At 31.8% G+C, this 55,235-nt stretch overlaps 1 protein-coding gene across 1 annotated transcript; it reads left to right on the plus strand.

Moving 5' to 3' along the window:
- Positions 1-18,214: 18,214 nt before the first annotated feature.
- On the plus strand, positions 18,215-35,241 carry LOC139846959 (uncharacterized). The gene is made up of 10 exons (XM_071836548.1): positions 18,215-19,360; positions 31,201-31,533; positions 31,648-32,863; positions 32,978-33,074; positions 33,193-33,345; positions 33,397-33,472; positions 33,625-33,680; positions 33,784-33,916; positions 34,012-34,206; positions 35,116-35,241. The coding sequence occupies exons 1-10, from the start codon at positions 18,215-18,217 to the stop codon at positions 35,239-35,241; spliced, it is 3,531 nt and encodes a 1,176-aa protein (XP_071692649.1).
- Positions 35,242-55,235: the final 19,994 nt, after the last annotated feature.

Below are 55,235 nucleotides of genomic sequence, written 5' to 3' on the forward strand. Positions count from 1 at the left end.
ATAGTTTACAATAGTACTTCCGTTGACAATGCAGTCAAAATAAGGTACATGATGATGAATTGGTGAATGCAACGTTTTCTTGAAAAATATGCCATATAAGACTCCATGCACATAGCTTGTCTATCATATAAGCAAACAGCGGAAGACTTCTAGGGAACCTGAGAATAAATATGCTAACAAGTGTCAACACAAAGGTTGGTGAGTTCATAGTTTGTATGTTTCGCATAATCTGTATATAAAGATGGATCACAAGATTTCAGTTGTTTCATCCAGAAACGTTTATCAAAATATTCTACAAGATTGAGCACCCTGGTAACTAAACTTTAACGTTATAATAAGTACCCCTGTTTTAACATACATGCAACTAACATGTACAATACACGCAAACCAACGTGTACTAAACTCAAATAGCATACGTCTGTTTTATAGTTCAGGCTAGGGTTTCTATACCTGGAACAGACGGGGATGTCAAGCCCTATGGATCCATATACTACTACTCGCGCCCACCAGTTCTTATAACTGGCAGTTACTAGTTACCAAAGCTAAGGGATTTTCGGTTCAAACTCAGTGTAGAATTAAGTATGTACTTGTGTCCATTGTTTAAAATAAAGTGCATGTATTCTCAGCCCAAAAATATAGATTGCAAAAGCAATTAAAAAGGGAGCATATGAAACTCACCTTAGCAGCACATACAGTTGTTCATCGTAATGTAACCGAAACTCGGTATATCAAAGAATCGTAGATCTCAACCTAGAGAACATATGTTGGTCAATAAATGTCTATCAATCTAGGTCAAGTCATAGTGTATCACAATCCTAATGCTCGAGATCGACATATAAAAGTGATCCAAAGTCGTTTCAAAAAGTCAATTTTGACAATAGTTTAACAAAACGAGACGTACCTTATATAAGGATTCATTTACTCGGTTGGTAATATTCAAAAATCCAATTTATCAATCTCGTAAACAAGTTGTTTAAATCTTAATTGTAGATTCAAAAGCAATTTCAATTAACTTCAATCATAATTCAGTTGCTCATATCTTTTAATCCGTTCATCGAAATTATTCGATATCTAAATGAAAAGTTATTGATTTTTCGCCAGCTTTCCAAAAACATGTATATCATATACCTTTTACCAGTAATATATGTATTTAATCCGTGATCTATTATAAACTGTTTAACGACGAAATTTAGCATACACGTATGTATAAATATATATACTCGAGCACTAGACATGGATACACAATTAATATATAAAAGATAAAATATGAGTGCTTACGTATCAATATTGAGATTCAATATTGTAGGATAGTACGTAGAAGTAACGGAGATGATAAACATTAGGTTTGACTTACGAGCAAAACCCTCGAACAATACCCATAACCTCCTTAGTAATAACCCATAGTTTCCTTAGCTCTATCCCACTTGAAAACCCATTTTGAAAGTGACACGCTCATGACCTCGTCGTAGTATTTTAAGTGATATAATTAATAATAATAATAATAATAATAATACTATTAATAATAATAAAATAAATAATAATAATCTTAATAATAATAATAATAATAATAATAATAATAATAATAATAATAATAATAATTTAAATAAATAAATTTACACATAGTAATATATGTGTAAAACAACTCGCGCAGAAACCTGGTATTTATAGGCATAATTCCTGATTCTGATGCCCATGCGATCGCATGGGTTTTATGCCTATTTCTCATGCGATCGCATGGCCGTCAGATCCAGCTCACATATTTTTGTTTTTTTTGTTTGTCGACATAATAATTAATAATATATATAATATATTTAATTTATATAATTAATAATATATTATATTAAATTCACATGCATAGTTAACTTGTAATTTTTGTTCCGATAAGTCGTACGTTGTTACGCGACTTATGTCCCGGTTCCGGTTTTTCGAGTGTCCCTTCGTACGCTGAGAAAACTTGTAATTTTCATTCTGGGACACGTACCTTTGTCAAAATATAGCCTTAAATTATCCCTAAATTATACCACCCAGAGTATATCTTAAACTTTAGAGTATTTTGGTCATTTACTTCTATAAATCATTGTCTCGTTATTTATTAATATAATAGTATTTATCAAACGTTTCATAACCAAGTTAATATCTATTCTCAATATTTATAAACACGTTTTAAAATACGTATCGCAAATTATTCATATAATTAATTCTTAACAGTTAATATTCCTTATTATTGTATGTGTCCAAATTACGATATTTAAACAAATAATTCACCATTTATTCCGAATACCGTTAAAATGAATGATTTCTCAAATCAAGTGGACCTCTCAACAGAGACTCGTAATAATATCATAATTCTTAAGAGACTCTGTAAATATCTTTTACTTGAATCGTTTGGCATAATCTTTTAACTCTGTAGTTAAATATATCAATCAGATAATTAAACCAATAAGTTTAATGCACAGTATCATATCCTCAACACTTTGTTACGTTTTCAAGTTATAGTATATGTATCTATATATAATTGTTCGCGTTTCGTTGAGAACAATCGAAGATTAATTGAACAGTTCAAAATTTTGAAATTTAACTTCATAGACTTTGTTTATCGTGTCAGAAACGTTAATCATACAAGATTAAGTTTAAATTTGGTCAGAATTTTCCGGGTCATCACAGTACCTACCCGTTAAAGAAATTTCGTCCCGAAATTTGAGTGAGGTTGTCATGGCTAACAATGAAAAAAAAGTTTTTATGACGAATATGAGTCGATAAATAGAGTTTTATCACCGTTGAATAATATGGATAAAACAATCCAATTACTTGAAGCGTATGAGAGAAGCCGTCGTAATAAAGTGAAATGGAGAATAGAGATGCGTCTTATCTCTTGACGTAGTAACGATTGATTTCCGGAATTTAAGGAATAGAAAATCTTCATAATCTAAATAAGATTTGATTCTTCGAGAATTAAGAAAATTAAGATTTCCTTTGATTAATTGCGTAATCTGCCTCGATTGTTATGTCTGATATTTTGCTATAAATTGCCCACTTCCGTTTCATTATTTTCACCACTCCCACATCTTCTTCCTCATTTCATACTTCCAAAAGATTGTGAAATGCTTCATCCAGTTCTGATTCTTGATATACTCCTAACCTTCATATCTGTCATTCTTCTCTTTCATTTACCACCGGAGGATTTTATTTACTTTTACTTTTATCTTGGGGTTATAGTGTTATTAATTTTCTCGTGTCTTTACGTTGCAATACGTATTGATATACACGGTTTGTAAATTTCGGGGTTGTTTTCGGGCTTTATATTTTCCATTATATTTCAGAGCTTCATGCTTTCGTTTTCTCTTTCCGACTTTAAGTCAAGCGAATAATGGTCCTAAATTCGTAGCTATACATTTCGGAATGAACATAATTAATGTTCTAAGAAAGAAACGGTAATAGCACAATCTGACTTGTCAAATTACCAGAATACCTTGAAAAAGACCGAATCATTAAGAAAATATTTTCTTGATATTTTTAGAGATTATATAGAATGAAAGAGTTATGTAACATGGTTCATGATGAGGGTATGATCTTTGAACCTTTATCACGTTCCATTAGAAACTCAGCATGACTTACTGTAATATAATCACGTTGATCAAGTGTCATTATATTATACTAACTCATGCTTCAATTCCCAACACTACTTCAAAAACATCCATTTTTCGAAATTTTCAGAAATTAGAAACTAAAATAGTTTCTTTTATGATGTAACACAGATAGCGTGAAGAGATAAATGATTTCAGATAAGAATAGTTATGAAAATATCTTCATAAATATGAAGGATATTTATAATGGAAGATACGATGATATCTTAGAATTTTTAATATCGGAGGATGATGCGGAAAATCTGTCTGTGAAGGTTTAGAATAAGAAGTAAGATTCTTACTAATGGTTTCAGCAGACACTGAATCATTTGGATTCTTTGAAGGTAGATTTCGTCCTTGTGATTTGTCTACAGCTTCCTTCATACTTTGCTCAACCCGTTTTCCAGTTTCAAACCTTCTCTTTTTCTGTGCTTTTCCAACACACTACTCTTTATCATCAAACTTTCGACTGTTAAAGTTGTTTATAGTTTTTGCTGATTCATCAGCATTTTTCCAAAATTCGTAGAACTAGTTTCGTAGTTTGGGGTGTTTTTCAGAAACTTCACATTCGAAGTATGTAAGTCTAGAAGATAGACATTATATGTATATATATAACTGTTGGCGTAGAATTGCTGCGAAATTCAAAATACTGGTTGCTAATTCCCGGTAGTTGGTATGGCAATTATTGTTACAAGATGTGGATGAGTACATGATAGGGTTTTAATGAGTATAATGATTTTTCAGAAGGTCAAGGATTAATGAAGTTGTTAGTAAATTTACTGCTAATGTGGTGGAACATAAAAGGTTCCCCGGTAACAAAAACGTATATGCCAAGGTTACAATAAGGTTAATCTGAAAAGTCGAAGTTGACTGGTTGAAAGTGTGATAAAACTGGATACTTTGAAAAGGATGGCAAGATTATTTTCAGTAATAACAATGCTAAAGGATCTTTCACATTTTTGAAGTCAAAGTATAGCTTTAAAAGATGTAGAGATCTAAGAATGATGTCACCCGTTAAATCTAGACTTGGATTCTGATCCGTCAATATCAGAATATGTAATTGAATTTGTATGGAAACGATTGTATATCGCTGTGAGCATAGTTAATAATTTTTGAATCAAAGTTGAAGAATATACAGTGTAACATATTAATTGTGAACTTATATATTCCCGAGTATTACCTACCCGTTAAAGATTTCACAATTAATATTTTGTACAAAAGAATTTTCATTACAGTCTTTATGAAAATATATGTATGTATATTTCTTCAGATGTAATACAGATTTAATGAGTTAATATCATATTAAGCTCATTTAATTTTTAACTTGAATTAGAAATGAATAATCTCTAAAACATTAGAGATTACATAATCTTCGCGGAGTATTTCACTAATGAAATCAATACTTCATTATTTATTCTTATTGATATTCCTTGGTGAAGGGTGTTGATATTCGTGGAATTCTTGCAAACTTCGCAAGGTGCAAATGATGTTTTCCAGAAAGTTTCGAGTGCATCGAAGATGAAAGTGTAAAATCAACCATGTTATTGAATAATACACTTGGTTTATTATGAAATGAAATTCATTGAATTGAAACAGAGATTGTAGTTATCGATGATTAAGCCGTTAATGAAGGATGTACATCATTGCATATTAGTAATATGAACTAACCGAGTAGTACCTACCAGTTAAGATTCACACGTAATAGCTTAGTACGAAAATATTTATTTTGATTTCAAAATTCATATATATTAAATATACATAAAATTTCTTCAGGGGAAATGAGTTAATACTTCATCGGTTATTGTTGCTGGTATTTCTTGGTAACTACGGTGCGTATGACGTTGATGCTCGTGGAACAGATTGTGAAGTTGAGGTTTGCGATGCGGATGTTGTTGGTGGTGGTAATGGTACTGTTGGTGTTGTTGTCGGTGGTACTGTTGATGCCGGTGATGCTGCTGGTGTTTGTAACCTTTGCACCATATTCTTCAAAGCTACTACCCGAGCACGAAGCTCGTTGACTTCTTCTACTACACCGGGATGATTGGAGGTTCGGACGAGCGGATGAATAAGATCCAGAATTTGAGATAGTATATTATCGTGACGAGATACTCTGGAAATGAGAGAGAAAATGCTGTCTCGAACAGGTTCGCCGGTAAGTGCTTCAGGTTCTTCGCCAAGAGGGCAATGTGGTGGGTGAAAGGGATCGCCTTCTTCTTGTCTCCAATAATTAAGTAGGCTACGAACCCATTCCCAATTCATCCAGAATAGATGATGGTTAATTGGTTGATCCATTCCGGTTACACTGTCTTCGGAATTCAGGTGAATATCCATATCGGAATAGCTGTCAGAGTTTGAACTAGATACGGGATCCATCTTGTATAAATAGGGAGATGATTTTTGATTTGAATTAGATTATAGAATTTAGTTTGGTATTCTTTAATACATAATTTACATATGTATATATAATACCAAATTCCATAAATCACGGAGAAATTTTCAGAAGATATCAGGAAAAGTTTACAGTAACAGATACGCTAAGATATGAATTTTTGTCTATACACTATTTATGCAATAAATGCAGGAAAACGTGTCTAGACTTAAGAATGATAAGCATGTAATTTTCGACAAGAAATGATAAGCAAAACTTTTAACTTGCAGACACGGTCGAAGTCCAGACTTACTAATGCATCTTAACAACTATCAGTTAGACACATTCATGCAAGACCTGATTCGCTAGGACCAACGCTCTGATACCAACTGTGACGATCGCTCCAAATCCATATGGACGAACACGTCATTCATTGATTTCATTGCGAGGTATTTGACCTCTATATGATACGTTTTGTAAACATTGCATTCTTTTGAAAAGGCATACCATAAATGAATATTTAAATCAAAGGTTTTCGACATCTGATAATTTCTACATATAGACAATCACCGTATATAATAGTTTACAATAGTACTTCCGTTGACAATGCAGTCAAAATAAGGTACATGATGATGAATTGGTGAATGCAACGTTTTCTTGAAAAATATGCCATATAAGACTCCATGCACATAGCTTGTCTATCATATAAGCAAACAGTGGAAGACTTCTAGGGAACCTGAGAATAAATATGCTAACAAGTGTCAACAAAAAGGTTGGTGAGTTCATAGTTTGTATGTTTCGCATAATCTGTATATAAAGATGGATCACAAGATTTCAGTTGTTTCATCCAGAAACGTTTATCAAAATATTCTACAAGATTGAGCACCCTGGTAACTAAACTTTAACGTTATAATAAGTACCCCTGTTTTAACATACATGCAACCAACATGTACAATACACGCAAACCAACGTGTACTAAACTCAAATAGCATACGTCTGTTTTATAGTTCAGGCTAGGGTTTCTATACCTGGAACAGACGGGGATGTCAAGCCCTATGGATCCATATACTACTACTCGCGCCCACCAGTTCTTATAACTGGCAGTTACTAGTTACCAAAGCTAAGGGATTTTCGGTTCAAACTCAGTGTAGAATTAAGTATGTACTTGTGTCCATTGTTTAAAATAAAGTGCATGTATTCTCAGCCCAAAAATATAGATTGCAAAAGCAATTAAAAAGGGAGCATATGAAACTCACCTTAGCAGCACATACAGTTGTTCATCGTAATGTAACCGAAACTCGGTATATCAAAGAATCGTAGATCTCAACCTAGAGAACATATGTTGGTCAATAAATGTCTATCAATCTAGGTCAAGTCATAGTGTATCACAATCCTAATGCTCGAGATCGACATATAAAAGTGATCCAAAGTCGTTTCAAAAAGTCAATTTTGACAATAGTTTAACAAAACGAGACGTACCTTATATAAGGATTCATTTACTCGGTTGGTAATATTCAAAAATCCAATTTATCAATCTCGTAAACAAGTTGTTTAAATCTTAATTGTAGATTCAAAAGCAATTTCAATTAACTTCAATCATAATTCAGTTGCTCATATCTTTTAATCCGTTCATCGAAATTATTCGATATCTAAATGAAAAGTTATTGATTTTTCGCCAGCTTTCCAAAAACATGTATATCATATACCTTTTACCAGTAATATATGTATTTAATTCGTGATCTATTATAAACTGTTTAACGACGAAATTTAGCATACACGTATGTATAAATATATATACTCGAGCACTAGACATGGATACACAATTAATATATAAAAGATAAAATATGAGTGCTTACGTATCAATATTGAGATTCAATATTGTAGGATAGTACGTAGAAGTAACGGAGATGATAAACATTAGGTTTGACTTACGAGCAAAACCCTCGAACAATACCCATAACCTCCTTAGTAATAACCCATAGTTTCCTTAGCTCTATCCCACTTGAAAACCCATTTTGAAAGTGACACGCTCATGACCTCGTCGTAGTATTTTAAGTGATATAATTAATAATAATAATAATAATAATAATACTATTAATAATAATAAAATAAATAATAATAATCTTAATAATAATAATAATAATAATAATAATAATAATAATTTAAATAAATAAATTTACACATAGTAATATATGTGTAAAACAACTCGCGCAGAAACCTGGTATTTATAGGCATAATTCCTGATTCTGATGCCCATGCGATCGCATGGGTTTTATGCCTATTTCTCATGCGATCGCATGGCCGTCAGATCCAGCTCACATATTTTTGTTTTTTTTGTTTGTCGACATAATAATTAATAATATATATAATATATTTAATTTATATAATTAATAATATATTATATTAAATTCACATGCATAGTTAACTTGTAATTTTTGTTCCGATAAGTCGTACGTTGTTACGCGACTTATGTCCCGGTTCCGGTTTTTCGAGTGTCCCTTCGTACGCTGAGAAAACTTGTAATTTTCATTCTGGGACACGTACCTTTGTCAAAATATAGCCTTAAATTATCCCTAAATTATACCACCCAGAGTATATCTTAAACTTTAGAGTATTTTGGTCATTTACTTCTATAAATCATTGTCTCGTTATTTATTAATATAATAGTATTTATCAAACGTTTCATAACCAAGTTAATATCTATTCTCAATATTTATAAACACGTTTTAAAATACGTATCGCAAATTATTCATATAATTAATTCTTAACAGTTAATATTCCTTATTATTGTATGTGTCCAAATTACGATATTTAAACAAATAATTCACCATTTATTCCGAATACCGTTAAAATGAATGATTTCTCAAATCAAGTGGACCTCTCAACAGAGACTCGTAATAATATCATAATTCTTAAGAGACTCGGTAAATATCTTTTACTTGAATCGTTTGGCATAATCTTTTAACTCTGTAGTTAAATATATCAATCAGATAATTAAACCAATAAGTTTAATGCACAGTATCATATCCTCAACACTTTGTTACGTTTTCAAGTTATAGTATATGTATCTATATATAATTGTTCGCGTTTCGTTGAGAACAATCGAAGATTAATTGAACAGTTCAAAATTTTGAAATTTAACTTCATAGACTTTGTTTATCATGTCAGAAACGTTAATCATACAAGATTAAGTTTAAATTTGGTCAGAATTTTCCGGGTCATCACAGTAATGGGTAATATAGAGTTTATTGAAAAGTTTCCAACTGCTACTAGTGTATTCCTCCCCTTCTTGATGTCTGACCACTCTCCAATGTGTAACGACCCAATCCTCGATATACCAAAAACACGACACAAAAAAAAAAAAAATTGAACCAACACATCTGGGCGGCGTCCAGATTCCTGGACCGCGTCCAGTACTAAAGCCTTGGACGGCATCCAACAAATTAGGACGGCGTCCAGTTTAACTAACAGGGACTGACCAGTTTTCTTTTTCACGTGAACGAAAAAACCCCGCTTCCCGACACTTTTCAAAGAAGTATATTATCACAACATATCAACATAAGTAAAACTAAGGGATTTCCACAATAAAAACTAGTTTTACATCGCGGGGTCCACATATGCCCAAAATACCCTTAAGTACGAAATACGAGTTTCGACCACAAAAAGTTTAATTGCCAAAAGTCACTAGAGCATGGTGTTTGGGGTTAAACTACCCAAATCTTGGTTGAACTTCCAAAAAGCTATAACCCCCGAGAGCCACTAATCCAAGCGAATACCTTTGCCCTTATCCAAGCCGGATCCTAAAAAGGTAAACAACGAGAGGGTAAGCTAACGCTTAGTGAATGCAATAATTATACATATACATATATAATACACCTACTTGCAAGCACTTACACAAATACCTCATACATGCTAGCAATTCACAAAGCATACCATCGCAAAATATAACTCTAAATTCTCTAAGACCACAAGCTAGCACAACGATAACATATATATAAATCGAATACTATAATATGTTACACTACAACACGTCAACATGGTCAAACAATAACACGAGGGAATGGTACTTCGAATTTCCCACCGGTGTTCATAACAACCGTTAGTGTACAACGAAATATATCACTAACCCCTAGGCTATTCGGACAATGAAATATCCGCTCGAAGCAATCATTAGTGTACAACGAAATATATCACTAACTCTTGGTCGGTTTAGACAACGAAATGTCCATCGTTAGTGTACAACGAAATATATCACTAACTCTTGGGCAAATTGGACAATGAAATATCCATCGTTAGTGTACAACGAAATATATCACTAACTCTTGGTGGTATAGACAACGCATACCCGGCCCCTCTCCCGCCCTACAAATAGATACATTATATACACACATATATAATCATTCCACTCACCTTGTCGACTTGGCGAGATTTCCAATAACACTTGTATCTTCAAAGCGAGTCACCTAACACAATTAATTCACATAATGAGTTGGACTTTCCACCAACTAGCCTCACTAGTGCATTTATGACCCATTTGCACTAGAATCACTCATTAAAGGTCAAGACTCCCAACTAATCACTAAAAGCTAGTGACTAAGGTTCTAAGACTTCCATCAACACATAACTAGGGTGTTTTCATACACAATTTAACCCGCTAGGTCAAACTCACCCATTTGACCCATTTCAAGTCAACCATAAACACTAGAACCAATTTTACTAACAACACAAGCGAGCTAGTGATTAACCAACCCATTTAGACCCATTTAACACTTGAAACACTAGGTTAGTAAATCTTGAGTCTTTCATGACTCATCCTTACCCAAAATCCCCAAAATCACCAATTATGGGTTTTAGGTTCAACACTAACCCAAACCCTAACCCTTAACACTAATTAAGTAAGAAAATGAAGATTAGGACTTACCACTACTATCACCACGTAGCTAGCGACTAGATGAACAACCTTATCACTCGAGGTAAGACCCGAAACTAGCTTCTTCTTCCTTTGCTTGAGTTTTCTCACACTAGAAATCTCTCTCTCTCTCTCTCTCTAAACTTGAAGTGGTAGGGTTGAGGTTGTTGAATGAGGAGTAATGGCACCCTCCAAAACTGATGTAATGGCTTTAAACTCGTTCCAAAAGTGAAAATACCAAAATGCCCTTCTAAAATATCTAAAAACCCACCAGCTGGCCCGTCAGTTATTCTGTACGGCGTCTCACAATCTGGACGGCGTCCAACCCTTCAAAGTTGGACGGCGTCCCAAGTTTTTGGACGACGTCCCAACTTGCTGGAAAAACAGGATGTTACAACTCTCCCCCACTTGAACCGGATTGCGTCCTCGCAATTCACGCCGCATGACAAGCAGGAAGATAAACCAAAACAAATTCTTCGGGTTCCCATGTATACTCGAAACCTTTACTATGATGCCATTGGACCTTAAAAGTCCTCACCTCTTTGTTACGCAACATTTTCACCTTTTCATCAAGTATAGCAATCGGCTCTTCGACATACTCCAACTTGTTGTTTAACTCGATCTCATCTAGTGGCACCCATGACGAATCATCCGCAAGACACTTACGAAGATGGGAAACATGAAATGTATTATGGATCCCCGCAAGCTCTTCGGGTAATTCCAAACGATAAGCAACTTCACCAACACGAGCTAAAATCTTAAATGGCCCAATAAACCGAGGAGCTAACTTTCCCCGTTTTCGAAACCGAATAATACCCTTCCACGGCGAAACCATAAGCATCACCATGTCACCTTCTTGAAACTCGATCGGTCGCCTACGTTTATCGACATAGGACTTTTGTCTATCTTACGCCGCTTTTAAACAAGCCCGAATCATTTTGATTTTACTATTCATCTTAAATACCAAGTCGATGCTCCCGACTTCCCTTTGACCCACTTCACCCCAACAAATCGGGGTTCGACATCTTCTACCGTATACAATCTCATATGATGGCATTCCAATACTAGAGTGAAAACTATTATTGTACGAGAATTCCACCAAAGGAAAGTGTTCATCCCAACTACCACCGAAATCAATAATACACGCTCGCAACATATCCTCCAATGTTTGATTCGTACGTTCGGTTTGACCGTCCGTTTGAGGATGATACGCCGTACTCATATTCACTCTCGTTCCCATATCTTCATGAAACTTTTTCCAAAATCGAGAAGTAAAACGCGTGTCCCGGTCCGAAACAATAGTCACGGGAACGCCATGTCTCGATATCACTTCCTTAATGAACATTTTCGCGAGTGCCTCTGATGTAATTGCTTCTTTAATAGGAAGAAACAATGCACTTTTCGTCAATCTATCAACAATCACCCAAATAGTATCAAATTGGGTTCTTACCGTTTTTGGCAACTTGGTAATAAAATCCATGGTAATATGCTCCCACTTCCACGTCGGAATTTCTAGCGATTGCAACTTACCATACAGCTTTTGGTGTTCGGTTTTAACTTGCAAACATGTGATACATTGCTCAACATACTTAACAACGTCGCGTTTCATGCCCGGACACCAATAATCTTTCTTCAAATCAAGATACATTTTCGTCGCGCCCGGATGAATGGAATACTTTGACTTATGTGCTTCATCAAGTAGCACCCGACGGTAATCACCCATCTTATGCACCCACACTCTTCCTTGAAAAGACAACAAACCACGCGAACCCATAGTAATGAATTCCGATTGCCCCATAATTCGTTCCGCATGCTTGTTGTGAACGTAAGCCTCTATTTGAATCACACCAAGTTTTTCAAGAAAATCGTTAGTAATAATCATACGTAACAATCCCAATCATAACGCCGGGTGGTGACTTTTTCGGTTTAACGCATCCGCGACCACATTCGCCTTGCCCAGATGATAAACTATCTCACAATCATAATCCTTCACCACATCCATCCATCTACGTTGACGATAATTCAAATCCCGTTGATCAAAAAGATGTTTCAAACTCTTGTGATCCGAATAAATCGTACACTTGACACCATACAAGTAATGGCGCCAAATCTTCAAAGCATGGACCACCGCCGCTAATTCGAGATCATGAGTCGGGTATCTATTTTCATGTTCCTTTAATTGGCGAGAGGCGTGAGCGATGACTTTACCTCGTTGCATTAGAACACACCCAAGCCCATTCAAAGAAGCATCACAATAAACCGTCATATCATCTACACCTTTCGGCAACACTAAGACTGGAGCTTGACACAACTTCTCTTTTAATAATTGAAAAGCGATTTCTTGCTCGTTCTCCCAGTTGAATCTCGTATTCTTCCTTGTCAACTTAGTTAATGGAGAAGCAATCTTTGAAAAGTCTTGGATAAATCGACGATAATAACCGGCCAATCCGAGAAAACTTCGGATTTCTGTAGGCGTAGTCGGTTGTCCCCAACTCTTCACCGTCTCTATCTTCCCCGGATCTACTTGAATACCATTCTCGTTCACAATATGGCCAAGGAATTGAACCTCCCTTAGCCAAAATTCACATTTTGAGAACTTAGCATACAACTTCTCCTTTTGCAACGTCTTCAACATACTACGCAAATGATTTTCATGTTCCTTCATACTCCTCGAATAGACAAGTATGTCGTCGATGAACACAATTACCGACTTGTCCAACATAGGTTGGAACACTCGGTTCATAAGATCCATGAATGCCGCCGGTGCATTTGTAAGACCAAAAGGCATAACTACAAACTCAAAATGCCCATAACGCGTTCGAAAGGCCGTTTTCTCAATCTCTTCGACCCGCATTTGATGATAGCCGGAACGTAGGTCAATTTTTTAGAAATACGTCGCACCTTGGAGTTGGTCAAATAAATTGTCAATCCTAGGCAAGGGATAACGATTCTTGATCGTCACTTTATTCAATTCCCTATAGTCAATGCACATACGCATACTTCCATCTTTCTTCTTCACGAATAAGACCGGAGCACCCCATGGCGAAGCACTCGGTTGAATAAAACCCTTCTCAAGTAGCTCTTGGGTTTGATTTAACAATTCTTGCATTTCCGTCGGCGATAAACGATAAGGAGTTTTAGCAATGGGAGTAGCTCCCGGAACCAACTCAATGCGAAATTCAACTTGTCTTTCCGCCGGAACACCCGGTAACTCATCCGGAAAAACGTCTTCAAACTCATTTACCACCGGAATTTCACGAATGGATGGTGGCTCATCACGAGTATCAACAACATGGGCAAGAAAAGCTATGCCACCACTAACAAGGAAATGACGTGCCCGTGCAAAAGTGCATATTGGCACAAGTCTTCTACGCTTATCGCCATGAATAATTAACTCTCCCCCACTTAGGGTCTTTACACGAATAGATTTTTCATGACATGCAATATCGGCTCTATTATGATCGAGCCAATCCATACCAACCACGATATCAAAATCACCCAAAGTCATCGGAATGAGATCAATTTTAAAGTTTTCGGCACCAAACACAGCATTACAATTTTTACACACATCAACCACTAGCACCGTCTTGCCATCCGCTATTTCGACTTCTACCGGACGACTTAACTTAGCTAACGGTTTATTAAGTTTAGGCACAAATTTTGGAGACACAAACGACAAATTTGCACCGCTATCAAATAGAATCCTCGCCGGATTAGAGTTAACCATGAAAGTACCTGAGACGACTTCATTGGATTGCTTAGCTTCATCATTTGTCATCAAAAAATTACGCCCCCTTGCTGACCCCGCCGCCTTCTCTATCCTCTTAACTTGATCATTTCGGAGATCGGGGCACTCCGACTTTCGGTGCCCTTCTTGTTGACAATTAAAACACGTGATCATATTTGTACGCGGTTTTGGGCAATCACGAGAGTAGTGACCTTTTTGCCCACAATTGTAGCATGTGGTCACGTGAACACTAGAAGCACCTTTCTTCACACTACCAACACTTTCGGATGCTCCCCTACTCTTCTTGTTCAAAAAGCTAGAAGCTTCAAATTTCCTTTTACTTGGCGCATAACTAACCGGACTCGGAGTTTGCGCTTCAAACCCCTTTGCCACCGCCAAAAGCTTAGCAAAAGTCTCAACATGACCAATACTAATTTTACCCTTCAAATCATCTCTAAGGGTCGCATGAAAGTCTTCCATTAACAATTGATCATTCCCCACATACTCGGGGCAAAAACGCGCCTTGGCAAGAAAGTTGGTTTTGAGAGTGTTTAGGTCCAAAGACCCTTGACGCATGTTCCTTAGCTTGTTGTGCACTTTGGAAAGATCCGCTTGCGTACGATATTCGAGGAAAAACTCCTTCTTGAACTCCGCCCAAGATAACCCCACAAAAGCCGCATCACCCACCATATCAGTTTTACCATCGAGCTAATCTTTAGCATGGCCCCTCAACAAACTAGTAGAAAGCCTTATCTTCTTCTCGGGTGGGCACTCGGTAGCGCGAAAACAACCCTCAACATCAGAGATCCAAGCCGCACTTTTCATGGGGTCGGGATCCCCGTGAAAGTGAGGAGGCTTAGTCGCCAAAAAGTTCTTATAGCTAAACTCCAACTCGCCCCCATTTTGAGGTCTAGGAAACCTCCTTTCAACTTCTTCTTTGACGGCATTGGTCATACGTTCTTGAATCATATCGACAATTTGTTCCGAAACCGACTCTTCGAATATTTGTTTAACCCTTCGTGAGAAAACCGAAATAGAGTTTTCTAAAGCGGTCTCAATCTTGGTAGTCATCTCATCTTCCTCCACATGAGAGGGACCACCATTGCCATTTGTATCTGTTCCGTTTCTCATCTTCATTCTAAAGATTAAAAATGGATTAGACATCACCAACAATTTAATACACATATATACCTATGCATATGACCGCACACACACCACATCTTGCTCGATACTTGTCGTACATCCTTGCTTGACTTGACTTGCAACCGTAATAGTGGTTGCGACTCACTATTACGCTCACATGCCGTGCCAAGCTCAAACGTATCACAACCAACTTGCTCGATGTTCAAAACAATAACACATGATTAGTACGTCATAACATAAGCATAGTTAGTCCGCCTATGCACCAAAGAACTAATCAAAACCCGTACCGGCCCGTAGTCCTACAACTCCCGCACATAATTCAACAACACAAAAGTCTAAGTCAAGGCGTCTATCTCAAGTCACCTAAATCCCTTAGACCATGCTCTGATACCACTTGTAACGACCCAACCCTCGATATACCAAAAACACGACACAAAATAAAAATTTTGAACCAGCACATCTGGACGGCGTCCAGATTCCTGGACGGCGTCCAGTACTAAAGCCTTGGACGGCGTCCAACAAATTAGGACGGCGTCCAGTTTAACTAACAGGGACTGACCAGTTTTCTTTTTCACGTGAACGAAAAAAACCCGCTTCCCGACACTTTCCAAAGAAGTATATTATCACAACATATCAACATAAGTAAAACTAAGGGATTTTCACAATAAAAACTAGTTTTACATCACGGGGTCCACATATGCCCAAAACACCATTAAGTACGAAATACGAGTTTCGACCACAAAAAGTTTAATTGCCAAACGTCACTAGAGCATGGTGTTTGGGGTTAAACTACCCAAATCTTGGTCGAACTTCCAAAAAGCTATAACCCCCAAGAGACACTAAGCCAAGCGAATACCTTTGCCCTTATCCAAGCTGAATCCTAAAAAGGTAAACAACGAGAGGGTAAGCTAATGCTTAGTGAATGCAATAATTATACATATACATATATAATACACCTACTTGCAAGCACTTACACAAATACCTCATACATGCTAGCAATTCACAAAGCATACCATCGCAAAGTATAACTCTAAATTCTCCAAGACCACAAGCTAGCACAACGATAACATATATATAACTCGAATACTATAATATGTTACACTACAACACGTCAACATGGTCAAACAATAACACGAGGGAATGGTACTTCGAATTTCCCACCGGTGTTCATAACACCCGTTAGTGTACAACGAAATATATCACTAACCCCTAGGCTATCCGGACAACGAAATATCCGCTCAAAGCAATCATTAGTGTACAACGAAATATATCACTAACTCTTGGTCAGTTTGGACAACGAAATGTCCATCGTTAGTGTACAACGAAATATATCACTAACTCTTGGGCAAATTGGACAACGAAATATCCATCGTTAGTGTACAACGAAATATATCACTAACTCTTGGTGGTATAGACAACGCATACCCGGCCCCTCTCCCGCCTTACAAATAGATACATTATATACACACATATATAATCATTCCACTCACCTTGTCGACTTGGCGAGATTTCCAATAACACTTGTAACTTCAAAGCGAGTCACCTAACACAATTAATTCACATAATGAGTTGGACTTTCCACCAACTAGCCTCACTAGTGCATTTATGACCCATTTGCACTAGAATCACTCATTAAAGGTCAAGACTCCCAACTAATCACTAAAAGCTAGTGACTAAGGTTCTAAGACTTCCATCAACACATAATTAGGGTGTTTTCATACACAATTTAACCCGCTAGGTCAAACCCACCCATTTGACCCATTTCATATATATATATATATATATATATATATATATATATATATATATATATATATATATATATATATATATATATATATATACATATTACTAACAACACAAGCGAGCTAGTGATTAACCAACCCATTTAGACCCATTTACCCATTTAACACTTGAAACCCTAGGTTATTAAATCTTGAGTCTTTCATGACTCATCCTTACCCAAAATCCCCAAAATCACCAATTATGGGTTTTAGGTTCAAAACTAATCCAAACCCTAACCCTTAACACTAATTAAGTAAGAAAATGAAGATTAGGACTTACCACTACTATCACCACGTAGCTAGCGACTAGATGAACAACCTTATCACTCGAGCTAAGACTCGAAACTAGCTTCTTCTTCCTTTGCTTGAGTTTTCTCACACTAGAAATCTCTCTCTCTCTCTAAACTTGAAGTGGTAGGGTTGAGGTTGTTGAATGAGGAGTAATGGCACCCTCCAATACTGATCTAATGGCTTTAAACTCGTTCCAAAATTGAAAATACCAAAATGCCCTTCTAAAATATCTAAAAACCCACCAGCTGGCTCGTCAGTTATTCTGGACGACGTCCCACAATCTGGACGGCGTCCAGCCCTTCAAAGTTGGACGGCGTCCCAAGTTTTTGGACTGCGTCCCAACTTGCTGGAAAAACAGGATGTTACACAATGGTGTTGACATTTCCAGATTTAGTCAAAGCTAAGCCTAAACCTTTCAAATTTCATAATTTTTTAGCTTCCAAGCCTGGTTTCTTGTCTATTGTGGATGATGTGTGGAAGAAAGAAATTAATGGCCATACTATGTTCAATGTAGTGTCCAAATTGAAGTTATTAAAGAAACCTATAAGGAGGTTAAGTTTTGAGCAAGGAAATTTATTTGAAAAAGTTAAAAAATTAAAGATTGAGTTAGAAAAAGTTCAAGAAGCTGTAGTTAAGGATTCTGGTAAATATGAGCTTAGAGATGAGGAGGCTGTTTATGTGAAAGCTTATAAAGAAGCATTGATTGATGAAGAGCTATTTTTGAAGCAAAAGTCAAAAGTGGAATGGTTAAAAGAAGGTGATCAAAATTCTAAGTTTTTCCATAAACCTGTCAAAGGGAGAAATAATAGAAATAGAATCACCTCAGTTACAGATATGAAGGGTAATATGTATATGGACAATAATGTAGCTGACCAATTTGTACTTCATTTTAAAAATGTTTTGGGATGCAGTTCTATTACTGAGCCTATTATTAGTCCTGAGACATTGTTTACCAAAAAGATCTCATTTGAAGATGCACATCATATGGTGAGATTTATAACTGATGAAGAAATTAAGGCTGCTTTATTTGATATAGATGATGATAAGGCTCTTGGACCTGATGGATACTCTTCAAAGTTTTTTAAGACTGCTTGGGTTACTGTAGGTCCTGAGGTATGTAAAGCAATAAGAGGGGTTTTTCAAAATGGCAAAATGTTAAAAGAGTTAAACTCTGCTGTCATTTCCCTTGTGCCTAAAGTATCTGTTCCACAGAAGGTTAGTGATTATAGGCCAATTGCTTGCTGTAATGTCTTGTATAAATGTATTAGCAAGGTTATCATTAACAGAATTAAGGGTGTTCTTGATGATATTGTTGATGAGAATCAAAGTGCCTTCATTCATGGCAGGCAAATTAGTGATAATATTTTACTTACCCAAGAGCTAATGATAAATTATCATAAGAAGACTGGACCACCTAAATGTGCCTTTAAAATTGACATTCAGAAAGCATATGACTCTGTTGAGTGGCCTTTCCTTAAAAACTGCTTGCTTAGCTTTGGGTTTCATCCTATGATGGTATGGTGGATTATGAATTGCATCTCTTCTGCTGTGACGACCCGGAAATTTCCAACCAAATTTAAACCTTATCTTTATTTGATTTCGATACGATAAGCAAAGTATGTAATGTTGAGTCTAAAAAAAAATTTGAAACGATATTCATATATTCAATGGACCTTCGACTGCTCTCGACGATTCACGAACAAATAATTGTAAATAGATATGTGTGTATGTATATATAAATAATAATTCGAAATATAATTTGAAGTATTATATGTTGTTGTTATTAAAAATTAATAAAATAAAAATAGGATATTATAATAATTATTATTTAAAATATATCTCTATATATAAATAATGTATATTAAAAATAAATATTAAATGATATGTGTGTATGTATATATAAATAATAATCGATTCTTGTAGGCTACTGGTGGATCAATTTAAATGGACTTTATCTTGAGCTGCCCTTTTAAAACTAGTTGGGCTTTTATATTTTAGTCTAATGGTATTTGGACTTCATTTAAATGGGTTAAAGTATTTAAGGGACAAACTGAAACAGAAATGAACGAGTAGCTCGGTGGTTAAGGGCGTTAGAGGGTGGGCGAGAGGTCGCATGTTCAATTCCTGCTGGTGACATCTTATTTTTAAAGCTTGTTTTGAGGTAGTTTTCATTACCAAAAATTATTATTATTATTATTATTATTATTATTATTATTATTATTATTATTATTATTATTATTATTATTATTATTATTACTAATATAAGTATTAGTTACCATTTATTATTATTATTATCATAACCCTAGTTACAATTACGGTTATTATTATTATTATTGTTAAGCTAAGTATTATTATTACTATCATACTGTAAATTAATATTATTCTCATAAATATTAGCATTGTATCATTTTTAGTACTATCACTGTTATTAGTAACAAAAGTATTATTAATATGATTATCATTATTAGTAATGTTAATATTAGAAATTATTATCATTTTTACCAAAAATTGTTATTTTGATATCATCACAACTACATAATTATACTATATATCCAAAAGGTATAGTCCAAGTGAACAGTGAACTTACAAAGTTTCACAAAGTTACACAAAACTTTTTATTTTTTATAATTTAACATCACTCTTTATAATAGTTACCTTCATAGTTTTTATAAACTTACCACAAACTTTTTATATTTTATAATTTAACCATCAAACTTCTCATTCATTAATTATCGCCACACAATTTTCACTATCTAATAACTACTCACTATTATTATTATTATTATTATTATTATTATTATTATTATTATTATTATTATTATTATTAATATTATTATTATTATACATATATTCTAAAAGAGATAGTGGAAATGAATAGTAAAGCATTTTGACCTTTTTAATTTTTTTTCGCACAACAAAGCCCCCCACACTTTTCCAAGAAAATCAAATCGACCCCCATACAGGGGATAAAGTGTCAAATTATCATTTTCATAAAAATTTTAAATAAGCTCCACCCAGATATTCAACGTGTCATATCTTCTCGCTCGCATCGAGTCAAATTTTTTCGACACCATCGTTAAGCTCGAAATAATTTTAGGAACACAATGTCACTAGCTATATGCAAAACGGAAGCTTTTTAAAAACACTAAATATTTGGGGTACTTTTCATACACGTTTATTTTGCGTTATATTTTTAAAAATCGACAATTCCATAGCGAAACGCGGAGATGCACATATATTGTTAATTTAAAATAACATTTAAATTTTTCACTGGTTATACCTTTTAGTTCGACTCGAGTTGCGCTTCAACGACATCATCGTTCGCCATGAAATAATTTACAAACTAAACGCAATAAATTACATTGAAAATCGAACCCCCAGCGCGAAGCGAGGGTTCGAACACTAGTTACTATTATTATTATTATCATAACCTTAGTTACAATTATTATTATTATTATTATTATTATTATTATTATTATTATTGTTATTACTAATATTATTATCAATATAAGTATTATTATTAAGTAATATGATTATTAATATTATCATTATTAATATCAAAAACTATCTTTTTAAGCAGATAAATATTTTGTACATAAAATATACTTATTACATATACTATAATTATATTAAAATTTCACATAACTATATATATCAAACCTACTAAAATTAATTATATAAATACTTACAGATAACAAACTATCGATTTTTAAATATAACATTAAACAAGTATGTATATAAATATGGATATATTAATATAACTATATAAATATTAACCATTTTGAATATATACACAAGTTAAATATACATAATATATAATTTAAAGGTATAATATATATATATTTGTTCAATTACGATTATACGTTTTAATATATATAAATGATATAGGTTCGTGAATCCAAGGCCAATCTTGCATTGTTCAGTTCCGTCGTATGCATATTTTTACTATAAAATATCGTATTATGAGTTTCATTACTCTCTTTTTAAATGCTTTTGCAATATATATTTTTGGGACTGAGAATACATGCGCTTTTATAAATGTTTTACGAAATAGACACAAGTAATCGAAACTACATTATATGGTTGAATGATCGACGCCGAATATGCCCCTTTTGCTTGGTAGCCTAAGAATTATTAAACCGATCTACTAATTGACGCGAATCCTAAAGATAGATCTATTGGGCCTAACAAACCCCATTCATGGTTGCGGATGCTTTAGTACTTCGATGTTGTTTTATCATGTTCGATGGATGTCCCGGAATGATAGGGGATATTCTTATATGCATCTTGTTAATGTCGGTTACCAGGTGTTCAATCCATATGAATGATTTTTTGTCTCTATGCATGGGACGTATATTTATTAGCAATGAAAAATGAAAATCTTGTGGTCTATTAAAATGATGAAAATGATCGATTATGATATACAAATGAACTCACCAACCTTTTGGTTGACACTTTAAAGCATGTTTATTCTCAGGTATGAAAGAAATCTTCCGATGTGCATTTGCTCATTTTAGAGATATTACTTGGAGTCATTCATGACATATTTCAAAAGACGTTGCATTCGAGTCATTGAGTTCATCAAGAATATTATTAAGTCGTTTATAGTTGGATATATTATGAAATGGTATGCATGCCTGTCAACTTTCGATGAAATGAAAGTTTGTCTTTTAAAAACGAATGCAATGTTTGTAAAATGTATCATATAGAGGTCAAATACCTCGCGATGTAACTGAATGTAATATATTCGTCCAGATGGATTAGGATGGGTCTTTACATGTGGTATCAGAGCGGTGGTCTTAGCGAACCGGGTCTTGCATTAGTGTGTCTAACTGATAGTTGTTTAGATGCATTAGTGGGTCTGGACTTCGACCGTGTCTGCATGTCAAAAGTTTTGCTTATCATTTCTAGTCGGAAATCATCTACTTACCATCCTTAGGAAATTACCTGCTTATCATTCTTAAGTCTAGATGCGTTTTCCTGCATTTATTGCATAAATAGTATATAGACAAATTCCTATCTTAGCATATCTATTACTGTGAACTTTGACTGACATCTTTCAAATATTCCTCCGTAATTTATGGGATTTTGGTATTATATATACATATGTAAATTATGTAATTGAAGAATACCAAATCTAAATTCTACAATCTATTTCTTATCGAAAATCCTTCATCTGATCGTACGAGATGAATCCCTCAACCAGTTCGAGTCCCTCAGATTTCAATAGCTATTCCGATAGTTATTCCGACAGCTATTCTGACATGGATATTCACCTAAGATCCGAAAGCGGTGTCACCAGAATGAATTAATCAATCAGCCATCCCCAATTCATCTGATGGGTTCGTAGTCGACTTAATCAATGGAGACGCGAAGAAGGCAATCCTTTCCACCAACCAAATTACCCTCTTGGCGAAGGACCTGAAGCACTTACTGGCGAACCAGTTCGAAACACTATTTTCACCCGTATTTCCTGAATATCTCGCCATGAATATATTCTATCCACAATTCTAAACCTTATTCATCCGCTCATTCCGACCAACAATCAGTACGGAGTAATGAAAGAAGTCAACGAGCTTCGCGCTCGAGTAATCAATTTGGAAAACGTGGTGCAAAACCTACCAACTTCAGCAACAGCACCGGCAACACCAGTACCACCAACAACAACATCCGTAGCACAAGCTTCAACACTACACGCCTCAAACTCACAGTCTGTACCTCCAGCATAATCATCATATTACATGATGACCTACATCGATTATCTTCGTTCTACATGACGTTCTACATCATTTATCTTCGTTCGATATGACGATTATGTAATCTCTAATATTTTAGAGATTATATATTCTTGTTCTAACGGTAAATCAAATGAGTTTAATATCATATTGACTCATTAAATCCATGATTGCATCTGAAGAAAATATATATGTATATATATTTTCATAAAGATCGTAATTGAAAATTCTTTTGTACAAACTGTTAATGATGAAAATATTTTAACGGGTAGGTAATACCCGAGGAATATTTAGATTTCACATTAATAAGTTACACTCTACATTCTTCGAATCTGATTCAACAGTCATTTACTATCCTACTTACAACCACCGATGCACGTATCCGTTCACCACAGAATAATCATTTTCATTCAATTTCATATTTGGATTTTGATCTATCAGAATCCAACAAGTGGAATAATGAAGAAAACAATTAACAAAATAAAATTTTGTTAGAAACAAACAAATTAACTATTAGAAAAATTTTGTTAAGAATCCACGCTAACAAAATCCTAGCTAACTGTTCCTAACTAACTGTTAATTCCTTATTACATTTTATTATCGCAATTTATTTATCGCAGTTTATTTATCGCAATTTATATTCTCGCAATTTTATTTATCGTCATTTAATTTCTGTTATTTATTTTACGCATTTTATTTATCGTCATTTAAATACTGTTATTTATGCATTTAAATATAGGGACACGTATACAAGGTTTTGACATATCATATCGACGCATCAATATATATTATTTGGAATTACCATAGACACTCTATATGCAGTAATGCTGGAGTTAGCTATACAAGGTTTAGGTTGATTATACAATAATATATATACTTTGAGTTGTGATCGAGTCTGAGACATGTACACGGGTCACGACACGTATTAATTAATTCGAATATTATATATTGCTAATTATGGACTATCAACTGAGAACTACCAACATTGAATAATTAAAATGAATTAAAATATTGATTATAACATATGAAACTTAACAATTCTTCAAGTTTACCACTTGATTTCATCCTAAACTTCATTTGTATCTTGACGATTACGATCTGCGTTCAAACCTTTCATGATTCTTGAAAACACCTCAATCAAGAGGATGAACCAACCGCACTTCATCTACGGAAGGAAAGATTTATGCATATAGTATTGCACCTGAAAAAACTCTCGGAAACTGAGTAAACGTTTAACGCGTAGCTGTGCTAATTCCTTTAGCGTTACTATTACCGAAAATAACTTTGCAATCTCTTTTCAAATTAGCAAATTTTGTCACAGCTCCAGCAAATTAACTTCGACTTTCATTCGGATTAGCCTTATTATAACCTTGATATATAAATTTACCTTTCGTCATCGTTACCGGAGAACCTTTTATGTCTCACCATATTAGCAGTAAACGTACCAGCGACATCAGTATTCTCTGGTGTGAGTCTCTCCGACAAATCACTATACATATTCATTGAAACCCTAGCAAATACTCATCCGTATCTGGTAGCGAGAATTGTCATACCAATTACCGGGAATTAGCAATCAGTATTTTGAATCTCGCAGCGTTTCTATATCAACAATTATATGTATACATATAATATTTATCTCTTAGAATTATGATCTTCCATTCTGAAATTCTGAAAAGCACTCTAGCCTACGAATCAGTTCTTTGAGTTTTGAAAAAGCTGAATGAAGCAGCAGAAACTGTAGACAACCGTAAACGACCTTAACCGTCAGAATTTTTATGATAAAGAATAGTATGTTGGCAAAGCTCAGAAAAGTTGAAATTGGAAAACGGATTGAGCAAACCATGAAGGAGGCTGTGAACAAATCACAAAGACTAAATCTGCCTTCAAAGAATCCAAATGATTCAATATCTGCTGAAGTAATTAACGAATATCTTACTCCTGACTCTACACTGTTATGGACAAATCTTCATCATCATTAAACGATATTAGAAATTCTAAGATATCATCATATCTTTCATTATAAATATCCTCAATATTTCTGAAGATATCTTCATAAATATTCTCGTCCGATATTAATTTTCTCTCCGCGCTATTTGTGTTATATCATAAAAGGAAACTGTTTAGTTTTTATATTCTGTAAACCTTCTAATTTAAACTATGAATGATTTTGAAGTAGTGTTGGAAATTGATGCATGAGTTAGTATAATATAATGACACTTGATCAACGTGATTATATTACAGTAAGTCATGCTGATTTCTAATGAAACATGATGATTCACAGATTATAACGTCATCATGGCCATGTTACACGACTTTTACATTCTATCTAATCTCCAAACATATCAAGAACATATTTTCTTGATAGTTCTATCTTTTTCTCTTGAATTCTGGTAATTTAACCAAACAAGATCGTGCTACTTCAATTTCTTTCTTAGAACATTAGCCATGTTCACTCAAAACATCATACTTACGAATTCTGGACCATTACTCGCTTTACTAGAGGTCGAGAAGAGAATAAAAAAGCAAAGAGCTCCAAAATATAAGGGAAAATATAAAGCCCAATAACAACACGGAGGTTACAAACCGTGGATATTAATACGAATAGCAATATAAAGATACGGTAGAATTAAGAATAGTATCACCCCAAGGTAATAGTAGAAGTAAACAGATTTTTCTGGTGGGAGATTGAAAAGAAAGATGACAGAAATGATAATTAGGAAAATATCAAGGATTAGAATGAGATTAAGTATTTTCACAATCTTTTAGATGTATGAACTAAGAAAGAAAGTATAGGAATGGTGAGAATAATAGAACGGAAGAGTTTAATTTATAATGGAAATATCAGACAGAGTAATCGAGGCAGATCACCGTATTTAATTATAGAGATCTTAATTTCCTTACTCGTCGAAGAATCAAATCCTATAGATTTCAAAGATTTTCTTTAATCCATTGAACTCCAGAAATCAACCCTATCTACGTCAAAAGTTATGACAAAACCTTATTTTCTCATTTCACTCTTTTGTGATAGATTCACTTATACTATTCGCGTACTCGAATTGTTCTATACATATTACTCAATAAGGATAAAACTATAATTTCCAACTCATTTAAGTCATGAAAACATTCTTATTGTTATTCATGACGACCTTGATCAAATTTCGGGGATGAAATTTCTTTAACGGGTAGGTACTGTGACGACCCAGAAATTTCCAACCAAATTTAAACCTTATCTTTATATGATTTCGATACGATAAGCAAAGTATGTAATGTTGAGTCTAAAAAAAAAATTTGAAACGATATTCATATATTCAATGGACCTTCGACTGCTCTCGACGATTCACGAACAAATAATTGTAAATAGATATGTGTGTATGTATATATAAATAATAATTTGAAATATAATTTGAAGTATTATATGTTGTTGTTATTAAAAATTAATAAAATAAAAATAGGATATTGTAATAATTATTATTTAAAATATATCTCTATATATAAATAATGTATATTAAAAATAAATATTAAATGATTGTAATACTTGTTTGATGTTTCGATTGATATTAAGTAAGTTAAATTTAAACTTATGTAATTTTAAAATAAACGGTGATACGAAAATGAGCTCTATAAATTTTATGCTTATTAAAAATGTATTTAGGAACTATTTGTTAAGTTTTAACATTTTTTATATTTTACCCAGAATTGAGAGGGACAGTTGATGTAATTTTTATTTAACAAATTAATGACCAAATTTTATACCATAATGACTAAAATAAATGAAGATAATTAATGTAAAAATTTGGGATTTTTCTGGAGACTTTTATCCGCCACTGATTAACAACGAAACCCGATATTTCAGTCCGTGAAAAACTGTCGGTAGAATTTGACAAAAAGAAGGCTGCTTATTGATTCATTATTGATTCATTGCACGATTTATTATTATTTTTTTTTCTCTTTTGTCACTTGTCCAGCTTAATTCCACTACCATACATAAATTAATTATATATGCATGCCAAATCTCCTCCACGAAGAATCACCAATCTTATTCTTTGTTTCTTCTACCAATTTAAAAACTCACTTGCAACTTCTATTATTACTTGAGATTATTGTTTTACTTGTTGTTTAACACGGACTTATGTCTAAGATTCATGATCACCATCTTCATACATATTACATATGCATATACATATACATGAGCATATACATATATATACATGATATATGTTGTACACATCAAACAATCACGCAAACCATCTGATACTCTCGTTTTCCGTCGTAAGTCACCTCTACCATTGAGCTTCCACCATCGAAGACCTTCACAAACCACCTTTGATCATCATTCCCATTTAAACACCACTATACCGTTATCATTCGAACACCATAACCATAACCATCACTAGCCTACTCATCTTCTTACTGCTACTGTTCGACCCAAACCTCCTCACCAACATGACACCTACTGCTAGCTTTTTGATGCCATTCGAACCATACAAAAATAAAACGAATCATTGTTTTGTTACCAACAATCACAGATATGTTTGAACATCATATTGTTAGTTTCTGTTTATAATCGAACAATCATCACAACCTGCAAGAACTCCTATTTCTACTTTAGTTATGTCATGTAAACCAAAACCCATTGAAACCCAAACTGTTTTCCTTTGCTTCCTGTTGAATGGGTTCGATCACCACTTCATCAAACCATCACCCCCGGCTACTACTACTAAGAGTACATCATCAACCCAAAGAAACCTACCTTCTACTCTTTATTGTATCTATTACCAAACCGCCATTATTGCTACTGCACAATCTAGGTTTATTTTTGTTTTCGACAAACAACATGAACAAGACTCATTTAACTACCCGTCACCACACACCACCTGCGTATTCTGTGTTTCTGTGTTTCTGTTTGAAACAACAAAACCAAACCGCCACCATCATGGCTCGAACTACTACTCGTTTATCTATGTTTACAGCCAACAACTCGATGCATCTGCAACACCCATTTAATATTACTATTAACACTTGATTTTTCTGTTTTTCTTCGTGAATCCATAAACCAAACCCATCTGAATGTTGTTACTGCTACGCTGCCATATTTCTGGTTCTATTACTGTTTTAACAACAAGAAAGATACATGAGGTTAGTGATGATGAATAATTAGAATGATAAATGGAAACGTTATTAAAATGATGATGAAACAGTAAGAAGATATCGTTGTTTTTCCTGCTCTGACTCCTGCTCGACTATTACAATGCGTTTAATGATGATAAAGGAAGAAATAAGTTGCTGTGTCGAGCCTGATCGAGCAAAACAGACACCAACCCAAACACGTGTTACACCTTGGGTTTTTTAATCGATTCTTGTAGGCTACTGGTGGATCAATTTAAATGGACTTTATCTTGAGCTGCCCTTTTAAAACTAGTTGGGCTTTTATATTTTAGTCTAATGGTATTTGGACTTCATTTAAATGGGTTAAAGTATTTAAGGAACAAACTGAAACAGAAATGAATGAGTAGCTCAGTGGTTAAGGGCGTTAGAGGGTGGGCGAGAGGTCGCGTATTCGATCCCTGCTGGTGACATCTTATTTTTAAAGCTTGTTTTGAGGTAGTTTTCATTACCAAAAATTATTATTATTATTATTATTATTATTATTATTATTATTATTATTATTATTATTATTATTATTATTATTATTATTATTATTATTATTATTATTAATTATTGATATTATTACTTGTATTATAATTATTATTATTATTATTATAATTACTAATATAAGTATTAGTTACCATTTATTATTATTATTATCATAACCCTAGTTACAATTACGGTTATTATTATTATTGTTAAGCTAAGTATTATTATTACTATCATACTACAAATTAATATTATTCTCATAAATATTAGCATTGTATCATTTTTAGTACTATCACTGTTATTAGTAACAAAAGTATTATTAATATGATTATCATTATTAGTAATGTTAATATTAGAAATTATTATCATTTTTACCAAAAATTGTTATTTTGATATCATCACAACTACATAATTACTATTATTATTATTATTATCATAACCATAGTTACAATTATAATTATAATTATTATTATTGTTATTACTAATATTATTATCAATATAAGTATTTATTAAGTAATATGATTATTAATATTATCATTATTAATATCAAAAACTATCTTTTTAAGCAGATAAATATTTTGTATATAAAATATACTTATTACATATACTATAATTATATTAAAATTTCACATAACTATATATATCAAACCTACTAAAATTAATTATATAAATACTTACAGATAACAAACTATCGATTTTTAAATATAACATTAAACAAGTATGTATATAAATATGGATATATTAATATAACTATATAAATATTAACCATTTTGAATATATACACAAGTTAAATATACATAATATATAATTTAAAGGTATAATATATATATATATATATATATATATATATATATATATATATATATATATATATATATATATATATATATATATATATATATATATATATATATATATATTTGTTCGATTACGATTATACATTTTAATATATATATACATGATATAGGTTCGTGAATCCAAGGCCAATCTTGCATTGTTCAGTTCCGTCGCATGCATATTTTTACTATAAAATATCGTATTGTGAGTTTCATTACTCCCTTTTTAAATGCTTTTGCAATATATATTTTTGGGACTGAGAATACATGCGCTTTTATAAATGTTTTACAAAATAGACATAAGTAATCGAAACTTCATTATATGGTTGAATGATCGAAGCCGAATATGCCCCTTTTGCTTGGTAGCCTAAGAATTAGTAAACCGATCTACTAATTGACGCGAATCCTAAAAATAGATCTATTGGGCCTAACAAACCCCATCCATGGTTGCGGATGCTTTAGTACTTCGATGTTGTTTTATCATGTCCGATGGATGTCCTAGAATGATAGGGGATATTCTTATATGCATCTTGTTAATGTCGGTTACCAGGTGTTCAATCCATATGAATGATTTTTTGTCTCTATGCATGGGACGTATATTTATGAGAAATGAAAAATGAAAATCTTGTGGTCTATTAAAATGATGAAAATGATCGATTATGATAAACTAATGAACTCACCAACCTTTTGGTTGACACTTTAAAGCATGTTTATTCTCAGGTATGAAAGAAATCTTCCGCTGTGCATTTGCTCATTTTAGAGATATTACTTGGAGTCATTCATGACATATTTCTAAAGCCGTTGCATTCGAGTCATTGAGTTCATCAAGAATATTATTAAGTCATTTATAGTTGGATATATTTTGAAATGGTATGCATGCCTGTCAACTTTCGATGAAATGAAAGTTTGTCTTTTAAAAACGAATGCAATGTTTGTAAAATGTATCATATAGAGGTCAAATACCTCGCGATGTAACCGAATGTAATGTATTCATTCAGATGGATTAGGACGGGTCTTTACATCTGCAGCTTTTACTATCAATGTAAATGGTGACCATGTGGGTTTTTTTAATGGTCAAAGAGGTCTTAGGTAGGGTGATCCTATGTCACCTTATCTATTTACTCTAGTTATGGAGGTTTTAACATTAAAGATTAGAAGGAAGATTGTGGAGGAGGATGGTTTTAAGTATCATTGGAGATGTGAAGATGTTGAACTTAGTCACTTGTGTTTTGCTGATGACCTTTTCATGTTTTGCCGTGGTGATAAACAATCTGCTCTCATTTTAAAAAGTGCTTTGTTGGAGTTTAGTGGGGTATCAGGGTTAGTTGCTAGCATGGAGAAGAGTTCTAGTTTCTTTAGTAATGTTAAACCTAGTGTTAAGTTTGAAATATCTGAGGTTTTACCTTTTGTTGAAGGGTCTTTACCTATTAGATACCTAGGTATCCCATTATTAGCTACTAGGCTCTATAGGAGGGATTGTATGGTGCTAATTGATTAGGTGAAAAAGAGGTTATTTGATTGGAAGAATAAGTCATTGTCATTTGCTGGTAGATTACAATTGATTAATTCTGTTTTGAGTTCTCTTTAGGTTTACTAGTCTTCTATGTTTATACTCCCTATAAGTGTTAATGTTGATATTGAAAGGTTGCTTAGGGATTTTTTATGGTGTCAAGGAGAGTTTAAAAGAGGGAAAGCAAAAGTCAACTGGAAAGATGTATGTAAAACGAAAGCCAAAGGGGGGTTGGGAATAAAGATCTTGCATACTTGGAATATTGCCTTGATGTCTAAACATGCTTGGAATATTGTGTCTGGTAAAAACTCAATCTGGGCAAATTGGGTTGCTAAAGTTAAGTTGAAGAAGAGGAATTTTTGGGATTTCAAAGCTCCCGATGATTCATGTTGGAGTTGGAAAAAGATTATGCAAAACAGAAAGTTGATATGTGACTTCATTGTGAAAAAGATTAGTGATGGTAAGCAAACTTCAGCTTGGTATGATAATTGGCATCCAAAGGGTCCACTATGTAATTTCATTAGCTATAGGGATCTCTATGAAGCAGATTATAACAAAAATGAAGTAGTTGCTGATATAGTGGTTAATTATGAGTGGAATGTGCCTGAATTATGGAAGTTAAAGTTTAAAGATCTTTTTGACCTTCCTACTCCTTTACTTATTGCTGACAGGAAAGATAGATGCTTATGGAAGTCTAAATCAGGTAAAACCTCTAATTTTTCTGTTAAGCAAGATTGGAAAGATATTAGTGATGATTGGGATGATGCTAAATGGTCTAAGCTTGTTTGGTTTAGTCAGTGTATACCTAGACATTCTTTTATAATGTGGGTGGCATTGCATGGCAAATTAAGAACTCGGGATAAGTTTATGAGGGTTGAAAGCAATGAGAACCTTAAATGCCCTTTTTGTAATGTGTGTAAAGATAATCACAATCACCTCTTCTTTGAACGTGATTATCCTAAGGTTGTATGGCATGAATTGAAAAGTTTAGCTAGGCTTGACCATGCTCCTAATTTATTGACTGATATTGTTCCTTATATGTTGAGTAGACCTATTAATAAGTCAGTTTGGAGTATTATTCAAAGGCTTGTCTTTGGGGCCTGTGTGTATTGTATATGGCAGGAGAGGAACCTTAGGCTATATCAGGATAAATCTACACCTGTGGTTGCTTTGGTGGATTATATTAAAAACTTAGTTAGATTAAAGCTGCTAGGTTTGACTATTAAGAATAGTAACCAAGTTAAGTTAGCTGCTGAAATGTGGAATGTGAACTTGGGTAGAAATGTTAATGATGGTGTCAAAAGTCAGTGCTAATTGGAGATGGTGGAGGCAGGCGACTACAGTTGTCATTGATTGCAACATGAGTATGGAATGTATGTTTTTCCATGTTGATAAATATTGCATATTTATATGCAAGCTTTACTTTTGGAATTGTTGGATTATGTACATATTGTCATTGGGTCAACATTTGGGTTATGGAGATATAAGGTGTGTTTGGGTAGAGTCTGCAACATGTTTTTATAAAAAAAAATTAATGACTGTGATGAGCATCAAGTCAAAAAACCACTGGTTTGTACTCCTTCACAAGCTAGTGTGTGTTTTATGTGTCAAATTTGTTTGTGGTTGCATTAGGATGGAGACATTGGTGGGTGTGCAGGGTTATGGTGGCACAACCCTCTTTTTTAAAGGTGATATAAGAATGGAAAATTACTTGACTTTATTCCTAAGCACTTTTATTGAGCTTTCCCTTTCTTTTCAAGGTGAGATGGATGTTTATGATCTGAGGTATAATTATAAAGCTGGAGTTAGTTGCTGCTTTTCATATTTGGTGTGTAGAATTATACCTATGAAGGTTATAGATAGTCCAGGCTGCCATGATGATCCTCAATTGTCATCATTTTGTGTAATTAAGGTACAACCTCTATTCTGGTACCTTTGGTGTCTAGGATTAGAGTTTCATGTCTATATTGGTCTGGTCTGTTTTTGGTGCTTTGGCTCATATGATGAATGTTGCTGTTGGTGTTCTTTTGTATGGTTCTTGCATTTACTTTGGTGGTGGAACAGAAACTTGAGTCTTCTTTGGCCTTTTTAGATGATTTAGGTCTATATTGCTTCTACTGGTATTTATTGGATTTTCTTTATTGCTTGCCTCATGTAATTGTGGAGCTAATGTACTATGATGTTAAAAAAAATAGGGCATTACTACCACTGTTACTGTTGCAGTATTGTTATGGGTCAGGCTTGCATTTGGTATTGTGTAATGGGTTATATTGGCTTCTGGTACTATTTTTGGGTCATATTCACAGCTTGTGCCTTTGCTGTTCTATTATGGGTCTTCTCTGCTGGTTTGTATTGGGTCAGTATAGCTTCTGCTATATTTATGATATGGGTATGAATTTGTGTGGACATATTAAATGAAACTTTTGCTACTAGTCATGTTCTTTGGGTCAGGTTTGGTATAGTTTTGGTTTGGACAGTTATTATTTTGTTTATTGTAGTCTTTGGAGGCATTTGTATGGAGTAAATGATGGCAAATGTGAATGGGCTGATTTGCAGTATGGTTATAGGCTACATTGTATGATGATTGATGCTGAATTCAAGACCAAATATGATGAAGATTGCATTGTTTTCAGTTATAGTCTTATTGTAAATAAAAAGATTAAGTGTTATGTATTTTTATTTTTAGTAGGCTTAGTAATAGTTGTCTTTGTTTGGGATGTGCACTAAAATCCCTATGTAAAGCCGACTAAAATCTTGGAACGGTTGCTTGTAATAACTCTTTTATTTTATTAATGAATTTTGTCGGGGATTTGGCCCCTTTATCAAAAAAAAAACCCCTGATGCATAAACCCTAACCCCTAAACCCTAAACCCTAAGCCCTAAACTATAAACCCTAAACACTAAACTTTAAACCCTAGACCCTAAACCTTATACCCAAAACACTAAACCCTAAACTCTAAACCTGTCACGACCCTACTTTTTCCGTTACATTTTTCTGTTTGTATTTAACGTCCGTTATTTGATATTCGTTCCACGTCATTTCTATGACTTATTATATTATTTTAATAGTAATATATTCTTTATTATGTGTTATATGAATATATGTATTCGTATTTAGAATTGTACGTTTCTACGTATCGTGGATTTCTATCCGGCGAATCATTTCGGTTTTCAAACCAACGATTATACTTTTGAGATTTTTGAATCCAAATTATTTTAATTATGATATTTTTATATCATATGAGTATATAAAGTATTTTTATATTTTATTTTCGCGTGTGCGCATTTCCTCCGAAGATTTAATCGCGTAACGGTGTTTTCGCGAATCGGACTTCGTTCGGGCTTTAGGACAACAAGCTATTAAAAGATATTTAAAGTTGGGCTTTTAGGGAGCCCAACCCTTGGATAATTCAGCCGAAGCCTACCAACACCATCCCATTTTTCATTTTGCAAGTACTAGCTCATTTTGTTAATTCCTCATTTTAAATCAAAACCTAATTTCTCTCAACTTTCTTTCTTCCTCTCTTTTTTTCTCTTTTTGACCGACCACTTCAGCCATCATCATCATCATCATCATCATCAACAACAATTGATCTTCATCGAAAGCTTGGATCATGGGGCTTTTTGTATAATCGGATTCTCCTTATCGCGCTCTATACATCTCTTGTTCTCGTTTCTTGATTTGGGTATGAACACAAACCCTAGATTTTTCATTTTTATATATTTTTACTGTTTTTAATTATATTATGATAGTATAGTACTTGTGTATGTTTGTATTGGTGATTTGATGCGTAGAAATACTCGTTTATGTATGATTTCGGTTTGATTAATTTTGGACAGCGGACTTTTTGATAAAATCAGTATACTTAACAGATGTTTTTGATCAAATAAAGTGATTATATGAGTTCCTCTCATCAAGAGAATAATTTTAGGCTTTGAATTCATGTTGTTTTGAGTTTCAGATCAAAAGTTATGCCCGATTTAGGGTTTTGATGGAATTAAAATACAAAAACGATTTGATCAGTTGGGGTCCGACTTTGTGACCATCTTGGGAGTCTTTAGGGTGCACCATTGTATAACGACCCGTACTGATCCATCAGGACGAATACATTACATTTGGTTACATCGCGAGGTACTTGACCTCTACATGATACATTTTACAAATTTTGCATTCGTTTTTAAAAGACAAATTTTCATTACATCGAAAGTTGACAGGCATGCATACCCTTTCATAACATATCCAAACTATAAATGACTTAATAGTAATCTTGTTGAACTCAACGACTCGAATGCAACGTCTTTTGAAATATGTCATGAATGACTCCAAGTAATATCTCTAAAATGAGCAAATGCACAGCGGAAGATTTCTTTCATACCTGAGAATAAACATGCTTAAAAGTGTCAACCAAAAGGTTGGTGAGTTCATAGGTTTATCATAACAATCAATTCAGTATATTAATAGACCATAAGATTTTTGTTTATAAATATATGTACACTCGCAAGTGTATAAAAGTATTCTATAAGTTGTTGAGCGCTTCGGTAACCATACTTAACAATTAATGTGGCATATTCCCTTTATTATGAAATCTACCTACACTGTACCAAGTGTAGTAAAAACGAAGTACTATGCAACCGTTTACGATACTAGAGCGACTAGCCAGGTTGGGGTGGTCAAACCCGATAGATCTATCAATAGGATTCGCGCTTACATGTTCTTCTAACATGTAAATATTAGTTACCAAGCTATTAGGGAAGATATGCAGGGTGGTACAACTCAACGTAGAATATATTTTAAGTACTTGTGTCTATTCTGTAAAGCATTTATAAAAGCAGCGCATGTATTCTCAGCCCAAAAATATATATAGCAAAAGCAATTAAAAAGGGAGCAAATGAAACTCACTTATTGTATTTCGTAGTAAAAATACATATAACATCATAGAATGAATGTGGGGTTGGCCTCGGATTCACGAACCTATATCATTCATATACGTATTAAAACACATTCTTGCACTCGAATAAATATATATATTATTTTATTTTTAGTGATGTAGTTTATATCTTTAATAATTTATAAGTTTCATTATTTATTTATGTATCTTCATTTGTATATATATATATATATATATATATATATATATATATATATATATATATATATGTATACTTTTTATACATGTTCTATATAAGTATTTATTTGATAAAATGATATTAATATTAATAATAATAATAATAATAAATCATGTTTATGATAAAAATAATAATGATAACAATACTGATAATGATAAGTAAAAATAATAGTTTTAAAAATGATAATTAATAATAATAAAAATGATAGTTTTAAAAATGATAATTTTAATTGTTACTATAGTAATAATACTTATATCCATAATGATAATAATGTTAATGGTAATAATAATTCTTCTCTTAATAATAATAATGTTACTACTTAATAATAAAATAATAATACTAAAATGATAACTTTAATAATAATAATAATAATAATAATAATAATAATAATAATAATAATGATAATAATAGTAATAATAATAATAATCATAATTGTTAACTAAGGTTCATTATTATAATACTTTGATTAATAACAATAAATAATAATAATAATAATAATAATAATAATAATAATAATAATAATAATAATAATAATAATAATAATAATAATAATAATATTAATAATAATAATAATAATAATAATAATAATAATAATAATAATAATAATAACAACAATAGTAATGATAATAATAAGTTTTAAAAATTAAAAACTACCTTTAAAAGAGTTTCTAAAAAGAAAAGCCCCAAACCGGGCTCGAACACGCGACCTCCCTTTCATCCACAAACACACTTAACCCTCCCACCAATTGCTGTTATATATGCAAAGAACCACACTTCTGCCGTCGCTGTTATAATGAAAAGAAGAAAAAAAAATTGATTCCATCTTTGACACGAATTTGACAAAGTTTATAACACGAAATAAGTTTCAAATTCATCCTAGAAATCTTTGGGATCGTCAATTGATCTTAAAACATTCATACGACTTCGAATTTGATCAATGTTCATAACTTTGACTTTTTGACATAAAACTTTGACTCGAAAAATTCGCCCTTGATTCTGAAAATTAACACTTGAATCTTTGCAGATAGATTAGATGGAAGATTTCTAACAACACCGCAATTCTAGTTTTTGAAATTCATTAAGAAATCGTGATGTTTGAAAAATTGGATCAAAACAGAGTGATACCTGTGATATTTATTTATTTTTTATTTAATTTGATCAAATTGCATTAGGTAAATGGAATGTATAAGTTATGATTGTTGTTAAAAGATCGTAGGGATTTGTTAACACTGGAATTGATCATTTATATAAAGGATTCCATGTCGACAAGAAATCTTGGCAGTAAGCAAATAAAATAAATAAATAAAAAAATATATAATAGCTTGATCCTGATTGCTAACTGAAATTGTTGTGTAGCTAATCTGCAATTGTTATCAAACAATCAAAGTACAAATCAATAACAGTTTGAGTGTGATTTAAATCTGAATTTAGGATCCTATGAGGTAATTACGATTTTATCTATAATTAGATACATATATATTAGTTATATATTTATCCTTATATATGTATTTATATATTTATGTATTTATATATATTTGTTTATATATTTAATTATATCTATATATGTAAATTCGAAATCTTTAATATTAATAATGTTATAACAAAAAAAAAATACTAATAAAATAATAAAATTATTAATAATAATATCGAATTATTATATTCGTAATAATAATGATAATATCAAAATATTAAATAAGAATAATAATACATATATAATAATGTTAGTAATGATAGTGATTCTTAATGATAATAGTATTAATAATAAATAATAAAACCAATATTATTCATAATGAAAATTATAACCTTATTACTAGCTATAATGATAATGATACAAATAAAAAGATAGTTTTTAGTATTCATAATAATAATAATCATGATAATAACTAATATTATAATTTTTACTTTTAGTTAGGATATCAATATTGATAACAATAATATTCGTAATCATAATATATATCAAATTTCATATAGAGTAACATTAATAACACTGATATTAGTATTAATATTAATACCTATTTTAATAATAGTAATGAAGGTATTAATACTAATATTAGTGTAACAATAATATATATCTTGCAATTACTTTGTATTTATATTAATAGTACAATTTAGTAATTATGTAATATTATATAGTATTTATACTTAATATTTATACATTTATATTTTATATTAATAATTATTAATAAGAATCATATATATATTTATTCTTTTTAATAATACTTAATTATTCTATTTATTAGTTTACATTTTTAATTCAAATGAATAAAGTGTATTAATTCAAATTACTATATATACTTATGTTTATCTTTATATATATCTACATATATTTATTTATACTCAAATGTTCGTGAATCGTCGAGAATAGTCAAAGATCAAATGAATTCATTTAAACAGTTCACAAATTTCAAGGCTCAATCTAATAGACTTTGCTTAACGTGTCGGAATCATATAAGAATTTAAGTTTAAATTTTATCGGAAATTTCCGGGTCGTCACAGTACCTACCCGTTAAAGAAATTTCGTCCCAAAATTTGATCGACGTCGTCATGACTAACACTAAAAAATGTTTTCATGACGAATATGATTTGATAAAATGAAGTTTTATTACCATTGAGTAATATGGATAAAACGATTCGATTATGTGAAGTGTACGAGTTAAGCGATCACAAAATAGTGAGATGAGGAAAATAAGATTCGTCTCAGCTTTTGACGTAGTCACGTTTAAATTTAGAAAATAAGGTGCGTCTTATCTTTTGACGTTATCTTGGTTGAATTCCGGAATTCTAGGGATTTAAAGATAATCTTCGAAATCTATATAAGATTTAATTCTTCGGTAATTAAGGAAAAATAGGATTTTATTTGGTTAAATGCAATAATCTGTCTCGATTACTTTGTCTAACATTTCACTATAAATCCACTCTCTTTGTTTCCTTTATATTTTGGTGTTCCATCCTTTTATTTTCTCTTCCTGACTTAAAGTCAAGCGAATAATGGTCCAGCATTCGTAGGTATGAAGTTTCGATTGAACATGATTAATGTTCTAAGAGAGAGATTGTAATAGCAAAATCTTGATTTGTTAAATTACCAAAATTCAAGAGAAAAGATAGAATTATCAGGAAGAATTTGTTCGCGATATATTTGGAGATTAGGTAGAATGTGAGAGTCGTGTAACATGGCACATGATGACGTTATAATCTGTGAATCATCACGTTCCATTAGAAACTCAGCATGACTTACTGTAATATAATCACGTTGGCCGGACGTCATTATATTATACTAACTCATGCTTCAATTCCCAACACTTCTCCACAATTTATTCATAATTTATACTTAGATTTTACATAAGTTTCCAATATAATGAAATACAGAAAACACGAAGAGGTAGATAATTTCGGACAAGAATATTCATGAAAATATCCTCAGAAATATCGAAGATATTTATGATGATATTTTGGAATTTCTAAGTTCGAAGGTTGATGAAGAAAAATTTTCCGCAAGATTTTAACATGACTTCGGAGCAAGATATTCTCTAAAGATTTCATCGGATCCAGAATTACCTGGATTCTTTGAATATAGGGTTTGGTCCTTGTATTTGTCCTTGGTCTCCTTCATGGTTAGCTCAATCCGTTTTTCAGTACCAAAGTTTCTATCGAGTTTTCCAATACTCCATTTTTTATCATCAAATTTCTGACGATTAAGGTCATTTACGGTTTTTGCTACTTCATTCAGCTTTTTCAACATTACGAATATTGATTCGCAGACTGGGTATTTTTCAGAGTTTCAGAATGGAAGATCATAATTCTAAGAGATAAATGTTATATATATACATATAACTGTTGATGTAGTAACGTTACGAGATTTCAAAATACTGATTGCTAGTCCTCGGTAATTGGTATGGCAATTCTCGTTATAAGATGCGGATAGGGTTTCGATAAATATAATGATTTTTCGGAAAGTCAAAGATCAATGTAGTTGCTGGTAAGTTTACTGCTAACGTGATGGAATATAAACGGTTCCCCGGTAACGATGACGAAAGGCAAACTTATATATCAAAGTTATAATAGAATTTATTCGAATGAAAAGTCGAAATTGATTTGCTGAAGCTGTGACAAAATTGGCTACTTTGGAATGGGATTGCAAAGTGATTTTCGGTAATAACAACGCCAAAGGAGCTAGCACAGATACGTGTTAAACGTTTACTCGGGTTCTGAGTGTTTTCAGGTGTATAACTATATGCATAAATCTTTTCTCCCGTAGATGAAGTGCGGTTGGTTCATCCTCTCGATTGAGATGTTTTCAAGAATCATGAAAGGTTTGAACGTAGATTGTAATCGTCAAGATACAAATGAGGTTTAAGATGAAATCAAGTGGCAAACTTGAAGAATTATTTAGTTTCATATGTTATAATCAGTATTTTAATTCATTTTAATTGTCCAATATTATTCATCCACAGTCGATAGTCCACAGTTAACAGTCCAATCATTCATATATAGTTTAATATATAATATTCGAATTAATTAATACGTATCGTGACCCGTGTATATATCTTAGACTCGATCACAACTCAAAGTATATATATTATTGTAGAATCAACCTCAACCCTGTATAGCTAACTCAAACATTACTGCATATAGAGTGTCTATGGTTATTCCAAATAATATATATAGATGCGTCGATATGATATGTCAAAACCTTGTATATGTGTCCCGATATTTAAAGTGTGTAAAATAAATAACAGAAATTAAATGACGATAAATAAAATTGCGAGAATTAAAATTGCGATAATTAAATTGCGATAAATAAATGTAATAAGGAATTAACAGTTAGCTAGGAACAATTAGCGTGGATTCTTATCAAAATTCTTCTCATAGTTGAATTATTTGTTTCTAATAAATTTTATTTTTGTCCAATGTTTTTTTCATTATGCCACTTGTTGGATTCTGATAGGTCAAAATCCAAATATGAAATTGAATAAAAATGGTTATTCTGCGGTGAATGGATACGTATATCTGTGGGTGTAAGTAGGATAGTAAATGACTTTTGAATCAGATTCGAAGAATGTACAGTGTAACTTATTAATGTGAAATTTAAATATTCCTCGGGCATTACATACCCGTTAAAATATTTTTCACCATTAACAGTTTGTACGAAAGAATTTTTAATTACAATCTTTATGAAAATATACTTACATATATATTCTCTTCAGATGTAATCATGAATTTAATGAGTTAATTTAATATTAATCTCATTTGATTTACCGTTAGAACTAGAATACATAATCTCTAAAACATTAGAGATTACATAATCGTCATGTAGAATGAAATCGTCCTGTAGAACGAAAATAAATGATGTAGAATGATACGTAGGACGAAGATCACTCTTGGAGTATAGATTGCGATGTTGAGGTGTGGGATGCGGATGTTGTTGTAGCTGGTAGGTTTTGCACCATATTTTCCAAATTGATTACTCGAACGCGAAACTCGTTGACTTCTTCCATTATTCCGGGATGATTGTCGGTCGAAACAAACGAATGAATAAGGTTTAAAATTGTAAATATGATATAGTCGTGGCGAGATACTCTGGAAATGAAAGTGAAGATGGCGTTTCGAACTGGTTCGCTGGTAAGTGCTTTAGGTTCTTCGCCAGGAGGTGAATTCGGTTGGTAGATGGGATCGCCTTCTTCGTGTCTCCATTGATTAAGTAGGCTACGAACCCATCAGATGAATTGGTTGATTCATTATGGTGACACTGCTTTCGGGGCTTAAGTGAATATCCATGTCGGAATAGCTGTCGGAATAGCTATCGAAATAGTTATCGGAATCTGAGGGACTTGAACTGGTTGAGGGATTCATCTCGTACGATCAGATGAAGGATTTTCGATAATAAATAGATTATAGGATGTAGATTAGTACCCTGAAATATATAATTTACATATGCATATATAATACTAAAATCCCATAAGTTACGAATGAATCTACGGAAGCTGTCAGGCAAAGGTAACAATAACAGATACGCTAAGATATGAATTTATCTATACACTGTCTATGCAATAGAGGCAGTAAGACATGTCTAGACTAAGAATGATAAGCAGGTAATTTCCTAAGGATGATAAGCAGATGATTTCCGACTAGAAATGATAAGCAAAACTTTTGACATGCAGACACGGTCGAATTCCAGACTCACTAATGCATCTAAACAACTACTAGTTAGACACACTAATGCAAGACCTGGTTCGCTAAGACCACCACTCTGATACCAACTATAACGACCCATCCTGATCCATCAGGACGAATACATTACATTTGGTTACATCGCGAGCTACTTGACCTCTACATGATACATTTTACAAACATTGCATTCGTTTTTAAAAGACAAATTTTCATTACATCGAAAGTTGACAGGCATGCATACCCTTTCATAACATATCCAAACAATAAATAACTTAATAGTAATCTTGTTGAACTCAACGACTCGAATGCAACATCTTTTGAAATATGTCATGAATGACTCCAAGTAATATCTCTAAAATGAGCAAATGCACAGCGGAAGATTTCTTTCATACCTGAGAATAAACATGCTTAAAAGTGTCAACCAAAAGGTTGGTGAGTTCATAGATTTATCATAACAATTAATTCAGTATATTAATAGACCACAAGATTTCCATTTATAAATATATGTACACTCGCAAGTGTATAAAAGTATTCTATAAGTTGTTGAGCGCTTCGGTAACCATACTTAACAATTAATGTGGCATATTCCCTTTATTATGAAATCTACCTACACTGTACCAAGTGTAGTAAAAACGAAGTACTATGCAACCATTTACGATACTATAGCGACTAGCCCGGTTGGGGTGGTCAAACCCGATAGATCTATCAATAGGATTCGCGCTTACATGTTCTTTCAACATGTAAATATTAGTTACCAAGCTATTAGGGAAGATATGCAGGGTGGTACAACTCAACGTGTAATATATTTTAAGTACTTTGTCTATTCTGTAAAGCATTTATAAAAGCAGCGCATGTATTCTCAGCCCAAAAATATATATTGCAAAAGCAATTAAAAATGGAGCAAATGAAACTCACTTATTGTATTTCGTAGTAAAAATACATATAACGTCATAGAATGAATGTGGGGTTAGCCTCGGATTCACGAACCTATATCATTCATATACGTATTAAAACACATTCTTGCACTCGAATAAATATATATATATTATTTTATTTTTAGTGATGTAGTTTATATCTTTATTAATTTATAAGTTTCATTATTTATTTATGTATCTTCATTTGTATATATATATATATATATATATATATATATATATATATATATATATATATATATATATATATACTTTTTATACATGTTCTATATAAGTATTTATTTGATAAAATGATATTAATATTAATAATAATAATAATAAATCATGTTTATGATAAAAATAATAATGATAATAATACTAATAATGATAAGTAAAAATAATAGTTTTAAAAATGATAATTAATAATAATAAAAATGATAGTTTTAAAAATGATAATTTTAATTGTTACTATAGTAATAATACTTATATCCATAATGATAATAATGTTAACGGTAATAATAATTCTTCTCTTAATAATAATAATGTTACTATTTAATAATAAAAATAACAATACTAAAATGATAACTTTAATAATAATAATAATAATAATAATAATAATAATAATAATAATAATAATAATAATAATAATAATAATAATAGTAATAATAATAATAATCATAATTGTTAACTAAGGTTCATTATTATAATACTTTGATTAATAACAATAATAATAATAATAATAATAATAATAATAATAATAATAATAATAATAATAATAATAATAATAATAATAATAATAATAATAATAGTAATAATAACAATAGTAATGATAATAATATGTTTTAAAAATTAAAAACTACCTTTAAAAGAGTTTCTAAAAAGAAAAGCCCCAAACCGGGCTCGAACACGCGACCTCCCGTTCATCCACAAACACACTTAACCCTCCCACCAATCTTGGTTTTTCTGATTTTTAATGAGAACCATATATATTTATCTAGTATCTGTTGCAATCTGTTTCATTACCATCTTCACTAACTCAATCAATTCCACACCCTTTTCAATCTTATCAACAATTACAGAAATCGATTTCTGGTATTTAATAACTAACATAGGAACAATTAATAGTGATCAATTGGATTTTATATATATATATATATATATATATATATATATATATATATATATATATATATATATATATATATATATATATATATATATATATATATATATGCAAAGAACCACACTTCTGCCGTCGCGGTTATAATGAAAAGAAGAAGAAAAAAATTGATTCCATCTTTGAGCACGAATTTGACAAAGTTTATAACACGAAATAATTTTCAAATACATCTTAGAAATCTTTAGGATCGTCAATTGATCTTAAAACATTCATACGACTTCGAATTTGATCAATGTTCATAAGTTTGACTTTTTGACACAAAACTTTGACTCGAAAAATTCGACCTTGATTCTGAAAATTAACACTTGAATCTTTGCAGATAGATTAGATGGAAGATTTCTAACAACACCGCGATTCTAGTTTTTGAAATTCATTAAGAAATCGTGGTGTTTGAAAAATTGGATCAAAACAGAGCGATACCTGTGATATTTATTTATTTTTTTTATTTAATTTAATCAAATTGCATTAGGTAAATGGAATGTATAAGTTATGATTGTTGTTAAAAGATCGTAGGGATTTGTTAACACTGGAATTGATCATTTATATAAAGGATTCCATGTCGACAAGAAATCTTGGCAGTAAGCAAATAAAATAAAAAAAATATAATAGCTTGATCCTGATTGCTAACTGAAATTGTTGTGTAGCTAATCTGCAATCGTTATCAAACAATCAAAGTACAAATCAATAATAGTTTGAGTGTGATTTAAATCTGAATTTAGGATCCTATGAGGTAATTACGATTTTATCTATAATTAGATACATATATATTAGTTATATATTTATCCTTATATATGTATTTATATATATTTGTTTATATATTTAATTATATCTATATATGTAAATTCGAAATCTTTAATATTAATAATGTTATAACAAAAAAAAATAATAAAATTATTAATATTAATATCGAATTATTATATTCGTAATAATAATGATAATATCAAAATATTAAATAAGAATAATAATACATATATAATAATGTTAGTAATGATAGTGATTCTTAATGATAATAGTATTAATAATAAATAATACAATCAATATTATTCATAATGAAAATTATAACCTTATTACTAGCTATAATGATAATGATACAAATAAAAAGATAGTTTTTAGTATTCATAATAATAATAATCATGATAATAACTAATATTATAATTTTTACTATTAGTTACGATATCAATATTGATAACAATAATATTCGTAATCATAATATATATCAAATTTCATATAGAGTAACATTAATAACACTGATATTAGTATTAATATTAATACCTATTTTAATAATAGTAATGAAGGTATTAATAATAATATTAGTTTAACAATAATATATATATCTTGCAATTACTTTGTATTTATATTAGTAGTACAATTTATTAATTATGTAATATTATATAGTATTTATACTTAATATTTATACATTTATATTTTATATTTATAATTATTAATAAGAATCATATATATATTTATTCTTTTTAATAATACTTAATTATTCTATTTATTAGTTTACATTTTTAATTCAAATGAATAAAGTGTATTAATTCAAATTACTATATATACTTATGTTTATCTTTATATATATATATATCTATATATATTTATTTATACTCAAATGTTCGTGAATCGTCGAGAATAATCAAAGGTCAAATGAATTCATTTAAACAGTTCACAAATTTCAAGGCTTAATCTAATAGACTTTGCTTAACGTGTCGGAATCATATAAGAATTTAAGTTTAAATTTTATCGGAAATTTTTGGGTCGTCACACATTGGGTTAGGATTGATGATTCGATGAACATTCATGTTCGGGTCATCGAAATCCGAGCCAAGGATCACCCGGAATGACTAAAACAAGTTTTTAATCGGATTAATGAAAATGTTTGATTCATGGCTGTAGGTCACGACTTATAAACTGATCTTAAGGTGTTCTTAAGTTCACTAATGTGTCGGGTTGGTTGGTTAGACGAGGATATATATAAAAATTGTCGAAAACCGACACCCGAGGCTCAAGTTAGGACCCGGCAAACTTTTAATTAAACTTATGGTTATAAAATTGAACCTTATGTTATAAATAATGTTTGGCATTATAATTAAATTACTTATTATATAAAAGTAATTATTTTTAATTAAGTCTTATGATATATATTTATTATGTCATTTAATAAATTATTATGATTTAATTGTTCTTATAATTAAACTTATGATTAATAATACATTATATTACTAATGAAAATACTTATGATAAGTATTAAACTTATGTTATGAGATTATTATATCAAGAATTATAATAAAGATTAATTACTTATTTATTTATTATAAGGCTCAGTTATTATTTAATTATAATTTAATTATTAAATACTTATGGTTTAATAATTATATTAAAATACTTATGATATGATTAATAATTCATTATTAATTAATAATACTTATGACATGATTAAAAATTTATTATTAATTAATAATACTTAGGTTATGACTAATATTTAATTAATTAATTAAATACTTATGTTATACTAATTATATCATTTAAACTTATGTTAACTTTAATAATTCAGTTTAATTTAATTAAACTTATAATATGACATGATTATACATGTATGACTTTAAATAACATTATAACTTATGTTATTAATATAATTTACACTTTAATATTAATGTTGACTAAGTTTGACCAAGGTTGACTTTTGAGTTGACTTTCGGTTGACTTTGACTTTCAGTTGACTTTTGTTGGCTTTTCTAATTAAGGAAACTTTTCAAAGATAAAACTTTCTAAAAATAGAAACTTTCTAAAAATGCAAACTTTCCAAACTTTCTAAAAATAAAAACTTTTCAAAAATGAAAACCTGCTAAAAATAGAAACTTTCTAAAAAAAGAAAGTACGTGTTATACGATGTCCTGTTCATATCGAAACATACCGAGTGTTGTCCTATGCTTATTTGCAACAAGTACTATAGCTATCATACTAAGACTTGACCTAAGTTAGTTATTTATATCGACCTGCTTTATTTATAGGTCGGCGTTGTGATCATTCTTGATCACTTTACCTTTTGCTGTTCGCATTTTTGTGTTGTTGCTTCGTTTACGTTAAGGTGAGTTATTGTCCCATTTGTTCTATTTTAAATCTGTTGGGATGAGAATACATGCAATTTATTTTACATATTGGACACAAGTGGAAATTGGTTTAAATTATTCATTGTGAGTCGAACGAAAATTTTCCCTAATCTGGTAATTTTAATCACTGGTTTCTACTGGTGAACGCGAATCCTATGGATAGATCTATTGGGCCTGACAGCCCCATTTCATGCTAGTCGCGCTAGCAGTTACAGACGGAATGTATTAGTACTTCGTATTTTGGAAGATACACTTGTTCAGTGTATATTTTGATATTGGTTTTGTTAAGGGTATGGAGTTGTTAAGTGATTACCAGGTGGCTCACGGGTTAATGGAATAATATTTTATATGTTTTCGAGCATATAATTTTGTGGTCCAAATGAGTCTTTATGTTTTCAAACATAAATTTTTATGGTTTAAATTAAATATTGTTTGCAATGTTAAACCTATAATGTAAAGACCCGTCCTTATCCATCCGGACGATATCTTCAACATTTGGTCCCATTGCGATGGTCGACTCCAAGTAATGTCCTTAAATTGAGCAAATGCACAGCGGAAGACTTAATTCGTACCTGAGAATAACATGTTTTAAAACGTCAACATAAAGTTGGTGAGATATATAGGTTTGTTGCTAGCAGCGTTATAACTATGGACCACAAGATTTCATATGTAAACATTTTAATAAAAATATTCTAAGTGGTTGAGCACTTGGTAACCATACTTAACAATTAATCACGTCGCATATTCCCTTTAATATGAAATCTTACTACACTGTACCAAGTGTAGTCACAAAACGAAGTACTGTGCAACCGTTGAATACTGGTCGTCCAGTCCGGTTGGGGTTGTCAGGCCCGATAGATCTATCAACAGGATTCGCGTTTACAATACCGCTGTAAATATTAGTTACCAAGCTACAGGGAAGTATGCCAGTGGTACAACTCAACGTAGAATATATATTTTTAATCACTTGTGTCCATAACGTAAATCATAAAATGCATGTATTCTCATCCCGAAATATTTAGAGTTTAAAAGTGGGACTATATACTCACCTAATGTATTTTGTAGTAAAAATACATATAACATCATTGAACAAGTGTAAGGTTGGCCTCGGATTCACGAACCTATATCATTAACATCTATATTAACACATATAATGATAATCGAACAAGTTTAGGTATCATTATTAATTGTTATTTTAGTAATTTGTTCATTTTATTAATAGCTAACTTAGCTATTTTTATTTTTTTATTTTTATATATACATTAATTAGATAATTAATAATATATTTTTATATAGAATATCCTTATTTGATATATCAATAACACTAATAATAATGATGATAAAAATATTATTAGTGTTAAAAATAATAAAGATGATAATAAAAATAATAATGATAAAAATAATAATAATTTTAATATTAATAGTGAATAGTGATGATAGTTCTAATAATAAATATGGTAATTTTTATAAAAAATTTAGTTTCAAATATATCACTACTTACCTTAATAATAATAATAATAATAATAATAATAATGATAATAATGAAAATGATATTATAAATAATAATAAAAAAAAAAAAAAATTAGACTACCTTTAATAGGAAAAAGCCTTTTTTTTTTTTTTAAAAAAATGCTTCAAGAGGGACTCGATCCCGAGACCCCTAGCTAACCCATCAACACCCAAGACCAACGAACCAATTCAGTTTCTGTTTTTAGTTCACCGAAATAAATATATAACCATCTGTATCCCGTTTAAAGAGTCCAACAGATAACTAAATTCTCGGCCCAACTTCACTGGCCCAACTAACATTAAATGGCCTAACAGCAACTCGGCCCATCGTAAAACTAAATCATAAATGGTCCAACAGATTTCGGTTCTTTTCCCAAAAATAATGCCACAGTGGAGATTCGAACTCGTATCCCCTCGTTACATACAATTACACCAAACCGTCTACTCTGCTTTGCTTTTTCTGATTCAAGACCTACTTAAATATATATATTCGATATTACACAGTATCTATTGTCTTCCAAAAATACACGTTGTAATTTAACTTGAATAAAAGATTAGTGGGGTGTGGGGTTATTCTGTAACGTATCATCATCATTAATAATCATCATCATTGACTCGTTACTTCTTCATCATCTTATGGTTTCCGTTCATCATTTCTCTCGTAGGGGTGGGTATTGGATTACGGAAAAAAAAAAAAAACATAGTAACAGTAGAAACGAGATGAAGAATATAAATAGAAGGTGGTGGCGGTCGTTGGGGTGGTCGATGATGGACGTATACAGAAGCAACGAATGGGGTTTTAACATCAACATATTAAAGGTTTTGTGGTGGTTTATGGTTAATCGGTGGTTTATGGTGTTCGAAAATAAAAGTGGTGGATTTCAAGGTGGTTGTACATGTTAAGGGTGGTTGTTTATGATGGTGGTGAAAAGTGTTGGAGGTTCGGTGATGTATAAAGGTGGTGATGAAGGTTGTTTACGGTGGAGTGGTTTAAGAGTGGTTAAATGAGTTTCAAATGACTCGATGGTGTTTGTGTTCGGTTTATTGTGGGTTAAGGTGGTGATCGAATAAGAAATCAGAAACAGAAAAACCCAGCTGAATTTCACGATGGATTGTGGTGGAGATTGATGCCGGTTTATGGTGATTGTTGGTGGTTGTAAAGGTGACCGGAGGTTCAAGGTTACGGTTGAAGATAGTGATGAGAGTGATGATAGCCGTTGGTAGTGATAGGTGATTACGAAGAAGGAGAATGGATCAGTGGTCATGGTGAGAGAGAGTGATTACAAAGTGACGGGTGGTGGTGATGTATTCACGGGAGAGAAAGAGGGACGATTTATATATAAATTTTCGGTTCAATTCTTTAAACTGAGTTGATAAAAAAAAAAAAATAATTGATAATGGTACTGGAAGAATCGAATGCTTCTTGTCTAATATTCCAAGTTACTCAGTTGTCTTTTTGCATTTGTAATCGACAGCAGGAATCAATTTTAAACAGAAGAGGATAAGAAAAGAAGCCTGTGATAGAAACAAGTACCTAATCTGCTATTAATATATATACACGTAACATATCTGTATTTACATTAAACTATAATAAGATATTTTTATATATAAGTAATAATAATTCTAATTAATAATAAGTATGTTAATAATACTGATTAATAATAATATAAGTACTAATAATAATAATAATATTAATATTATTAATGATAATAATGATTTTACTAGTAATAATAATATAACAATTTATATATAAAGTTTTATTAATAATAATTATTTTAATAATAATAATGAAAGTAATAATATTATTATAACAACCATATTTTTAAATTTCTCGAACAATCAGATTAACTTACATATGTATCAGTTGAATCAATTAACGAATGCTATTAATGTTTACAAACTAATTATATATATATCTTTATATTTATATTTATATATGTAAATAAATATTTTATATACAACAACTGTTCGTGAATCGTCAGGCTTGGTTAAAAGGGTATCTAGTCATCCAAATATAGATTTTAGACTTTCTAGACTCAACATTGAGGTTTTTGCTTATCGTGTCGGAAACATATAAAGCTTAAGGTTTAAATTTGGTTGAAATTTTCTGGGTCGTTACAGTACCCACCCGTTAAAGAAATTTCGTCCCCGAAATTTGGTAGAGGTCGTCATGGATATCGATAAGGATGTTTTCATGACAAATATGAGGTGATAATGGAGTTTTATCATTATTGAGAGATATAGATAAAACGATTCGATCATGTGAAGCGTACGAGTGAAGCTATCACAAGAGAGTGAAATGAGTAAATATATATATATTCATTTCAACCGATGATGTAGTTATTATTGACTTCCGGGATTTAAGGGATTTAAAGAAAATTTTACGTAATAAGATTTGGTTCTTCGGCGATCAGGATCTTCTTTGATTTAATGCAACAATCTGTTTCGATTTCCTTGTCAGATACTTCACTATAAATTCACCCCCTTCGTTTCCTTACAACTCACACCTTTTATTCTTCTTCCCTCTAATCATTCCTTAATATGCTCCATCCCGTTTTGATTCTTATTATACTCTTAACTTTCATATCTGTAATTCTTCTTTTTCATCTACCGCCAGAAGAATCTATTTACTTCTACTATACTCTTGTGTTCATAGTGTTTCTAGTTCTCCCGTGTCTTTATATTGCTATATGCATTGATATACACGGTTTGAAATTTCGGGGTTATTATCGAGCTTTATATTCTTTATTGTTTTTTTTGGAGCTTCATGCTTCTGTTTTCTCTTCCTGACTTCGAGTCAAGCGAGTAATGGTCCAGAATTCGTATGTATGAGATTCGGAATGAATATAGCTAATGCTCTCAGAAGGAAATGGTAATGGCACGATTTTGATTTGTCAAATTACTAGAATATCCTGGGAAAGACCGAATCATCAAGAAAATATTTTCTTGTCATGTTTAGAGATTAGATGGAATGTAAGAGCCGTGTAACATGATACATGATGATGGTACTGTGAATCATCACATTTCATTAGAAACTCAACATGACTTACTGTAATATAATGAAGTTGATCAAGTTTCATTATATTATACTAATTCATGCATCAATTTCCAACACTGCTTCAGAACATTCATATTTTAAACTTGAAGATTTCAGAATTTAGAAACTAACACAGTTTCTTTTATGTTGTAACGCAGATATTACGGGGAGATAGATGATTGCAGATGAGAATAGTTGTGAAAATATCTTTAGAAATATGGAGAATATGTATAGCGGAGAATATGAAGATATCTTATAATATCTAAGATAAGATGATGATGAATAATATCATCTGAAAAAGTTTAGAATAAGGAGTAGGGTTCATACTGACGGTTTCAACAGACACTGAATCATTTGCATTATTTGAAGGCAGATTCATTCCTTGTATTTGTTCTTTGTTTCCTTCACGGTTAGCCCAATCCATTTTTCAGCACTAAATTTTTCTATCGAGCGTTCCTAACATTCCCTTCTTTATCATCAAACTTTTGGCCATTTAGGCCATCTAAAATTTTACTGTTTCCTCTGCATTTAATGCAGTTATATCTGGATCGTCGATTATCAATCCAAGGTGTATTTGGGCGAATTGTGTTTTTAGATGATTAAATGCTGATGATAAAATGGCGGAGTATGAAAGGTTTCCCGGTAACGATGAGGAAAACCAATCGTATATATCAAAGTTATAATAAGACTTTTTCGAATGAAAGGTCGAAGTTGTTCTGCTGAAGCTGTGACAAAATTGGCTACTTTGAAAAGGAATCGTAAGGTTGTTTTTGCTAATAAATGCTAAAGAATTAGTCGCGGTACGTGTTAAACTATGACTTTGGGTTCAAGAGTTTTTCATGTGTATAGATCTTTTCTTCTGTAGATGAAGTGCGGTCGGTTCAACTTCTCGATTGAGGTATTTTCAAGAATCCTGATAGGTTTGTACGCGGATTGTAAACGTTGAGATACAAATGAGGTTTAAGATAGAATCAAGTGGCAAACTTGAAGATTAGTTTAGTTTCATATGTTATAATCAATATTTTAATTCATGTTACTTGTCCATAGTTAGCAGTCTATCAGTCCGATTGTCCAATGGTCCAATAGTTTAACAGTTCAATATATTCATATATATAATTTAATATATATAATTAATACGTATCGTGACCCGTGTACCGGTCTCAGTGTCGATCACAACTCAAAGTATATATATATTTTGGAATCAACCTCAACCCTGTATAGCCAACTCCAACATTCACATATAGAGTGTCTATGGTTGTTCCGAAATATATATATAGATGGGTCGATATGATAGGTCGAAACCTTGTGTACGTGTCCCGTTATTTAAAGTGCGTAAAATAAATAACAGAACTTAAATGACAATAAATTAAATTGCGATAAAATGTAATACGGAATTAATAGTTAGCTGGGAACAGTTAACTAGGAACAGTTAGCGTGGATTCCTAACAGAATTTCTCATAATTAATTTGTTTGTTTCTAGCACTTTTTATTTTGTCCAATGTTTTCTTCATTATGCCACTTGTTGGATTCTGATAGATAAAAATCCAAATATGAAATTTGAATAAAAATGGTTATTCGGTGGTGAACAGATACGAATATCGGTAGTTGTAAGCAAGATAGCAAATGATCGTTGAATCAGATTCGAAAAATGTACAATGTAACTTATTAATGTAAATTCTAAATATTCCTCGGGTACTACCCACCCGTTAAAATATTTTCATCATTAACAGTTTGTACGAAAGAATTTTTAATTACAATCTTCATGAAAATATACTTGCATATATATTTTCTTCGGATGTAATCATAGATTTAATGAGTCAATAAGATATTATACTCATTTGATTTATTGTTGGCACTTGATTATATGACCTCTAGAACATTAGAGACTACATAATTGCCATGTCGAACGAAAATAAATGAGATAGAACGATAAGTAAAGCGAAGATAATCGATATAAAATGATATGTAAAACGAAGATCATACTCGAAGTACAGATAGTGATATTGAGGTGTGTGATGTTGATATCCAAGGTACAAATTGTGATGGTGGTACAGATTATGCTGCTGGTGCTGCTGCTGGTGTTTGTAACCTTCGCACCATATTCTCCAAAGCCGTCACGCGAGCGCGAAGTTCGTTAACTTCTGCTAGTACACCGGGATGATTGGTGGTTGGAGTGAGCGAATGAACAAGATCTGAAATATGGGATAGTATATAATCGTGACGAGATACTCTAGAAATGAGAGAGAAAATGGTTTCTCGAACAGGTTCGCCGGTAAGTGCTTCAGGTTCATCGCCAAGAGGGCAATTTGGTGGATGGAAGGGATCACCCTCTTCATGTCTCCAGTGACTTAGTATATTACGAACCCACCCCCAATTCATCCAGAATAGATGATGGGAGATTGGTTGATCCATTCCGGTGACGCTGCCTTCGGAGCTTGAATGAAAATCCATATTGGCATAGCTGTCATAATCTGAGGAATTCGAACTAGATGCGGAATCCATCTTGTATAATCGGAAAAATGAATTTTTGGTATGAAATAGATTATAGAAGTTAGATTTGGTACTCTTCAATACATACTTTACATATGTATATATAATACCAAAATCCCGTAAATTACGGAGAATCTTTGAAA

Source organism: Rutidosis leptorrhynchoides, chromosome 1 (genome assembly GCF_046630445.1).
Source record: "Rutidosis leptorrhynchoides isolate AG116_Rl617_1_P2 chromosome 1, CSIRO_AGI_Rlap_v1, whole genome shotgun sequence".
Lineage (NCBI taxonomy): Eukaryota > Viridiplantae > Streptophyta > Magnoliopsida > Asterales > Asteraceae > Rutidosis > Rutidosis leptorrhynchoides.

Bases quoted from the DNA above. Each gene is read 5' to 3' on its own strand.
- LOC139846959 (XM_071836548.1), top strand. From the start codon at position 18,215: ATGGTGTTGACATTTCCAGATTTAGTCAAAGCTAAGCCTAAACCTTTC. The intron at 33,075-33,192 runs GTTTTTATAAAA...TGGTTGCATTAG, and splicing joins TTGGGTAGAGTCTGCAACAT to GATGGAGACATTGGTGGGTG. The intron at 34,207-35,115 runs GTAAATAAAAAG...CGACCACTTCAG, and splicing joins TTTTCAGTTATAGTCTTATT to CCATCATCATCATCATCATC.